Source organism: Camellia sinensis, chromosome 9, assembly GCF_055761805.1.
Source record: "Camellia sinensis isolate YWXY chromosome 9, ASM5576180v1, whole genome shotgun sequence".
In the NCBI taxonomy this organism is placed as follows: Eukaryota; Viridiplantae; Streptophyta; class Magnoliopsida; order Ericales; family Theaceae; genus Camellia; species Camellia sinensis.
The window spans coordinates 51,159,831-51,231,919 of NC_138969.1; the positions used below are offsets into that span (position 1 = coordinate 51,159,831).

The following is a 72,089-nucleotide window of genomic DNA, read 5'->3' on the forward strand; positions in this document are numbered from 1 at the left end:
CCTCTAACCTCTTCAATTCCATGCTTTGTTGGGAACCGCAACAGCTGGTGTAGTGTTGAGGGAACAGCCCTCATTACGTGCAACCATGGCCCTCCCAAGATAACATTGTAAATGGGAGAGGGTGTCAATTACTGTAAACTCTGTGCTTACTTTCCTGGTACCCTCCTGCACCTCCAGATTTATTGCTTCGAGAGGCCATGTTAGCGTTCCATTGAACCCGACCATTGGGTTGTTGGACTACTCCAAATCATCACGGTGAAGGCCAAGCTCCTTGTAACATCTGACATACATGATGTCACAAGAGCTTCCTTGGTCGATTAGAATACGCCTTACCTGGTATTCTCCCACCTTAAGGATCACCACCAGAGCATCGTTATGTAGATATTGCACCATGTATAGGTCTGCCTCAGTAAGGATACCATCGGTCCCTGATACTCGTTTTTCCTAGGCCTCTTTTGCTGGACCTGACACACATGCTGTAAGTGTTTCACCTTCTTGGTCTCTCCTCGTATATCATTCTCATTAACCTTCGAGTGGATCACAGTAATCACTCAAGGTTCTGCTTGTTGTGGTTGTGGCGGAGGTGGTGCTGTCGGTGCTTAAGGCAACCTCGCATGCTTTTCCCTCGTTCTAGCCTCATTTACTAGGTCCCTTAAGTGACCCTGTCTGACTAGATCTTCCAAATGCGTCTTCAGGGCTCTGCACCCCTGAGTTAGGTACCCATCCTCATTATGGTAAGCACAGTGCTTCCCAAGACTTCTTCCCATAAACTCACTGGGAATCTTCTCATGCGCTCTATAATACGGCTGGTTCCTGATCCTTTCTAGAACTTTATAAATCGGGATCCAGAACACAATGGTGACTGGCTGTGCAGCCCTCAACCCTGATTTTTGCCTATTAAATCCAGTATTACCTCAACCTCGCTTTGGCAAGCCGTTTCTCTTCTCCTACTTCGGCGCCTTTTGTTCCCGGCGTATCCTCTTCTGCTCTGGCATATTTCTCGATCCTCGCCATGAGCTCCTCTATACTCTTTGGTAGAGTCTTTGCTAGCAACTTCCAAAGCGTGTAATCATCCTCTAGGCCCTTCTTAAAAGACACGACTGCCAACTCCTGGTTGCATCCCGGTATTCAATTGAACACCTCATAGTACATTTTGGCATAAGCCCTGAGGCTTTCACCTTCGTTAATTTTCAGAGCCATTAGGGAGTCTACCCTTAGTGGCTATAACTTGTTTGTAACAAACCTTGCCACGAACATCTCGATCAGGCCTTCCTAATTCTTCACAGTTCCTTTCTGCAATTTGTGAAACCAATTCGATGCAATCTCCCCACAAGATTAGGGGAACACCTTGCACAGCAACTATTCATTCCCGGTATACAAAGCCATCGAATTCAGATATAAAGCGACATGAAAGTTTGGGTCAGACTTACCGTCATAAATTTGGAACCCCAGCATACGGAACCTTTTTGGAGCCTCAAACTTATCTAACTCAACTGTGAACGGCGTTCTCGACTTGACGGGGGGATGTGACCTTGGCATTCTGTCGTTTCCTTTAGAGGTAGTCCCTCAAATCCTTTTTAGTCCAACCAGGAGCTCGGTTGTCAACGGACTTCAGTCTTTTTGGTGCACTACTTCCAGTGTCGTTATGTGCCCTCTTGGACTTCTCTTTATTCACTGTGTCAAAACACAAGCCCTTCCCTTGGATATTCTGGGGCTCTTTGACATACGTCCCCCTGGTTCGAGGTGTCCTCTATGAGTCACCCATAATCGAATTTCTTCACCCGACATCCCGTTGTAGACACCCCATTTTTGACCGACCTTAAGACTCAGACGTCATCGATTGAGCGCTGGGTGATGGTGCATGTTGTGCTTGTCCTGAGGTTTCAGAGTTCTCGGCTGAGAGCCTTGCCTCCGGGCCTCGAAACTTTTTGTGCTTTGACTCGATTTGCGGACCAGGTCTTGTTTTCTCTTTCCGAAGGGAGGGAGAGGTCTTGTAGACTATCTCTCAGTGGTCGTAGACTACTTTTCGTGGTCATAGGCCACTGTTCCCGTTTGGAGACTAGCTTCCGGTTTTCGGGGCCGTCGGTCGTGCGCCTCGACTCAGGACCGCTTAACATTCTCGGTTTGCCTCGGTTTTTGGAGCACACCTTGTTTCCTCTGTCTAGAGGGACACTGTGGCCCAGGAGACCACTTTTGTGGTTGCACACCACTTTTGGTGCTCAACAGCCAATTTTCGAGGTACCCGGCCGTGCGCTTTGCCTCCCAAACTCTCGTTTTGCATCTGTGTTGGTTCTTTTTTGGCACAACCCTTGTTTTCCATGTTTGGAAGGTGACACAAGGGTGGGAGACCAACATTTCTCTTGGAGACCACTTCTCTTTCTGCCAGCCGGTTTTCTTGTCAAGAAACTGGTCTCCTTGGTCTTTGAGCCACATTTACTGGTCTCTCATACCACCACTAGCTTGCTTTCAGTGTGGAGACCACCAAATGGAGCTGTCGACCACTTTTTACTGTGGGAGACCACTTACCTTGGTCGGTCGACCAGGGGAAGTGGTCGGCCGACCACCTTTTCTGGTCAGCAGGTTCCTACTAATTTCGTCTAATTGAGTGCATGCTAGTTGTGCCAACTGGAAGGCACAGACTGTATCCTCCATACACGTGTGTGGAGGATATGCACCCTTGTTTAGCTTCTCCAAGAAGTTTGAACCCTTTGATTTCTCTATAAGAGAGGGCCTTCCTCTCCTTATACCAGGTTAAGAAATTGATCTAAGGCTCCAATACATATCTCTCTCTATATCTCTATATTTTGGGTTCAAAAGTGCTTTGTTCTTGGCCTATTGCACTACACCTCATAGCCATACACTTCCACCATTGATTTGAGGTTCTTGGAGGTTGTTTTCAGAGGCTAAAGAGCTAGTTTTGGTTGGTCCCAAAGTTTGCTGGTTTTTGCTGAGCTTCAAGGGTAATCACTTTTCCCTCTTTTAAGCATCATTTTGATCCTCCTCTTAGCCTCATTTGCATGCATATTTAGGCTTTGTTGTCAACTGAGAAAAACTTCATTTTTAAGCTTTTTTTCATGTTTGTTTAAGGCCATTTTGTTGTTGGGGGTCATCTACCCCCCTTGCATGCTCTATTTTGCCTTGTTTTGAGCCATGCCTTAGGGCCTTTGTGTTGACCTTTGCTTGGCCCTTTAGCCACTGAAATCCAGCAGATTTTCAGTGGTTGGCATGTGGTTTTGAGGGCCAAAATCATAGAGGGGTGACCCTCTCTCTCCTTGTTTTGTCTACTAGCATTTTTGGCCTTACAAAGGAGCCTTTGTTTTCACACTTCCAAGCCTTGGTTTAGGCCCCTTTTGGTGACTTTTAGGGCCTACCTAGGCTCTATCCAGAGTTGGTTTATTCATTTAGGGTTCACCTCTTGCATGTGTAGAATAACCCCTTTCATAGCTTATCAAAGGAGCATGTCATTCTTGCATGCATTGGTCTTGTTTCAGTGGGTTTTTAGTCATTATTTGGCATGTCATACCTCTGTCTTTTGCTGGTTTAGTTTCCTCTTGAATGCTTCACATGCTTGTAGTGTAAACCATGCTCACTAGCTTACATCGCATGCGGTTTTGGCCCTTGATTCTAGCACATTTTGGCCTTGCTCTAAACTAATTTTGTTCATATTTTGGGCTGCCTTAGCTCTGATTTAAGGCCTCTTGGTCGAATGATGCTTTCCATGCATGCTTGTAGGGTAATATCCTTGCCTAGCTTCGAGTTTTGGAGCCCCTTACATGCTTCACTTGAGGTGTTTTCATGTTTTGGCATCATTGAGCATGTTATTTCAGAGCTTATACTTGTGCCATGTTCCCATGTTTTCCACTCTTTAAATGCGTTTGAGAGTTGTGCTTGTATTCCTCATCTACGGGCCATTGCATGAGCTTCATTTTTGTGCCTTTCAAGCCATCAGTTTAGTCCATTTTGCTACTGTTTTGGGTCTGCATAGGGACTGTTTGAGGTTGGTTTGGTTATTTGAGCATCATTTTGCATACCTCTAGTGTAATGCACTTCACTATTTTCGGTGCTTGAGTCTTTTAAAATGCATTGCATGAGTTGTTTGCGTGATTCGGGACCATGTTGTATGTCATTTCAGAGCTGGAACTTGTGCCATTGTATGCCATATTTCATCCTTCCAATGCTTTCGTGGAGTTGTATCTTATACCTTCGGCTTTGATCCCTTGCATTGTGCATGCTTGTGTGTGTGTCATTGCCTTGATTTCATCATGTTTGGCCACTGATTTGGGTGTGGCTGAGGCCCATCCATTTTGGTTTAAGTCCATTTTGCATCGAGTATGCCATCGTAGTTCATAGCATTGAGTATGCCATGTTGTCGCATGATTGATCATTACATTGTGCATGCCTTGTTCATCTCATTGTGTATGTTAGTTTCCATGTGCATCGCGTATGCTAGTGTCATGAGCATTGTGCATGCCATGTAGTTTTAGCATCGTGTATGCTAGGTGCATGTTTACATGTTCATCCTTTGCATGTTTGCATGTCTAAGTGGCATTGCATTAGGATTGCCCGCTAGAATTGCATTGGTGCATGCCATGTTTGTTGCATTGTGTTTGGAATAGGAGTTAGTCCAAACACGGGAAACGAGGAACATTTTATACTCCAAGTGATGAAACGTGTCTCGATTCCCGGTCGCCGACACTCTTGACCATCCATGATGGAGTTGTTTGTTTTAGTTGCTTATATGTGCATTCATGTCCCATTGAGTTGTACAATTCGACTCCTCGACCATCATGCATTGGGATGTGTGATTGGTGGCCCGAGGATCGTGGACTACACTCCCTAGAGCTTATGCAATGATGGGGAGAATGGTCGGGCACACATATGTTGAAAATACCTTGTCTTCTCTCTCTCTTGCCTTTGTTGTAGAAAAAGTAAAAAACCAGGAGAATGAACTAGTCGGACAACCAGGTTTTCTGGCAGGTCGACCACCTTTTCTGGTCTTCACCACCAAGGGTGGTCAGCAAATGGTCTCCCTTGCCTATAACTGGTTGGCAGCCTTCCCACAGCTTCCCTGGGTGGAGTTTCATCTCTCTGGAGCCTAGTGCAACTTTCTGAAATCAATTGCAAACAAAGGCAAGTCGAGGCATCGCGATGGATTTCCCAACAAGGCAACTCGGGCATGCATGCATCCTTTATCATTCAAGGCAGAGCTGAGGCAATCCATTTCATGCAGCTTACATGCTAGTCTATTTGCTTCCTTAGTTAATTTGTTAATTAGCTAGTGTTGTGTAATAATTAGCTGTAATTCGTTATTCATTTGGGTTGTGTATTATTCATTCGGACCCTCCGTCAAGAGGGCCAACTGTTGTAATAAGTGTGCGTGTGGGTGATGCATGTCTTCCAACCCCACGTCTTTCTCCCTTTTATTTACCAGCTTATAATGGTTAGTTTTAGGGCATGTTTCAATTAGCATACTTATGCTCGCATGTTTGCATCCATTCATCTGTCTTGTGTGCACCGGGCTCGGCGCATCATACTAACTGCATTGTATTTCAATTCCAAGTTGAATACATGTATCGATTGTTGCATTTCACATGCCATTTTAGAATAGCCGAGCCTACTTCTAGTTGCATTTTGTATGTGTTGCAATAGGCATTCTTAACATAGTTAGGATCATGCATTGATTTCTAACATAGCTGTTGTTTTGGCTCAGAGTACTCGGTAAGTGTTTATGCTTTAGCATTCTTGCATGCGTGTGAGTGACTGCCATGATAATATGCCTGCCATGAGGCTATTTGCTTATGTGATATAACTGCCTGAATTCTTGTGGGTGAAGGTTGGATTACTTGAGTTGGAACAATTCATTGATTGCGAGTTTCAAAGCCCACTTGAGAGTGGCAAATCACCATGTTTTCTAAGCCCACTTGAGGGTGGCAAAATCCGCATTTTAGCCTACTTGTGAGTAACAAACCGCTTTCATAGACAAATATGAAATGTTTTGTTCCAATCCAGGCGATCCAGTCTATACTTGTTTGTTGCACGCATCACATAGTATTTCTAGGCTAATACACCGGAATAAGAGCACATATGTTTTCAAAACAAAATATCATGTTTAGTAGTGGCCGATCTTTGATCGGGCGAGGGGGGGTGCTCATAGTTGACCTTCCTTAATCGTACCCAAGTTCCCGAGCCGAAGCAACTTTGGTGATAACGGACACGTGGCCTTAAGCAACGAGTCAGGGTTTTCTAAATTTTCCCAAAAATCAAATATTTTGGTGGCGACTCGGTATCTGGCAAAACAGTCCATGTTTGGCACTTCTTTCTAAAAAAATCAGTTTTTCAAAACGATTTGCCGGATTTGGACTCTTTGGTGATTTATCGGTCTTGCATTGCACTTTGCGAGATTAGATTCAGAACTGTGACATTTGAGTCCGAACTGTAGTAAGCCCAATGAACAAAACGGGATCTTCCCCGGGACGTTCGAGCGCGTCTACACCCATGAAGGCCAATGTAAGGGATCATTTTCCCTACCATGCTGTGGGACTGCTGGGATTATTTTCTGCCCTCCTTTCTGGGTGTCAGTCTTGGCCTCTGGCATCGGCATGTTCTACAACAGAAACGGTGGTTGCAAGACATTGTTCTGCATCATGAAGTTGACAACCGACTGTAGATCCGTCAATTTGTTGGCCATTCTCTTTATCTCGTTGTCCCTCCTTAGGCATCTATCTTTCCATAACTGAAGGTCGCTTTTGTTATAGTACTCATCTCGGCCTAATTTATTCGGGGGGTCTGCCTCCTTGCCGACGTCCTTATCCCGGGATTCTAATCTCGTGCTCCTTCATTATGGTTTTCTTCCTCGGTGTTAGGACCGGCATGTTTACCACTCTCGCATGGGACGTCGTCCCCTATCTTTCCTTTCTGCCTGTCGTTGGCCATCTATTCTCCTTACGTTCCCACAGACGGTACCAAATTGTGGATGTAGATTTTTGACCACACAACCAAACAGGGGTTCATCCACCCAAGGGCACTCCAACGCTCAAGTCAGTAATCAAATATCTCTCAAAGATAGCAAATTGTGCTTAACTCACAAGAAAACACTTACTGTTCACAATATATCACACCAATCTCAGACCTACGGGGGTGCACCGCTTTTATAACTAGCACTGACCTGATCCCTGTAGAAGCCTCACTTCAATGGACTCTCAGCTAGATAAAAATAAACTCCCTGAGAGCTCTATCTTTATTCAGACTGAGATCCTCTCATATTCTAGGACTCTTGTCGCTTATCTGTTTATTCTGGATTCCGGTATCTCCGCAGATAACCTCGGCCTAGCTGAGATCACCTCGGCATCAGGACCATGCCACGTGGCACCTCGGCTGACACTTTGGCGTCACCTTGGCCACGTGTTTCTACTCACAAAATATGTCCCCACAGCAAATTTCAGGTGGATTTTAGGACAACTGATCTAAAAATGGGAGGCATAGCTAACATAGCCCAATTTATCATTCAATTTTCTCATCTTTCAAGGAATTTTAGTGATAGGTTCATGTTTATTTTTTATTTTATTTTTGGAATAAACAGACCATATTATTGAGCAAAATACATGAGTACAATAAAATTGCCAAAAGATAAAGAGAAAGCCTCGCACAGAAGGGAAGAAAACCTCCCGCAGAGAAGGAAAAACAAGCTTCCATGCAGAGAGAAAACATAAAATAAACAAAACTCACAAAAACATCTAACAACACACCATTACAACAAATAAGAGTTTTAAGGACTAAAATTGTCTCTAAAGGAAAAAGTTTATTGCAAAAACATTTAGAAACTAATTCATGCCGTGGTGAGGATAGTCATATAAAAGTTGTCTTGAAAAATAAAATAAAAAAAGGACTTTCAGCAATAAAATTTTGAATATACTGCCAAAAAAATATACTTGTAGGGACAAAATAATATGGTCCAAAAATGTTTATTTTTTGAGTGGCAGAAATTCATCACTAAACGTTTAATTTCGTCACAAAAATAACAATAATGAAACTTTTGGTAGCAAAAATATTTTATTCCGAAAAAATAATTTTATCTCTAAATTTTTGTCTTTAAAATATTAATTCTTTATAGTGAACACCAACTAAAGCCATCATAGCGTTCTACAAAGTCTTCTTGTCTCTACGTTACTTAGATGTCGCAATTTCTCATCACACAAGAAAAAATCTGTCCTAAATCTACGCATAACTTGACATATATGATGACTGTTTGCGACAGATCTTGCCCAAATTTGAAAGTTATGGCAGCAGTGAGTTGAGGAAAAACTGCAAAAAGTGTGACAGCAGTCAATTAAAAAAAATGATAAACATAAATAAGTTTGTTGGACAGTAAGAAAGATCGAGGTGGAAATGGAAGAGAAAATGGTAATGGAGCCAGCGGCCAAATTGAAACTGATCTAGGATGTGCAGAAAAGACGAAAATGACTTTTTTTGAGAGACTCGTGAAAGTCACATCTTAACAAATCAAGTTGAGACGTTTAGAATGACTCTTTAAGCACCGGAAAAGATGATGAAAATCCAAGAATATGCTATTTACTGCATATTTTTCTACTCTCTCCCCTTTGTGGCAATGAATTCATAGAAAACAAAAGACCCACAACCTATGTAACCATTCATTCTTCCAACAACGGGAATTATATTATAAGTACTACTAATAGTCACTCATAATTTGAAGAGATATGAAGAGAACTTATTCAAAAATTTCTGATTTTTTTGTATTTTCTAACATTGGGTATGATAAAAAAAAACAAAAGTTAATGGAACATATTTTATATGGTTTACGAAAAACAAGTTCATTTGGCTGAAAAAAAATTTTAATTTTGAAAAGTGAAAAAACTTTTTATGAATTAAAATCTATGTTACATGGACTCTTCAAAATAAATAAAATATTCATGTCAGATATTCGACACTCAGATAAGGGTGTGGGATATGTGTCGAATAATTTCAATGAATACTTCTTATATAATTATATATAATACTATCATTATATGTACATATTATTATATAATTGTTATAAATGTCTTTTTGACACTGAAAGTTACATATAGTGCTATTTTTTCTCACATACTTGATTAAAAATATAAAAATATGATATTTTTTTGCCAAATCCATGTACGCTTAAATTTTTGGTTTGATGAATCCGACCTCATACATACCCGCACACGATACCTATACTCGAGTCCATGTAACATAGATTAAAATCTTACCAATATCATCACATGTGCTAAAAGTCAAATTTCCTACCCAGACACTACCAATGCCGCTGCTACCTCTTCCACTACCGCCACTGCCATTGCCTCCACTACTGCCACTGGACCACCACTAGTGCATTAGTTTTAAAGTTGCAACGAAATATAGGAAAACGTTTTTTTATGAAAACATTTTTTTGTAAAGAATTTTAGTAAAAAAACGTTTTTCATTGGAAGATTTTCCACAGGAACAAAAGGAATGTAAGTCAGTTTCTCTGGTTTCTTTTAATCACTACTATTGCACAAAATAGCTCGTAAAGCTTATGTTGTGCATGAGTAATATTCTTGATTGTTATTTTGTTGGGTATACCTCCTTAATGGAGTATGAGACTCAAATGATTTATTAAAAGAATTTTAATTTGGTTTGGTTTGGTTTGGTTTGGTTATAATATATTTTATATATTATATCTATCTTTTGGAAGCCCAGTGGGTTTTTTTATAATCAGTTTGGTACAATTAGAGTTTTGATAAAAAAAAGCCCAAAAGTTTACAATATATATTGATATTGTTTTGTTTTTTCGTGAGATGAGGTGCAGCGACAGTTACTAAGTTTTTTGGTGAGATTTGGTTTTGGGTGGAAACATAGAACTTTGTAAAAGTTCAATTGGTCGAATCCATTGTTTCCAAATACATGTGAAAGCTTCATCGGCAGTGGCTGCTATTCACGTTGTTGTGTGCATGTGAATTGATTTAGATTATTATTTTGGATCTTCTACAACTTTGTTTCGAAAATTTTTGTACATTTATTTGGTGAGGTCTTTCCTCTTGATTATTTGTGATTATTTGGAATTCACCTAAGAGTGATTTTATGAGACCATTCGTGTCTCGTTTGTAATCGTTTGGAAACTCTTTGGTTGATAGTGAAATTGGATTTCGATTCCGTGGACGTACCTCACATTGAAGGAACCATGTAAAAAATTTTGTGTCATTGTTGATTTAATTTTTCCTTATTAGTTTTTATTCTCATTGATTGATTTACTTGTGGGAAATCATATATTTTTCCTAACAACAGTTTATTTGGATTTATTTATTTGTGTAAATCAATGGAGGGGAATGTAGGTCATATATCTAATTTCAATGAAAGCAATTGGGTAACTTGAAAAACTAAAATGGATGATCTATTAGTTTGTAAAGATTTGTATGGGCCTATTGAGGGTGATAGTGGCAAACCTGAGGATATGAAAGATGATGAATGGAAGAGGCTTAATCGAAAAGTCGTTGGTGTTATCCATCAATGGATAGACAATAGTGTGTTTCATCATGTTGCTACTGAAACTTCAGCACATGATTTATGGAAAAAAAATTAGAAAGCCTTTATGATAGAAAATCAGCCGCAAATAAAGCTTTTATGTTTCGTAAGTTGGTTAATTTAAAATATAAAGATGGCAGTCGCATTCCGGAACATTTGAATGAAGAAACTAGAAGAAAATCAGTGGGTTCCTCTCATTCGAAGGCATTTGTTAAGAAAGGCCGAAGCAAAACAAGGGAGAGAAGTAAGACTCCTCATGGTCATGATCAAAGTCGTGACAAATCAAGAGATGGTTCTTTTTTCAAAGAAAGACATTGAGTGTTATTATTGCCATGAGAAAGGCCACATGAAGTGGGAATGCAGAAAGCTCAAGAACAAGAAGAAAAGGCGTGACAAAAGTGTGGATAAGAAGCAAAAAGACACAATGGCGGTTATTACCGATGATCTCATGGTCGTTTGTGAAGATGATTGTATCAATTTTGTAGGCCAAAAGAGCAATTGGGTGATTGATTCTGGTGCTTCTTTTCATGTGACTTCTCGAGTTGATTTCTTCAGTACCTACACCAAAAGAGATTATGGTTGTGTTCGAATGGGTAATAAAGGTTTGTCCAAGATTATTGGTATGGGTGATGTTTACTTGGAAACCAATTTGGGCTGCAAGCTGTTGCTTAAAGATGTAAGGCATGTTCCTGACATTCACCTCAATTTGATCTCTACCGGGAAGCTAGATGATAAAGGCTACAATAACAAATTTGGTGATGGAATATAGAAGCTCACAAAGAGTTCTTTGGTGGTGGCTATGTGCAAAAAGACTCATATACTTTATTCGATGCGATGAAAGATTTATAAAGGTGTTGTCAATACACTTGAAGATAATACTTCTATTGAATTGTGGCACAAGCGGCTTGGGCACATAAGTGAAAAAGGGCTACAAGTTTTGTTCAAGAAAGAACTTCTACCCGGTTAAAACTTGTGTTCATTGTTTAGCGGGTAAACAACATAGAGTTTATTTTCATAAAAATGTTGCTTCTAGAAAAGAAAATGTTTTGGAGAAGATTCATTCGAATGTTTGTGGTCCTTTAAAAGTTAAACACATAGTGGTACACTTTATTTTGTTACTTTCATTGAAAATTATTCAAGGAAAGTTTGGGCTTTTATACTAAAAACTGAATATCAAGTTCTAGATGTATTTAAGCATTTTCAGGCCATGGTTGAAAGAGAAACATGGCAGAAATTGAAGTGCATCCGATCAGACAATGGCGGTGAATAAATTGGGCCATTTGATGAGTATTGTCGCAGCCAAGGTGTTCAGCACCAAAAGATAGTTAAGAAGACTCCTCAATAAAATGGCGTTGTTGAAAGGATGAACCGCACCATTGTGGAAATAACAAGGTGTCTACTTTCACAAGCTAAATTGCCAAGATCTTTTTGGGGTGAGGCAATGAGGACAGCGGTTAACGTGATCAATTTATCTCCTTCCTATCCTTTGAATGGTGATGTCCCAGAAAGAGTTTGGACCGGTAAAGATGTGCCTTATAAGCACTTGAGAGTGTTTGGTTGCCGAGCTTTTGTTCACATTTCAAAAGATGAAGGTCCAAGCTTGATAGCAAGTCAAGACAATGTATTTTTGTTGGCTATGGGCATGATGAATTTAGTTATAGATTGTGGGATTCGGTCAATAAGAAAGTCATTCGAAGCTGTGATATTGTGTTTCTTGAAGACCAAACAATTGAAGACTTTGGCAAAGGTGATCAACCGGAAACAAAAATAGTGATCTCATTGACATTGATCCATCTCCTTCGTCTTCGGTGGATACTAAAAATGGGAGAGATGTGCAACCACCTCTTGAAGATGTAGGTGATGATGCTACTCCAAATGAAATTGAGCCTGAAATTGAGAAAGAGCATCTATCTCAAGAATCGCCACCACAACTTGAGTTGAGGAAATCTACAAGGGACTAGCAACCTTCGAGAAAGTATCCTCCCAATGAATTTGTGTTGATTTCCGATCAAGGGGAGCCTGAGAGCTACCAAGAAGCAATTGAACATGCAAAGAAAGATGATTGGAAAAAGGCTATAGAAGAGGAGATGAATTCTTTACTTGAAAATCACATTAATGATTTAGTGAAGTTGCCTAAGGGGAGGAAAGTTTTGAAAAATAAGTGGGTCTTCAAATTGAAGAATGATGGCAAGAATTTGAGGTACAAGGCACGTCTTGTTGTGAAAGGCTTTGGGTAAAAGAAAGGTATTGACTTTGATGAAATTTTCTCGCTGGTTGTGAATATGTCTTCTATTTGGGTTGTACTTGGTATGGTTGCAAGTATGAACCTTGAAGTTGAACAACTTGATGTGAAAACTGCATTTCTTCATAGTGATCTTGAAGAAGAAATTTACATGGAGCAACTAGAGGGTTTTATGGAAAAAGTGAAAGAGAAATTTATTTGGAAATTAAAAAAAAGTTTGTATGACTTCAAGCAAGCCCCAGAGCAATGTTACAAAAAATTTGATTCTTTCATGATAAATAATGGTTTTTCTAAAACCACTTCGGACCATTATGTATTTGTGAAAAAAATTTCGAATGGAAAATCTATTATTCTTTTGCTTTATGTTGATGACATGTTTACTACGAGTCAAGATTACACTATGATTAACAAGTTAAATTTGGAGTTGAGCAAGTCTTGTGTTATGAAATATTTATGGCCGGCAAAGCAAATACTTGGTATGAAAATTGGTCATGATTGTAAAAAGGGATTGATTTAGTTGTCTCAAGAAAGCTACATTGAAAAAGTTTTTAGGAGGTTCAACATGGATAAAGCAAAGTCGGTTGGTTGTCCACTTGCGGATCACTTCAAGCTTAGTTTGAATTAATGTCCTACAAGTGAGAAAGACAAGGAAGAGATGCAGAAAATTCTTTATGCTTCAGCAGTTGGTTCTTTGATGTACGCCATGGTTTGTACAAGGCCAGGTATTGCTTACGCCATTGGTGTGGTGAGTAGGTTTCTCTCTAATCCGGGTAAAGAACATTGGGCAACGGTGAAGTGGATTCTAAGATATCTTTGAGGGACTTCGAAGGTGTGTTTGTGTTTTGGGGATGGTAAGCCGATGCTTGATAGGTTCACAGATTCTGACATGGCCAGTGATGTTGATTCTAGGAAATCTACTTCGGAGCATTTGATGACATTTGAAGGGGGCGCTATGGCATGGCAATCTAAATTACAAAAATGTGTTGCTCTCTCAACTACCGAAGCTGAATTTATTGCCATTACGGAAGTTTGCAAGGAAGAGTTATGGTTGAAGAAATTTTTATAAGAATTGGGTTTGAAGTAAAAAAGGTATGTACTTTATTGTGATAGTCAAAGTATTATTTATTTGAGTAAAAATTTCACTTCTCATTCGAGATCGAAACACATTGATGTAAGATACTATTGAATTCGTGATGTGTTAGATTCGAAATTGTTGTAACTCAAAAAGGTTCACACGGATGATAATGTTTTGGATATGTTGACTAAGACTTTGTCGAGGGACAAACATTTGAATTGTCAAACTTTGACGGGTATGGTTGATGTCTCCACCTAAATCGGTAGGGGAAGAACTGTCAGATATACCTCCTTAGTGGAGTATGAGACCCAATTGGTTTATTAAAAGAATTTTAATTTGGTTTGGTTTGGTTATAATATATTTTGGCCCTGTTTGGTAGGGCTTATTTCCAGCTTATTTCAGCTTTTAACTTAATTTAAGCTATTTTGATGTGTTTGGTTCAGCTTAACAATACAACTTATAGCTTTTTGTAAGTCAAAAATCAACTTATTCTTTGAGTGGAGGAGGAGAAGCTTAATTTATGAGTCAAAAATCAGCTTATGTTCACAACTATAAGCTGTTAGACTATAAGTTATAATCACTTTCCCACAGCTCTACCAAAAGGGACCTTTTTATGTTATATCTATCTTTTGGAAGCCCAGTGGGTTTTTTATAATCAGTTCGGTACAATTAGGGTTTTGATAAAAAGCCCAAAAGTTTAAAATATATATTGATATTGTTTTGTTTTTCCGTGAGATGAGGTGCAGCGATAGTTACTAAGTTTTTTGGTGAGATTTGGTTTTGGGTAGCAGCATAGAACTTTGTAAAAGTTCAATTTGTGGAATCCATTGTTTCCAAACACATGTGAAAGCTTCATCGACAGCAGCTGCTTTTGGATTATTATTTTGGATCTTTTACAACTTTGTTTCGAAGACTTTTATTCATCTATTTAGTGAGGTCTTTCCTCTTAATTATTTGTGATTATTTGAAATTCACTTTGGGTGGTTTTGTGAGACCATCTGTGTCTCGTTTGTAATCGGTTGGAAACTATTTGGTTGATAGTGGAATTGGATTTCGATCCTGTAGACGTACCTCACATTGAGGGAACCACGTAAAAATTCTTGTGTCATTGTTGATTTAATTTTTCCTCATTAGTTTTTATTCCCATTGATTGATTTATTTGTAGAAAATCATATATTTTCCCTAATATATTTTTCACACTGTCCCTATAAACTAACATATCAATACAAGGACGTGAAAACAAGCATCACACTAAATTTTTTTTTTGTTTTAGAACAATTCACAGTCAAGGATGGACTTGTTTAACAATAAAAAGAACACGATCACACTTCAATTTGTCTATGGTGTTTTCATGATCCAACTTCATATCCAAGACTGTCTTTCTTCATCAAGAGATCAAGACACATGTATTTCACAATTTTTATTTTGAGAGGTTGGAATTCGAAGGAATTGCCCTCTAAAACTGCTCATTACTGCCAATAAGCCACAACCAATCGAGAGAAACTCCTGCAACTACGCCGCCTAGAACACATAACACTAGCAAATTACCCAAGGCGTTTTGCTCCGGACCCTAGAAAACCAAGAAAGAACTCAATGATTGATCATTATGAGGAGAAATTTTGAATTCAATATTACACTATTGGCTAATGTCAGTTGACTTACCTTGTAGCCTTTGGGAGCTTCTGTAAGGACACAGACAGTGAGATAACCGTTTGTTAGTCCCAAGAAAGATATGAGCATTATCATCCATCCCAGACCACCATACTTTGCAGTGAAATAGAATGCAGGGATAAACAAAACTCGAGATATAGTTGCAAACAAAAGTCCTTTTCGCGATTTTAGCTTGAGTCTCTCCACAAGGGGAATGTATCTTGATATCGAATCCCATACATTGTACATTGCTACCAGAACAAGTGCATACCTGAAAGAGGGAGAGAACTTGAGCCATTTTGTCATGTTGTAACTATGAATAGTCTAGGAAACTAGTATTGGATGATAAGAATTTGCCAATAAGAAAAGTAAAATTAAATCATGAAATTTATGGGATCTATTTTTCACCACTTACCATGACCCTAACTGGTGATGTGATTTAGTGTTTTCGAATAAGAATCCAGGGAAGATTGACAAAGTCAGGACAAATATAAAAAACAAGACCAATGCAAAGTCTATGTTCTGAAAAAACAGTTGCTTGCTGCTCAACCGCTGCTGTTGTTGTTTATCATCAGCTTCAACCTACATCGACATCAGAAGCTATTTTGAAGTTTTGTATATTGAAGCTTATTTTTTAAGTACTTCTGCTAAAAAGAAAGCTGACATACTTCTTGGCTTGCCGCTTCTGTTTGGATGCCAGCAGCAGCAAGGTCTGATGAAACAGTTTTCGACCCTTCTGAGGCTGCTTTTGCTCGATAGTACTTCACAATTGGTAGTCTAGGGAAGATGAACGCATATAGGAATATGCATAGAAACTCAAAGAATGTTGAGATTGCGAGGAACAACACTGCAAAAAAAGACAACAATAGTAAACATAATTAACAAGAAACTTTCTAAAATTGTTATAGTTTATCAAGGAGAGAGAGTTTACATACTAACTCCCTTGCGCAGACCATTACTAGATTTTTCAAAGACCGCTTTCGTGATTAACCTCAAAGCAGAGGTGAGAGCTCCAGATGCAGCCAAGCCAGCTAGGAAAGTCTGCAAAGTTCATTACAAGAATATTTATGAAGTAAGCAATTTTAATTCAAATAGTTGAAAATGAAAGCAAAAGTAGTCTAACAATTGATGGAAAGCAAAATTAAATGTCAAAATGCTTATTACTTGGATGAACTCAGGGCACATGAAAGACAGGTCTCCCACCAGTCCTCCTTGAACAAGAGCATCTGCAACTCCAAAGGTAGCCACGATGGCACATATACCACTGTAATTTCCAATACCACCCTTCCCGGATGTGACTAAATCCAACTTTTAAAACGTAAAACCAGATTGAATGTGGTGACTTATATATAGTTGAAATAAGAATATGGGACAAAAACAACAGTACCAAATGAAGTGTTAAGACTACTTACAACGAGGAGAGACAAAGTACCTAGGAAGAAAATGATGTATCCGATCAAGATACGCTTCCTTGTATCGATCTTTGACTCATTATATGCAAGTATTGCCATTGTTCCGAGTGCAAATAGTTGATAAACAACGGTAAGTACCCTCGCTGGATGGTATCGCTTCAAATCCAGAGGAACAACTTCATCAAATAAATTTTGTCAACCACAAAAAAAAAAAATAATAATTAAATTGTCAATTTAGGCTTTGAATTAGTGATCACCCCCCCCCCCCCCCCCCCCAAACACACACACACACAAAAAAAGATGGAAAATTGGAAATATAAAATGGGCTGCTTACTCTTGGCGGGAACTCCCAAGAATAGTAATCTTCTATAGTCAACATGCTGTTCCAAGGGACAAAGGAGCCAAATCCAAGAATCCAACATACTAAGATTGCACCATACTTTCCCTGAAATTAATATAAAAAATAAGACCATAAATCAATGTTTTTGTAATAAGATGTAACTAATTAACTCTGTCTAGGAGAAACGAAAGAAATTAACAAATATAAAGTTTTAGCCACAAACCTCAAGCCTAGTTGGAGCTTCAATTGTATCAGCAATAGCCATAGCTTCTTCTCTATATATAACAATAGCAATATTGATTGGAAGACAGAAACATAAACCAGAAAGAAATGAAACTGATATAGCGAGATTTTTTTTTTTTTTTTTTTTGTAAGATTGTTAGTTTGTATAATATTATTACTCAGAATGGAATAGTGGGCAGTGATTACATTAAAAATGAAACTGCTAAATGTAGATGAATTCTATACGGAACTGGCAAGTCCCAAGTCCCAACCCTGGAAAAGACCATGAATGCTAACAAAATTAACAGTTTGTACCTATTAACAGCTTATCAAATTTTGAAAAAATTGCTGAAACAGTGGATTCCCGAGGCTCATACAAGAAATTAGCTTTTTAGAGACAAATTTATTCCGTCCTAAAAGTGTAATATTTGTCGAAAAAAACTTTAGCTAACTAATTTTTTTTGTCCCAAGGTTTGTCCCAAATGGAGCGTCCGGAAAATTCAAAAATTGACTTTTAAAGACAAAATTTTACATTTGTCACTATAAATATACTTTTAGAGACAAAAATATTTGATTGCAATGAGTTTTAGTTTTGAGACAACCAAAATTGTCTTTAAATGTCTATTACAACTCTACGGTAAAAAATTAGTTTTTGAGACAATAAAAGTCGGTCTCTAAAAGTTTTAGGTTGTGTTTGGTAGAGTTTTTAAAATGTGATTTGAGAGTAGGAGTTATATTTTGAGTTTGTGAGTTTTGAAATTATGATTTGAGTGCGGAAAATTTATTTGGTAAAAGAGTTTTGAATTGAGTGGGGAATTTTTGATATAACATATGATATTTGATACAAAAACTTACAACTCATAACCAAACATACAACTCAAAATTATATTCAGCTTGTTTGGTTCCATTTTTTTAAAAACACTTTTCAGAAAACTCTACTTTCATATTTTTTTGTGTTTTTTTGTTTTTACTAAATTTTTTTAATATTTTAAACAATTTTTTTTTACTTTTTAGACATACCTAACATAAATATACTTAAAAAGTAAAAAAATTGTGAAAAAAACCTTTTAAAAATTCATTAAATACCAAAAATACAAAAAAATACAATAATTCAGTACATTTTTTGTATTTTTATATATTTATTAATTTTTTAAAATATTTTTTTACAAATTTTTTATTTTTTAGATATATCTAAGTAAGGTACATCTAAAAAAGTAAAAAAAATGTTTAAAATTTTAAAAATATTCACTAAAAACAAAAAAATACAAAAATCAAAAAACTCAGTTTTCAAAAAATTTAATATTAAAAACTCAAACTAAACACACTGATTAAAACACATAAATTTTTTTTAAAAATTCGGAAAATATTTTAAAAATTAACATATGTCAATTGTAAAAAGAAAAAAAAATTTGCACTGTTCCGGTCAACTGGCCGATCGACCAGTGGGACGACCGGTTAAGCCAAATTTCAAAAAAAAAAAAATTAAAAATCGCGTCTCTATGTGAGTTTTCTGCAGTGTTTTCTAAATATTGTGGGAGTATACTTTGAACATCCTATCCAAACATCATATTAAAATATGAGGATACAATCATAATTTAAAAAACGTTCCAAACACAACCTTAATTTTTAAGACAATCAAAAGTGGTCTCTAAAAGTTTTAGTTCTCTAAAAGTGGTAGTTATAATTTTTTTTGAGATAACTAAAATTAGTCTTTAAAAGTTTGAGAACATATATATATATATATATATATATATTTCCTTTTTGATTTTGTGACATTACTCATATATAACTTTTGCAATAACATTGTTTCTCTTAGAAAAAATTGTAAAAGAAGATTTTTGATCAGCAAAACAAGAAGATATATTGATTGCAACAACATACAACATAAGATTTAAATAATATTTTCTATATTTTTCCTCCTATTTCTCAGAAAGCAAACAAATCTCAAAGAACCAAAATATCAGAACAACTTTCATTTATTATCAGCAATTATTCTAATATATCATCACAAACATCCAAAAGAAAACAATTTGACATTGACATTGACATTGATATTTCCAGCAAAAATCAAATAATCAAAAGCATAACAATTATATACATACATATATATATATGTCTTTTTTCCTTTTTGATTTTGTAACAGTACTCATATATAACTTTTGCAATAACATTTTATTTGCTTGGTTCTTCTTTTTCAAAAACATTTTTCAGAAAATTTTATTTTCTTATTTTTCGTATTTTTTTGTTTTTACTGAATTTTTTTAATATTTTAAGTAATTTTTTTTACTTTTTAGACATACCTAACATAAATATATCTAAAAAGTAAAAAAAAAATGTGAAAAAAACCTTTTAAAAATTCACTAAATATCAAAAATACAAAAAAAAATACGAAAATTTAGTACATTTTTTTATATTTTTATGTATTTATTAATTTTTTAAAATATTTTTTCACAAATCTTTTACCTTTTAGATATATCTAAGTAAGGTGCATCTAAAAAAGTAACAAAAAAAATGTTTAAAATTTTAAAAATATTCACTAAAAATAAAAAAAAAAACATGAATACCAAAAAACTCAATTTTCAAAAAACTTAATCCAAAAAACTCAAACCAAACACATTGATTGTTTCTCTTAGAAAAAAAAATTGTAAAAACATTTTTTTATCAGCAAAAAACGAAACTATATTGATTGCAACAACCTACGACATAAGATTCAAATGATATTTTCTATATTTTTCCTCCTATTTCTCAACAAGCAAACAAATCTCAAAGAACCAAACACCATAACAACTTTCATTCACATCCGCTGATTAATATCAGCAATTATTCTAATATATCATCACAAACATCCAAAAGAAAGCAATTTGACATTGACATTGACATTGATATTTCCAGCAAAAAATCAAATAATCAAAAGCATAACAATAATATTAGAATCAGCAATTTAAAGACAAGTAATTTCTTTCATCCTTCTGTTTTCTGTGTCCGGAATAATGTTACAATATATCAAGCGACGTTCGAAACCAACCTAACCTCGGTCTACCCAACTTGGCCTCCTTGTTTCCACCATCTGATTCATGGTTTTCATTATGGCTCTTGAATCCCAAATCCAAATTTAAATGGCTTGTGTTTGAATGTTGAATCGGTTCTTGTTTGCTGCCTACAACACAAACTAGTTAAGCATATCAAGAACTCGTAATCATGAATAATCCAACATACAGAAATCTTAAATTCAATAGCCAAGTCCTCTCAATTTTTCCTATTTGCTGGATAACACGTGACCAAGTGACAAATGAAAAAGGAACCCAGTCTCAATTTTTCCTATTTGCTGGATAACGAGTGACCGGGGGGGGGGGGGGGGGGGGGGGATCAAACATGGTAATTTAACTAAACATCTTCTAACATAAGGAGTTGAGCAGGAAAACATATAATTATTATAAAGAATAAAAAAAATCAATCATTCACTACAAGAAAATGGGGCTTAAAAGACGGAACTATTTGCGACGGTACACTTGCCGTCGCAAAAAGTGACTTTTTGCGACGGTAAAAAATGCCGTCTCAAAAAACAGAGTATTTGCGACGGTAGAAAAATACCGTCGCAAAAAACAGAGTATTTGCGACGGTAAAAAATGCCGTCTCAAAAAACAGAGTATTTGCGACGGTAGAAAAATACCGTCGCAAAAAAAGAGAGTATTTGCGACGGTATTTTCTGCCGTCGCAAGTACTCTTCTTTTTTGAGACGGTATTTTTCTACCGTCGCAAATACTCTATTTTTTGAGACGGTATTTTTTACCGTCGCAAATACTCTGATTTTTTGAGACGGTATTTTGTACCGTCGCAAAAAGTCACTTTTGTGGTTTTTTTTTTTTAAGTGAATATTTTTAAATTTTTAAATTTTTTTTTAGATGCACTTTACTTAAATGTATCTAAAAAAAAAATTATGAAAAAATATTTTTAAAAATTAATAAATACATACAAATATAAAAAAAAATGTATTGAATTATTGTATTTCTTTTGTATTTTTGGTATTTAGTGAATTTTTAAAAGATTTTTTTACTTTTTAGGTGTATTTATGTTAGGTGTGTCTAAAAATTAAAAAAATTAAATATTAAAAAAATTCAGTAAAAATAATATAACACGGAAAACAAGAAAGTATAATTTTCTCAAAAGAGTTTTTGAAAAACTCTAACCTAACATAGTGATTGTGGTTTTGAGACAGCTTCATATATATACAGTCACAAAATAGTTTGAATAAATTCAATGGTATTTTTCTGTCACAAAAAAAATAAAAAAAACGATGTCGTCTTACTCTTTTAATATAACATCTCTTTTCATTCATTTTTTCATCTTCCTGTCTCTCTGTATTTATCTCTCTCTGTTCTCTTTATCTCTTTCACTCATCACTCTTCTTTCTCTGTCTGTCTGTGTATCTCTCTCATTTTCTCTCTGTGTCTCTCGCATATCTTTCTTCTCTCTATCTCTTATGTCTTCTCTCTTTATCTCTCTCGCTCATCTTTCTTCTCTCTATCTCTCTTATTTATTTTTTTTTTCTCTCTCTCTCTCTTATTTATATCTCTCTCTATCTCTCTCGCCCATCTCTCTTTTTTTGTGTCCCTCTCTCGCTCATCTCTTTTCGCTCTATTTCTCTCTTTTTGTCTATCTTTCGCTCATCTCTTGTTTCTCTCTCTTTTTCTATCTCTCATTTTCTCTCTCTCTCTCTCTGTCTCTTTTTCTGTTTATCTCTCTCACTCTCACTCTCTCTCACTCATCACTCATCTCTCTCTCTGTATGCTTGTCTATTTGTGTATTTCTCCCTCATTATATTCGTCTTGCTCACTCTCTCCGTCTCATATTCTCTATTTATTGAGCTTCTCCTCGATTTATCTATCTTTTCTCTCATCTCTTTTCTGTCTCTGTCTCTTTCGTTCATCTCTCTATCTCTCTATCTCTCTCGTTCATCTCTTTTATCTCTCTGTCTCTTTTTCTGTCTCTCACTCTCTATCTTTTTCTCTCTTTGTCTCTCTCTCTCTCTAACTCATCACTCTTCTCTGTTTGTCTATCTGTCTGTCTCTGTCTCTCTCTTTCTCTCTTTCTCTCGCTCATATCTCTTCTCTCTATCTCTCTCATCTGTCTTCTCTCTCTGCCTCTCTCACTCATCTCTCTTCTCTTTATCTCTCTCGCTTATCTCTCTCTGTCTCTTTCTCATTTATCTCTTTTCGCTCTTTCTCTCTTTGTCTATATCTTTTCATCCATTTTTTTATCTTCATTTCTCTCTTCTCTTTCTCTCTCTCACTCATCACTGTTCTCTCTCTGTCTGTTTGTCTATCTGTCTCTCTTCTCTCTATGTCTCTCTCTTTTTCTGTGTCTCTCTCTCGCTCATCTCTTTTCGCCTTATTTCTCTCTCTTTTTGTCTATCTTTCGCTCATCTCTTGTTTCTCTCTCATTTTCTATCTTTCCTTCTATCTCTCTCTCTCTCTCTCTCTCTCTCTCTCTCTCTCTCTCTCTCTCTCTCTCTTTCTCTCTCTGTCTCTTTTTCTGTCTATCTCTTTCTCTTTGTCTCTCTCTCACTCTCACTCTCTCTCACTCATTATGTTCGCCTTGCTCACTCTCTCCTTCTCATATTCTCTATTTATCTATCTCTTCTCTCATCTCTTTTCTCTCTCTGTCTCTTTCGTTCATCTCTCTTCTCTCTATCTCTCTCGTTCATCTCTCTTCTCTCTCTATCTCTTTTTTTGTCTCTTACTCTCTATCTTTTTCTCTGTTTGCGTTGCTCACTCTCTCACTCCCGTCTTCTCTATTTACTGAGCTCCCTTTCGATTTATCGATCCACTATAAGAAAATGCACTTTTAGCGACCACTTTGTCTCTCTCTCGCTCATCACTTTGTCTCTGTCTGTTTTTTTTTCTCTCTCTCTCTTTTTATCTCTCTTCTCTATCTGTCTCTCACTTATCTCTCTCTCACCACCCATCTTCTCTACCATATTCACCACTACTGCAAATGCCATTCCACTACTACCACTGTTGTCACTCTATCTCTACAACTATCATTACTACGATCATCGCTACCACTCGACTACCACCACTACTACTACCATTACCTCTCATCTACCACCGCTATTCTATCTCCTCTACCACTACCACAACTTCACCACTTATCTCATTCACCATCACTACCACCACCACTATCACCTCTTATCCACCACTTTCACCACTACTGCCATTTCTATCCTCTACCACAAAAAATTAGTTCTTGATTTTTAGTATAAAAAAAAATGAGTCACAAAAAAATCATTGACCACAAAAAATAATTTTTTATTCATTAAAATAAATATGAAACAAATAAATTTTCAACCTTACTAAATGTAAAAAAAAATAAAATTCATCAACTATAAAAAAAATTTATTTTAATAAAAAATAGTTTTTTTAACAATTCTTCCATTGCGAAAAAAAAACATTTTATTATTTAAATATTCATTTGTAATAAAAATAAAAAAAAATTCCAAAAAACACACCCCACTCGGGTTCTCCTACCCCAAACCCAAGGGTTCTCCTACCCCAAACCCAAAATCCCCAATGTCAAAAATCCCTAATCCCTTCCCCCTTTTCCATTCCCGCTGGTTTTTCCCCCCCTCAACCAAAAATCCCCAAAAAAAACCCTAATATGCACACAGCTCTCTCATTCCTCTCATTTCATCTCATCTCATCAGTCTCTTTCTCACTCTCATTTTCATCTGCACAGATCGACTCCACACCGATCAAACTCGCAAGATCGACTCCTCACCGATCGACCTCACTCTCTGATTGCACCGATCGATCTCATAGGTAAGCTTCTCTCTCTCTCTCTCTCATCTCATCTCATCAGTCTCTCTCTCACTTCATCTCATCAGTCTCTCTCTCACTCTCTCATTTTCGTCTGCACAGATCGACCTCGCAAGATCAACTCCTCACCGATCAACCTCGCAAGATCGACTCCTCACCGATCGACTTCATGGATAAGCCTCTCTCTCTCTCTCTCTCTCACATCTCAACATAGTTTGTGTGAGATGAAAAAAAAAGAGTAAAAAATAAAAATAAAATCAAAGAAAATACTCAAATTATTTATGTAGGGGTGAAACTGACAGGCATATGTTTTTGTTTTTGATATTTTTATGTGGTCTAAAATCGGGTAGGTAGGGGTGCTATTTAACTCACCATAAAATCTAGCTTAATGGGTATGTTCTACAATTTCATGCAGGGTTCACTTGGGCCTTGTATAAAAACAATAAATTGACAGTCAATATGAATTGAGCGTGACAATATAATGAGGTGATTAAGAGAGTGTCTTCATGGTGATTACATAAATGGGTATCTCCCTTCAGGTTCAATTTCACCACTACTGCCATGAAATTAATATGCCAACAATAAATTGACAGTCAATATGAATTGAGCGTGACAATATAATGAGGTGATTAAGAGAGTGTCTTCATGGTGATTACATAAATGGGTATCTCTTGCTAGGAAAGTGGTTATGATCATGTAGTATCAATATTCAAATGCTTCTGTTACTTAAGTGAGCTACTTCAAATTGAGGTGGAAACTGTCAAGTGTGAAATATCAAAGTAATATTCCCTATTATTAAATTTCAAAAATAAGGTTATTGCGTCCATTATTGGACCCGATCAAGCTCCAACTTTGTATTACATGGAACATGAGTCTCTGGGGCACTAGTAATAGGAACTAGAATACCACTTGCTGCTTACTCTGAAATCCATACTATTTGAAGCAAATATCCTCTTTGAAATGTTTATATCATAAGTGGATAAATTCTATTAGGGTATTTTTTAAAATTATATTCATGAGACCTAGTCCTAATATTCTCTGGTTGATTTTCAGGGAACAAGTCTCACTTTCTGGTCATGTTTTCTCTGGAAGTGAATTCTGGATTTTTTTCTACCGAACTACCTGCAGAGCTCATCAGTACAACTGAGCTGAAGTTAAAGAACAGTTATCAATGGCAGCCCCTTCAGACATTTGTTACCATCTCGCAACATTTTATGGTTGAAGCAAAAGGCATTAGATTGCGGGGAACAGTTAATGATTGCAACAGTATAATGCAGCAACTGTTGTATAATGTGAGTGAACTGCTACAATATGATCGTGGATCTTAGTTCATTTTTTTTTATTAATCGTGAAGCTCTATTTTTTCTTTTTTTTATCCCCCTTTTACTCTCCTTTTACAGTTCATTGCATCATTAACGGGTAAGTAACGATTTAGTACATCAGTGGTGATAGTAAAAGAATAATGTTCGTTCAATATTGTTGTACTCATCATGTTTTACCGTAGGCCTATGCCAAATCAAATACATACTAGGAAACAAACTGCTCTGTCAAAGGGGGCTGTAATTGGGATGTCAAATACATTTTAGGATTATACTTTCTTGTAAATTAATTGGGTTTCATGAACAGGGTGAAGGATATGGTGCTGTTTTAACGGTGAAAATAAATGATATGGGAAACTATGGGTGCTATCCAGATTGTGCGGAGAAGATGTCGATGCCTCTTTTGGCTGAGGCTAACATAAATCTCATGAGAAAAAGACCAATGAAATCATTGGTAGCTCATTGTAAAAGTGGCATATTAATTTCACGTTTCTAAAAAAACACTAACCTCCCTTCAGGTTCAATTTTGAATTTCACTTTTCCCATCTGTTAGTTGTCTGTTAATAGTACTAACAGATGTTGATCAGATCATCACAAATTTTCATGTCATTCCCAATTTTGCCCTTATTTATGTATGTAGACATAAATAACCTTAACTTTATAGTAAATGACAAAAATACAAAAAATGTGGATGAGAACTGCCTTTAAAGAAAGCAGTGGTCATTATGTGGTTGCTTTTCTTCGGTCCTTAATTTTGTTCTATATTCAACACTTGTTTTAGGACTAAATCCCCTTCGGTCCTAAAACAGGCACACAAGGTAGCGATGTTGTATCGGTAGCTTTTCCTAGAACACATTGAGCTGAACACTTGAATTATTTGACCGACCAAGGTGTCATCTGCCATGTTTGGTCCTTAATCAGCTATTGTGTTTCCTATATTGGCCTTACTTCCTATAGTTGTGAAGTTTTCCTCATCATTGGAAATGCGTAGTTAAGATGGAGTTTTGGTTAACTTGTCATGAAGAAGATATAAATGGAACAGTGCTAAACATTACTCTTGGTTAGCAGCCATGTCAGCAAGAGTTGAATTGTGAAATTTCCAATGTTTGGTTGGGGGCTAATACCCTCTGGTTCTCTGTCTGGCGAAGGTCATGTGTCACCGAATTGTTAAATTGTTTCTTGCAATAGATTGGTGTTTCCCTTGAAGAAAATGGTTACTTCTAATGAAGTTTGGATTTTGAAAGAAATATTATATTGTTTCAGCACATTAGAAGATTATGTCACGTTCACGATAGTAAATATGGTGTATACGATTGTATCATATGTGCCTTGTATGGATTTCTACTCATGAATTTACGGGTTGTGTTGTGTTTCTCGCTTTACAGACTGTACACTGGAATTCATGCTCTTAAGCAAAAACTAAAGTTTAAATCAAGAGCTATTTCAGAGTCGACCACTGCCTTGAATGTCGACCAGTCAAATACCTCAGTTCTCAGCGTTGATGAGAAGAAAGCAAGTTCTGGAGCTGCATTACCATTGCCATCACCATTGGCTTCAACTACAACATTCACCAAAGGGGGAAATGGGCAGGATTAGTCAGCCTCGGCCTTGAATTCAACAACCGAGACCGGAGTTAGCAGTGACTCAGTGGCGGCACCACCACCAAGAGGATCAGCAATATCCTCTACATGTTTATATTTTTCCCTTTTGAAAGATTTATTGTTTGTTTTGAATGCTTGGATTTGGGCTGCCCTATAATCTCCAAAAGCGAAAGTTCTCATTGTAGGCCTTTTTAAATAAATGGAAAATAATGGTGAATTTTAGATTTTATTTTATTATTTTATTTTTTTTTAGGATTTGGGTGAATTTTATAATTTAAATATGCTTTTATGAACATGTACAGTTTAATTATTCTTTGTAAAATATTGAATTTGATGGTTTGATCAATTTTTATTTTTATTTTCTGTTATGATGTTTTTGTGAATGGAATGTAAATAATCAGCTCTTAGAGAGTGAGAGACGGTACTACCGTCGGAAAAAATAGAAAATTTTAATATTTTTATTAATTTTGTTATAGGTTTTACTTTTTGCGACGATATTATACTGTCACAAAAAATAGAAATTTTATTATTTAAAATAAAAATTTTATTATTTTTTAATATTTTTTGCGACGGCATTACACTGTCGCAAAAAATAGAAAATTTCATATTTTTTATACTTTTTGCGACGGCACTACACCGTCGCAAAAAATAGTGTTTTTTTTTTTAAAAAAGACTATTAGCGACGGTATTTTTTGCCGTCTCAAATAACATTTTAGCGACGGTAAAATAGGGTCGTCGCAAAAAAGTCAAGAAATTTCAAATTATTAGCGACTGTACGTTGCCGTCGCAAAAAGGTAAAAAATGCCGTCGCAAAACATTAGCGACGGCACTTACCGTCGCAAAAACTCTTTTGCAACCCCTGCAGTTGCGACCCCCTCTTGCCGTCGCAAAAAATCATTTTGCCGTCGCAAAAAGTATTAGCGACGGCATTAGGACTATTAGCGACGGTATTTTACCGTCGCAAAAAGTCAATTTTTTTGTAGTGATTCCTCTCTATCTAGGCTCAAATTTTAGCAACAATGACAATCAAAGCTGACATCTCTGATTTTAATCAATAATAAGCATACTTGCAACCAACATATACTTTAGGGCTATTCACTTGAAAAAGAAATATGTGCATTAAATCTTCATTGGTTTTATATTCTTCTTATACCAATATGGCATTTTGAAGTTTTCCCAAAACACCTCCCATGTATATTTACAAACTAAATTGCAAAGGAAACTATTGTGTAAAACCCGGGATACATTCTACTTTCTATTGAAAATTGGAATGTAAGAATTCTGATTTCATTTTATTTTTGGCAAGTAGGAATGTAAGAAATCTGATTAAGATGTTGTTGGCACATAAATTTTAAACCAAATTTATGTTTAAATTTCAAATACAGTCAATCACACACATAGAGCCTACGATAAGACTGTTGTAGGCAATCACTTCCCAAAATGATTAACTTGCTCCGTTGAAGTGTATAAATAAAACAACGTCGTATCTTAACGACGTTATTCAAGATGCTCAAATGACACGTGGAGCCTACGAAAGATGACACCTGTAGAGCCTACAACAAGGACACCACACAGGATGAAACCCCAAAGATCAATCTGGTTAATCAAATAGCGCTATTATTCAAAATTTAAATGGCGCTATCATTCAATTTGAAATTAAAATATCATTCAATTTGAAATTCAAATTGAAGATGAAGCATTCCTATCACCTGATGGCCCTCCATAAATATGAGGACCATCACACAAGACGCGAGGATCGGAAAGAAAATCAGAAGGGAAAAGATCAGAGAGAGAGAGAAAGAAATTGAGAGCTAAAGAAGTCGTTACAAAAAAAAAAAAAAAAAAAAAAAAAAAAAAAAAAAAAAAAGAAGAGAAGCCTAGAGAACTGAAGAGCCTACGCTAATGGCGATGAATAGGTAAAGGGTTCCAAACCCAAGAATTGTATTTTTTGTATTCGAGGGTTCAAAACCCATAATAATTTCAATAAAATATTTCTTTTTTTTAATTGTCTTTTGTTGTTTATTTTGTTCTTCATTAATCGGAGGTTTCATTTGTATAAAATGTGTAATTAACGATCTGAAATACAGATCGGAAATAAGAACCTGCTATTCAAATAATCAACACTGTTTAGTCAAAAAACTAAACAGTGGACATTTGTACCATAAAATTTTGAAATGTGTTGAAACACTTCATGTTTTAAAATTTGTGTCTACAAATTCTGGCACGCCCAGTGGGACATTATTTCTCCTCCCATCTTTTGAAGAACAAAATATATATATATATATATATATATATACATAGAGTTGAAACTTACTGACGTATTCTTTTGTTATAGGAATGCTGAAGCAACTGTTAGGAGACAAACCTACACTCCAGTGGTTCTGAAATCACCAAGGTTGGAGATAACACCCATCACCCAAGGGGCTCCGGAGCGAATGCTCTTGGCTGTCCCAAAGGTAGAGCCAACGAAATCCTGGAAAGATGCACTTCTTTCCCCTGCCACCCAAGGGGCTCCGGAGCGAAAGCTCTTGGCTGTCCCGAAGGTAACTGGTGTGACGAAGAAAGTCACACTAATCCAGAAAGCTGAAAGTTTGAGAAAGATTACTGAAGATTATGTGAAAGCGTCAAAGCAATACGCAATTGTGAGGGCTACAACCCAAACGAAGAGCTTTCTAATTCAGGCAAAGGAGGCTAATTAGTTTGCAACTACGACTTTTGTTGCAGCTTCAACGGGGGCAACAAAAAATGTTGTGGCCCAACTACTCAAAAGGGTAGAAGACTCCATTAAAATGGTGGAGTCTGCCCAGAAGAAAGCTTCTGTTGAAAACATGGCCATCATTAGGGCCATTGGGAGGAGGGTAATGACCCAAACTCCTGTTGATGGAAAAAAGGCCCCTGTTGTTGAAAAAACAGTTGATGCCTACGAACCGATAGTTCTGTTCAGAGCACAAAATCGGTCAAACCAAATCTCAGTCAACTCGCAGGAGCCAAAGGAACACTCGTTGGCTCGACAGGGTTCGAACAAGGAACACCCGTTGGCTCGACAGGGTTCAAATAAGGAACACCCGTTGGCTCGACAGAATAAAGAACACCCGTTGGCCCGACAGAATAAGAAACACCCGTTGGCCCAACAGGATTTGAATCAACATCAATTAACTCGCTCTAAAAATGTAGGGACTGTTTTGAAAATTCATGAGGAATTTGCAAAGGCACAAACGGTTCCTTCTATGCCCTTAGGGGCTCGACTTAATATGTCATCCAGTCCAGTTTCGAAAAGACAAAGGCGAAGAAGAAATAAGGCCTTAAAGAAATTGGAACTAAGAACAGTGGCAATAAATGTTATAAGAGCTATTGAAAGGGCTCTCTCGAAAGATGAACCCCAAAAACAAATTGAAAGTCCTGTCTTTGTCGAAAAATCCAAGGTGGAGGAGGGTAAGCAACCCTTGGGAAATATTTCTACTTTGGTTGAACTATCTATGGAGGGAATAAGAAAAGGGCCTGTAACAAGGTCCATAACCCGTCAGGCTCAAAACAAAGCATCAGATGCTTCAAATATGAGTAATGTTGTGGGGGTTGATAATCCTTTAACGAACAAGATGATTCTATCTCGTTTGTTTCAACGAATATTGGAAACAATGAATTGAAAGATATCAACAAAGTCGCGGTTATGATGACTGAGGTTGAGAAAGAAGGTGAAAATTCGCAGGTCCAACAAGACCAAGGTCTCAAGGAAAAAGTGGTGGCCCTACAAGAACAACTCGAAAGAAAAGAACGAGAAATGGCTGCTATGTTGGAGCAAATGCAACAGCTGCAGGCCCAAATGACAGGACCAGGAAGTGCACCCAAACAAATGACACAACCTGTTATGGGGACATCTGTAGGCATACAAAGTACACTAACCCCAGGGGGCAATGGTCCTTGTTACTCTGATCTAACCAGTGGTGGTATGAATCCAATGCTCATGGCCATGATTGATGATATGGTGAGGAGACAAGTAAAGAAAGTCAAAGAAAAAGATGATGAGAATTTTCGAATAATTACAAAACCCTACCCAGCATGGGTAGATGCTGTTCCATTCCCTTCTGGTTTTTCCCAACCAGATTTCAAAATGTTTAATGGAACAGGAGATCCAAGACAACATGTGGCTCATTTTCTTTCAAGGTGCGGGCCAATAGCCCATAATGAGGCCCTGTGTCTGCAACTATTTGTTCAGTCACTTGAAAGTTCTGCATTTACTTGGTATGCTAACCTTCCTAAGGGATCAATCCTAAATTGGGATTCTATAGTGAAGGAGTTCCTTAAACAGTTCTGCAACACACAAAGGCGAGTTGGAGTACCAGAACTGATTGAGACCAAGCAACGTGACAATGAGTTTGTTACAGATTTCATTGCAAGATGGCGAGATTTGACATTTGCTTGTCCTCAAAAGTTTACGCAATTAGAGTTAATTCGGATGTGCCTTAACAACTTTCGACACGAGCTCTCTACGGCTCTTATGGCTCAAACTTTTGAAGGATTCAATGATCTATGCACTAAAGCTCATGATATGGAGCTGCATCTAGCTAAACGAAGGAGGCCTAGGGCCGTTGAAAGGGTTGAGTCCTCGACTGCAGCTACAATCGAAACCAGAAAGAAGGGTCCCGTTGTAGTAGGGGCTAAAAAGCCCAAAGAATTTAAAAAGGTGACTATGAAAGAGAGGTTAGAGAAGAAATATTCTTTCATGGATGATCTGGTCGAAGACCTATTTGAAGATCTGTTGGAGCAAAAGTTGATTGCTCTCCCTGAGGTGAAAAGACCACATGAGGTAGGAAAGACCAACAATCTAAAGTATTGCCTCTACCATCGTTTGATTAGCCATCCGATAAAAGAGTGCTTTGTTCTGAAAGATAAAATTCAGGAACTTTTGGACTCTAAGATTATCAAGCTCCCTCCTCAAGAGAAGGCATCTGCTAACCCAATCACTATCGACAATGATAATGAAGGTAAATGGGTTGTTTATCAGTCAAAAAGCATGAAGAAAAGACAAAATGCCACAGTGAAAGTTAGAAGTGTGGTTGATTCAACAACACAAGTTTCCAAAAAGCAAAAACCAAAAGTTTCTAAGAAACAGAAAAAAGCCAAAATAAGTAAGAGAAAAGGAAAGAAGAATCTAAAGAAAGAAAAAGGGAAAAAATTGGCCCCTGATGAGCAATTAGAGCAAGGTCCTCTTGTCCCAGTCACATTGGAGGAATTTCTACCTTCAAAATTTCAATCTGTGGAGTTGCAGACATACTTTGATAAAAGAAGGGAGGAAAAGTTTACTTTGGCCCCTTGCCTAACCATCATTGTTTTGAGTGATGACGAGGAAGATGAGGGTGAAGTTGGTTCAAAAGTTAGGGAAGGAGATTGCATTACATCTCCTATCTGCATACCTGACTCACCAGAGTATACACCAACTTCTCCAGAATACACACCAGCCTCACCAGAGTATACACCAGCTTCTCCGGAAAACACAACAGAAGCCTTTTCTCCAAAATATTCGCCAGTACCACCAATGTACTATCAAAGCACTCCAGAATATGTAAGGGGGGCAGAACAAGGAGACACCGGGTGTAGGTCCGACTCTGAGCTTGTGAAAAAGGCGAAAAAACGACTACACTTCAAGGATGATAAGGTGAATAGCGAGTGTATGTCGGATGATGAAGTATTGAAGCATTCAAGTAAACAAGCAAAGTCATCTCAAGTTGAGGATCCTAATGAAGATTGGGAACTTGACTTTTCGCCTGATGGTTCACCATACACATCCCCAGCTAGGACATACGATGAAGAAAGTGTATCAAGTGACCACTTTGACTTTCCTTGTAATGTCATCACTGTGGATGTAAATTTTGAAGAGCGAGAAATACATATCATTCGCAATCCAGGTGATGATGAGAAAGCAAAAATTGAAGCTAGAAGGGAAACGGAACATCAGGCAAAAGTAACAGTCTCTTTGAAAGATGAGGGTTTTGAAGCCCATCAAAATTTGAGTATTGAAAGAAATCAAATTTCTGGACACCCTTTCCCTAATTGGGTCAAATGGGTTCAGTTCCCACGAGGATATGCAGTACCTCGTTTTCCTTTATATAATGGGACAGGTTGTCCAAGGCGCCATTTGGTTTGTTTCCTTGCACAATGTGGAAATACAGTAAAAAGCCAGGCGTTACTTCTACGGCAGTTCGTTCTTTCTTTGGAAGGATGGGCAGCGGATTGGTACTTCAGCCTGCCACCTAATTCAATCCCAGATTGGGACACCATGGCTGATCGATTCTATAGGACATTTTATAAACCATGGCCAATAGAAATTGAGATGTCAGAACATTTGGATGACGAAGGTACATCTTCTCAAACATATGATTTCATAGAAGGCACAATTGAGGAGAAGATTGAAACTGCCCTTGACCTTCGAGAGATGGGCACTTATCGCCCAAGGGATTTGTTCCCTTTATGGGTAGAGCAAACACCATTTCCTGAAGGATACGAACTTCCAAATTTTGTCCTATATGAGGGGTATGGAGATCCTCAAAAACATATTAGGCGTTTTTTGAAACAGTGTGGGGAAACAGCTCAAAATGAAGCACTTTGCCTAAAACAATTCCCCCTTTCCATAGAGGGGATCGCCTTTGACTGGTATTACTCCCTCGATGGAGTCGTGGTGCCTAGTTGGGAGGCCATGAAGAATGGTTTTGAAGAATCTCAATGCTTTTATAGGCGTGACTCCCGGTACCTAAGAAATGGGAGAAGAATGCAGCTTCAGGAAGATGGAGAAGTGACTGATGATGATGATCACCCTGCAGCTGGACCAGTTAACATGGTCCAAATAAGTGAGGGAATAAAAGAAGTTGAGGTCAACGAAAAGACGGTTGCTGAAGTATGCCAGACTTACTTGACCTACCGGAGGAAATTACGAAATTCTCAAGACCCTCAAACGTCAGAAATTCCACAGGTTTTGCTAGAGGAAGAGCAAGTGAAATGTGATGTACTAGCTCATCTAAAGAAAATTCCAGCATTGTTGAGCGTATATGATGCACTGAAAATGTCTCCAGAGCTTCGAAAATCTTTAATATATGCCATGTCCAAGCCAGAGGATTTCCACAAAGAAATCGATGGTAGAAGTCAAGAGAAGGCAACTACATGCATGGCTATGGTAACCTTTGGTGACAAAGACATGTGTGCTGAAATGACAGACCATAATCGGCCTTTGTTTATCACTAGGCTTATCCATGATGTGAAAAATTCTCGAATTCTGGTTGATGGAGGATCTGCGGTAAACCTCCTGCCTCGGAGGGCTTTAAACTTGTTAGGGGTTCGAATTTCACAATTACGCCCAAGTCATCTGGTCATTCAAGGATTTAATCAGAATGAACAACGCCCAATGGGAAAGATTGAACTACGAACCAAGTTTGGAGATATTGAAGAAAGCACTGAGTTCTTGGTCATTGATGTAGACACCTCCTACAATGCTTTGCTTGGGAGACCATGGATGCATAATCATCATGCAGTGCCATCAACTTATCACCAATGTATCAAGTACCCATTGCCTTCACCCAAAAAAGAGGGAACAATTGTGGCTGACAATGATCCATTTGGTGAAGTAGAGGCCTATTATGCTGATGCTCGCTTCTATACAAAGACTTCACAAAGAAAGGGAAAAGATGTGAAGAAATCTGAAGATACTCCGAATGTCAAAGACGCTCTAGAGTCTATTCCAGTTTCGACAAAAAGGACTTTTCGATATGTGCCAAAGTCCGAAAGGAAACTGGGGCAAAGGTTCTAGCCCCAATAAATCCAATTTTGGATCTCAAGGGTGAGTTCACGTTGCCATTAAGGAGGACAGAATGCACCTATGTGGAAAAATATAATAAGATTGTGGTCCCTTCTAAAGGAAAAGGGTCGAAACCCATCATATTCCACCTGCTTGGAGATGTTGAATAGAAAGTGAAAGTTGAACAAATGCCAGAAGAAAACATCTCGAGTTTTGAGAATCCTACCTTCAGTGCAGAAATCACACAGATGTTGGTAAAAGTTGGTTTAGATCCTGAAAAAATACCAGGAACAATGACACCCTTTGACTTTGCATTAACACCTTCACAGAGGCAGGCTATCCAGCAAGGCGGTATTATCACCGCCAGGACAGAGGGGTTAGGCTATCAGGGGAATGAGGAAAAATTTCCAGCAAACATGACTATCACTCAAGATGTGTTGGAAGATGTTGACCAAGATGAAGCTCAACCTGCACCAACAGAATTTGAAGCAGGAGGCCAAGCCACCGTGGATGACCTTTGTGAAATAAATCTGGGTGATGAAGGAGAAAACAAACCAACCTTCATTAGTGCAAATTTAAAGGAAGAAGAAGCTCGGTAATATATTTCCTTTTTAAGGGAGTATCATGACATATTTGCATGGAACTATAGTGAGATGCCTGGTCTTAATCCAGAGATTGCAGTCCATAAGCTTGCAATTCACCCTGAGAAACGGCCAGTTAAACAGCCTCAAAGGCGAACTCGACCAGAGCTTACAGCCCAAATTGAAGCTGAAGTCGACAAGCTTATCAATGCAGGATTCATCAGAGAAGTCAAATATCCAACCTGGCTAGCAAACATAGTGCCAGTCAAGAAAAAGAATGGTCAAATCAGGGTTTGCATTGATTTCCGTGATCTCAATGAGGCTTGTCCTAAAGATGACTTTCCTTTGCCCATCACTGAACTTCTTGTAGATGCAACTACTGGGTATGAAACCTTGTCTTTTATGGATGAATACTCAGGATACAATCAAATCCGAATGGCACCTAAAGATGAAGAAATGACTGCATTCAGGACTCCGAGAGGAGTCTTTTGCTATAAGGTAATGCCTTTTGGCCTGAAAAATGCTGGGGCCACGTATCAAAGGGCGATGACTATAATTTTTGGTGATATGCTCCACGACACCATCGAATGCTATGTTGATGATCTTGTCATCAAGACAAAGGAAAAGGAAAACCATGTGGAAGATTTGAGAAAAATCTTTGAACGTTTGAGGAGGTACAAACTGAAGATGAACCCACTAAAATGTGCATTTGGAGTTTCATCAGGAAAATTTCTTGGGTTTGTGGTTCGAAACAAAGGGATTGAAATTGACCCTACCAAGATTAAAGCTATTGCCGAAATGCCTCCTCCACGAAATTTAAGGGAATTGAAGGGGCTACAAGGGAGGTTGGCCTATATCAGAAGATTTATTTCTAACTTAGCTGGTCGATGTTTGCCATTCTCAAGATTGATGAAAAAGGGTGTTCCATTTGAATGGGATCAGCAATGCCAAAATGCTTTTAATAGTATTAAGGAGTATCTTTTGAAGCCTCCAGGACTTATGAGCCCAATAAAAGGAAAACCACTTTTGTTGTACATAACAGCCTTGGATGGTTCGTTAGGGGCATTGTTGGCACAACATAATGAGCATGGGAAAGAAAATGCCTTGTATTACTTGAGTCGTACGTTGATTGGGGCAGAGGTCAATTACTCCCCTATCGAAAAGACATGTCTTGCCTTGGTGTTCGCCTTGCAAAAACTAAAGCACTATGTCTTGGAACACGAAGTCAAGTTGATATCAAGAGCAGATCCCTTGAAATATATACTTTCACGGCCCATACTTTCAGGAAAAATTGCAAAGTGGGCTGTAATTCTCCAACAATTCGCAATTGAATATGTTTCCCAAAGAGCTGTAAAGGGGCAGGCTCTAGCAGATTTTTTGGCAGCACATCCTATACCTGATGACTCACCTCTAGTAACTGATTTACCAGATGAAGAGGTTATGCAAGTAGAAATTCAGAAAGGATGGAAGACGTATTTTGATGGAGCTTCAAGGAGTCCAGATGGCAAAAAGCAAGAAAATCCTAAAAACAATAAAGCTGGAATTGGAATTGTGTTTGTGACATTAGACAATGCTATAATCACCCATTCTTTCGCCTTAAGTAAAGGATGCTCCAATAATGAGGCAGAATATGAAGCTGTAATTGCTAGATTAGAATTGGCATTACAAATTCCTATTGAAGAACTCTCAATTTATGGAGATTCGGAACTGGTGGTAAAGCAACTCCGTAGAGAATACATTGTTAAGAAAACAAGTCTCATCCCGTATCATGAAAGGGCTGATCAATTGCTTTTGCAATTCAGAAAAACACATATTTTCCATGTGAAGAGAAGAACAAATGCTCGAGCTGATTCACTTGCAAGTTTGGCTGCATCACTCACCCTACCAGATAGCAAAACAATTACTATCACGGTAAGTGAAAGAAGGGTGTTACAACCTTTAAAAGAGGTTTCCGACTTGGTTCCAATCTTGGTTGTCACCACGAAAGGAGAAAACGAGGAGGATTGGCGGGAACCATTCATAGCTTACCTCCAACATAGTAGGCTACCTGAAGATAAAGTAAAAAGAATTGAAATGAGACGCAAGGCTACCAAATTCGTCCTGTGGAAAGATGGAACGTTACACAAAAGGTCTTTGGATGGAATGTTCATGCGGTGTATAGCCAAGGCGCGTATTCAAGAGGTAATGGCAGAAATACATGCAGGTGTATGTGGGGCACACCAAAATGGTCCTAAATTACACATGCAGCTAAAACGGTTGGGATACTATTGGCCGACTATGATTGCAGATTGCATAAATTATGCTCGAAGATGCCAAGTCTGCCAATTCCATGGGAACTTTCTCCACCAACCCCCAGAGCCTTTACATTTAACAACTTGTTCTTGGCCATTTGCAGCATGGGGCGTGGACATTATTGGTCCTTTTGTACCTCCATCTTCAGCAGGATATCGATACATCCTAGCTGCAACTGACTATTTTTCAAAATGGGCAGAGGCTGTGGCTTTAAAGGATATAAAAAGCACAGTTGTCTCCGAGTTCATCCGAACCCATATCATTTACAGGTTTGGGATTCCAAAAAGTATCATCATGGATAATGGACAGCCATTCAGGAGTGATGCTTTGAACAAGTTATTTGCCAAAATCAAAAACAACCATTCATCAAGATATCATGCACCTGCCAATGGTTTGGCAGAAGCTTTCAACAAGACATTGTGCAAAATTCTTAAGAAGATGGTGGATAAGAACAAAAAAGCTTGGCATGAAAAGTTACAAGAAGCTTTGTGGGCTTATCGAACTTCGCACAGAACTCCTACTCAAGCAACCCCTTATTCGTTGGTGTTTGGAGGAGAAGCAGTGTTACCACTTGAGGTTCAAATACCATCATTACGAGTGGCAATACAAGAGTCCTTAACAGAAGATGAAAGTGCAAGAGTGAGGTTGGCTGAGCTGGAGACCCTGGATGAAAGAAGGCTGTATGCTCAACAGAACTTGGAAATCTACCAACAAAGGATGGCAAATGCATTCAATAAAAGAGTGAGGCTTCGTTCCTTTAAAAAAGGAGACTTGGTACTAATGGTTAGAACACCCATAGTAGTCTCACGAAGAACCAAAGGAAAGCTTGAGCCCAAATGGGAAGGACCTTATGTGATTGAGAAGGTTTATTCTAATGGGGCCTATTTGTTGATAACGATGGATGGTGACAGAATCATTCCCCCAACCAATGCAAGGTTTTTGAAGAGATATTACCCTTAAGAAAGCCTGCTAGGTTGAAAACCCGAAAGGGCGGCCTATGCAAAAGTTAGGGCAAAGAAAAAAAAAAAAAAAAAAAAAAAAAAAAAAAAAAAAAAAAAAAAACCCACCAACGGTATTATATGTGGTTAAACTGCTAAAATACCTCACCGAAATCTAAGGTGATAAAACATTAGATACTCCTGGCCCGCAAGAGTATAAACTGTGTACGGCCAAACAAAGATCAGAACCACTAACGGTATTGTATATGGTTAAACTGCTAAAATACCTCACCGAAATCTAAGGTGATAAAACATTGGATATTCCTGGCCCGCAAGAGTATAAACTGTGTACGGCCAAACAAAAGTCAAACACCACCAACGGTATTGTATGTGGTTAAACTGCTAAAATACCTCACCGAAATCTAAGGTGATAAAACATTGGATACTCCTGGCCCGCAAGAGTATAAACTGTGTACGGCCAAAATAAGATAAATCAATGTATTGTATTGAGAAATTTCATATAAACAAATAAATCTATTGTGTTCGGCTAAAATAAGACAAATCAATGTATTGTATTGAGAAATTTCATATAACAAATAAATCTATCATTGAGCGAAATTTCATAAATACATTATGTTCGGATGAATAAAAAAATAAAAGTGCATTCATTCATTAAGAGAAGCCTTAGCCCTTTCAAAAGCACGTTCCACAACACTGTGTTGTCCATTCTTCTTCTTGTGTTGGCTCAAAACATTCAGAGCAATTTGCACGTCTTCTTCTGATTTAGAAACACTCTCGGAAGCTTGTGCAAAATCACACATAAAGGATGCATGTTCCGCGTGGGTGGATGACAATTCCTCTTCAAGTTGTTTGAGTAACTCTTTGGTTTGAATAATCCTTTGATTAAGACCCGCAATGTGCTCATCCGACTTGATAATTGAAGCAAACAATTGTTCATGTTCGCCAGAAACTTTGTCGAAATGAAGCTTCTTCTCATAATATTGGGCCTCAAATTCTGCAGTAGACAAGTTTGAAGAATCTGCAAGTTGGGTTTTCAAAGCAAAGCACTCAAGGAATATCTTAACCTTCTCATAAATGGAAATGAAGTCTACACCCAAACTCTTCAAAATCATGAAAACGTTGTTTGCTACAGCAATCATGCCATTAACATCCGTCATTGATTGGAGAGAAATAGTAAGACCTTTCTGAATATGGGTGGCTGTTTCGTTAGAAGAAGTTCCCAAAAGAAGGTTAGATGGAGCGAAGGGTGCTTCAAGTTTGTCAAATAATTTGTTAACCTCATTTGCTTCAAGTAAGTCTGCAAGAATTTGGGCCTCTTCCGAGGTATCAGAAGTAATTTCGTCTGTCTCTTCCAATGTGTCAGAAGTATTTTCTGTGAAAATAGAAGGAGATACTCAATGAAAACGCAGAAGGTAAAAGCAATATATATATGTATATAGATGAATGAAGTATACCTTGGTGTGCGGCTTGAAGAGACTTAGGTGGAGGAGACAAGTTGTGATTCCCACAAGCGGACCATGGATTTTGCAATGTGGCATGATCTAAAGAGAAAAGAGTTCTTTGAGTATCTATACATGATGAAATAAAATGAGGTACAAGAAATGAATAAGAATACCCTTAAAGGTAGCCAATGGCATATGCGAGGCAGCTGGGGAAGTCCGAGGCGCAGTGTCTAAGAAAATGAAAGGTATTAAAAATAATAATAATAATAAATATAAATATAAAATATAAAAATATATAAAATAAATAAATAAATAAATAAATAAATAAATAAAAAGAAAAAAAAAAGAATTATACCTTTCTCTAATAGCTTGGATGACTCGTTCGAAGGAGAAGAAAAAGCTACATTTGCTTAAGGCGATTTACTCATCTTAGTCGGTGTGCCATCTAAAAGAGGGGTGTAGTCATAAAACTCATCTTCACTCTCGCTACTTCCATTGAGAGAACAATCAAAAGATTTGGTAGGAGAAGGAATTTCAATACTCTTAATGCGAATACGACCCAAGGCAGTTAATTCATACCCATCTCCCTCAAAGAGTTCTTGAATCATATTCTCATCTTTATCTTCAAGAAAAGAGTACAAGTATGTGCGAAATTGATCCATTGGGGTTTTGGTCGCTACGGTGGGTTGGGAAGTTCCTGTACAATCACTAATAAACATAGTCTCTGGAAAAAGCTTTGCGATATTAGAAAATTGAGGACCAGAATCTACTTGCTTGAAGCTAAATCTCATCTTAAATTGAGAATTACACATATCCTCGAAAAGATGAAGGAGATCTGAAACCGAGTAACTAGATCGAGAAGGAGCAATAAGTGATCGACTACTATCCATTCTCTGAGGTGATGATGCTTCTAGAGCAATAGGTGAAGATGATGACCTAGCTCTAGAGTAAGGAGGATTCTTCGTCTTTCGATCTTTAATTGACATATCCAGTTTTCTCTTGCGTGAAGATTTCGGCTGGGTATGAGTAACATATTGAAGCACGGTAAAGGAAGTTCCCAACCACCAATTGGCATAAGGCATGGTTACGTGAGAAGTAGATCGGGAGCCTGGTAACTCCAATGAGACTTTTGTACCGCAGCGTAACATATGGCGCCAGTTGTAATAAAATTTAGACCACTCAAAGGGCTGCCGACAAGATACATTAAGCGGTATAGGGCATGCTTGAGCAAACCCAAATTGACGACCGTATCGGTTAGGGGAGTACGGTTCAGAAATGAAATTAAATCCCATTTTAAAAGTTAAAATCCCTTGCCTCAAAGATATAAGATATCCAAGGTGGAAAGGTGATATCCTTTCAGAGTCGACCAGAATGCCTGAAGGTTCACTTTCATGAGTAAGAGCCCTAAACTGACACTCTGTGCAATAAGTTAGGAGAGAGTCCACAAATGGAAATTTATCAGTAAAAAACTGGGCAGCCGATTGGTTTCCAATAAACCCAAGATATGGCATGAAATGAATATCAGGAATCGGACAAATCGACTGAAGATCCCCATGAGAGTAAGTCTTGACAAAATATAGTGAAATTCATCCAAAAAGGTAATGTAAAAGACCCTGAATATTTTCCTTCCTAGGTGAAGATGATGATGCCATTTTGCCAAGACAATGATAGAGGTATGCAAGGACGGGGATGGCCAGGCTAAATAAGGTTCCACCTGCCATTTTGGTGGCTACATGAAAGGTCGTCGGACGAATTTCCCCGGAAGAGTGAGGAAAGACAAATCCGCTAAGCCAGCTCGCCAAAAAACCAGAAAGATACACATCATCAAGGATTCTGTCTTTTCGTTGAAAACCACTAATCGAAGTTGGGGATTCGTCAATGAATTTGAAAGTCCAGTGGTTAAACTTCTTGGATTGAAACGAGCTGGCATAAATGTTGAAAAGCCCACGGCACGCCTTGGATGTCTAGGACGAATATAAAATGTCATTGGAGGGGGTGAACTCTTCATAAAACTCGCCATGGATAGGAAGCCCGCTAATGCGATGAAGGTCCCATAAAGAGATCCCAAGTTCGCCGTAAATTGTGTGGAAAGTGTTGGTGTCGGGTGACCATCGCTCTAAGAATCCTTTGAGGAGGGAGACATTCCTGGCATAAGCAAATTGGGATACATAGATTGCAACATAAATCTCACACTTCTTCAAAATAGAGGCAAATGTGAAAAGAACGTCATTCAACCAAAAAATCCATATAGGGGATTGCAAATTGGTAGAAATGCCACGGACATTAAAGGAATTATCCCACGTTAGTTTTTCATGCTTCATTCTCTTAAGAAGAGTATTAAATTCGGAGCAGTGAAGGTCTTCAGAAAATGGACGAAGGATTGAGACAGGGAATGAACCAATTGATTTGGAGTGCCCTTTCTCGAGAATCTCACAGCAGTTTCGAATTCCTGTATAGATCAAGTCTTCGGAAGCCGTATGTAAAGAGATGTAGGGGTCCAACTCCGCAGGTGACAATAAAGCAGTGATAGGTTTGTGCCGAATTATTTTCGGACCAGATTTATCCAATACATTCCTCTCGTCACGTCGAAGATATTCAAGTGTCTTTTCCATGCTTCTTAAAAAAAAAAAAAAAAAGATTAGTGAAGGCAAAATGTCATAATATAAAGAAATTGACGAAAGCCCCTTGCCAAGGTTTCAAGCCGTTGGGGTGACGGCCACATTCACTGCCAAGGTTTCAAGCCGTTGGGGTGACGGACACAATCACTGCCAATGACTCAAGCCGTTGGGGTGACGAACACATCACTGCCAAGGATTCAAGCCGTTGGGGTGAAGGACATATCACTGCCAAGGATTCAAGCCGTTGAGGTGAAGGACACATCACTGCCAAGGATTCAACCCATTGGGGTGAAGGACACATTCACTGCCAAGGACTCAAGCCGTTGGGGTGACGGACACATTCACTGCCAAGGATTCAAGCCATTGGGGTGATGGACACATCACTGCCAAGGATTCAAGCCGTTGGGGTGATGGACACATCACTGCCAAGGATTCAACCCATTGGGGTGAAGGACACATTCACTGCCAAGGATTCAAGCCGTTGGGGTGACGGACACATTCACTGCCAAGGATTCAACCCATTGGGGTGAAGGACACAATCACTGCCAAGGATTCAAGCCGTTGGGGTGACGGACACATTCACTGCCAAGGATTCAAGCCGTTGGGGTGACGGACACAATCACTGCCAAGGATTCAACCCATTGGGGTGAAGGACACAATCACTGCCAAGGTTTCAAGCCATTGGGGTGAAAGACCCAATCACTGCCAAGGATTCAAGCCGTTGGGGTGACGGACACAATCACTGCCAAGGATTCAAGCAATTGGGGTGAAAGACACAATCACTGCAAAAGTTTCAAGCCATTGGGGTGAAAGACACAATCACTGCCAAGGTTTCAAGCCATTGGGGTGACGGACACATTCACTGCCAAGGATTCAACCCATTGGGGTGAAGGACACAATCACTGCCAAGGATTTAAGCCATTGGGGTAAAAGGACACAATCACTGCCAATGATTCAAACCACTCATTGCCATTAGGCTAGAAGGGGCAATGATACCTTCAAACAAACTCTGACGCCTTGCGTGTCGCCTGCAAAAGAGGGAAAAAGACGTGAACTAATTGCCACAAAAAAAAAAAATCGTAATTCGTACGATTAAAGTTCACTTGCACGAATCACGAGGGGGCAGGCTTTGATTAGATTAGATTAGATTAAAAAAAAGAAAAAAAACAAGTCTGTTTATATTTTTCTGGCTTTGATTAGATTAGATTTAAAAAAAATAAAAATAAAAAAATAAAAAAAATAAAAAAAACCTATTTATATTTTTCTAGCAAAATCTGCTATTACAAAAAGGGTAGCAGGAAAAGCCTTTGGGCTCATGGTTAGCAAAAAAAAAAAAAAAAAAGTCTGTTCGTATTTTTTTTTTCTTTTCTAGCAAAATCTGCTGTTACAAAAAAAGTAGCAGGAAAATAATTGGACAAAAAAAAAGGGTAGCAAAATCTGTTTATTTGGACAATTCCTTTCAACTATTCACAGAGGATATGAGATCTTTGGTTCCTAATTTTCTTCATGAAAAACAAAAAAAAAAAACCTATCAAGTTCATTAAATCAGTTGGCAGAAAGCTTGAGCCTGCAATGGGCACATTAACTTCTATTCTGCTTAAAAAAAAATAAAAATAAATAATAAAAAAAAATGCTTGGTCAGAGGAAGTGGTTGAAAGTGTTTCTATCTCTAAAGAGTCTCCTACAAAAAGTGGAATTAAAGGGAGTTGTTCAAAGGAGATCTCTGGATTTCCTCGAGGGAAAAGACAGAAGCTTGAGCTTCGTTTGAAAATATCAAGTTTTGATCTAGAAGAATTTGCCTTGTGTAGAAAATACCAGATTAAAGTGCATAATGATAAACCATATCATGTCACAGAAAGCTCATACAAGAGATTTTTTTTTTTTTTTTTTTTAGTTAACACTGCCTTAATATTTGTTTCATTAGATGGCAATGATACAGTTCCTTCTTGTGACTTTGGTTCATTCCATTCTATCAACAATATAAAAAGAAAAGGTTACCAAACAGTTTGCTAAAAAAAAAAAAAAAAAGCGAGGGACCAAAGCAAAGAAATAATCTCATCTAAGACCTAAAGATCATCCACATAAAAGTGCCAAATTGTCGTGACTCGCACAATTAAGAAAATTCACTTGTACAAGTCACGAGGGGCATTTGTTGGCACATAAATTTTAAACCAAATTTATGTTTAAATTTCAAATACAGTCAATCACACACATAGAGCCTACGATAAGATTATTGTAGGCAATCACTTCCCAAAATGATTAACTTGCTCCGTTGAAATGTATAAATAAAACAACGTCGTATCTTAACGACGTTATTCAAGATGCTCAAATGACACGTGGAGCTTACGAAAGATGACACCTGTAGAGTCTACAACAAGGACACCACACAAGATGAAACCCCAAAGATCAATCCGGTTAATCAGATAGCACTATTATTCAAAATTTAAATGGCCCTATCATTCAATTTGAAATTAAAATATCATTCAATTTGAAATTCAAATTGAAGATGAAGCATTCCTATCACCTGATGGCCCTCCATAAATATGAGGACTATCACACAAGACGCGGGGATCGGAAAGAAAATCAGAAGGGAAAAGATCAGAGAGAGAGAGAAAGAAATTGAGAGCTAAAGAAGTCGTTACAAAAAAAAAAAAAAAAAAAGAGAAGCCTAGAGAACTAAAGAGCCTACGCTAATGGCGATGAATAGGTAAAGGGTTCCAAATCCAAGAATTGTATTTTTTGTATTCGAGGGTTCAAAACCCATAATAATTTCAATAAAATATTTCTTTTTTTTTAATTGTCTTTTGTTGTTTATTTTGTTCTTCATTAATCAAAGGTTTCATTTGTATAAAATGTGTAATTAAAGATCTGAAATACAGATCGGAAATAAGAACCTGCTATTCAAATAATCAACACTGTTTAGTCAAAAAACTAAACAGTGGACATTTGTAACATAAAATTTTGAAATGTGTTGAAACACTTGTGTGTTTAGTAACGTTTACGTTTTCAGTTTATATTTACCAAAATTTTATAAACTGGTTTTTGTTTATTTTTTGTTTATTTTTAGAAAAACATAAACTACAAACGCGTTTGGTAATTGACAAAATGTTTAAAAAAATTTAAAAATATAAAAAAGAGAGAAATGACAAGTGGTGGCAAGTGGCGGTGGAAGACGGTGGTGAAAAGTGGTGACAGTGGGTGGTGGGTAGCTAGTGGTGGTGGGTGGGTGGTGATGGCGGGTGGGTGGGTGGTAGTGAGTGGGAGGTGGTGGTAGCGGGTGGTGGGTGGTGGTGGCAGGTGGGTGGCGGTGGCAGGTGGTGGGTGGTGAGTGGTGGGTGACGGTGGCGAGTAGTGGGTGGTAGCGAGTGGGTGGTGGTGGCAGGTGGGTGGCGGTGGCAGGTGGTGGGTGGTGAGTGGTGGGTGACGGTGGCGAGTAGTGGGTGGTAGCGAGTGGGTGGTAGTGGTGGCGGGTGGTAGTGGGTGGGTGGTGATGGTGGGTGGGTTGGTGACGGTGGCGGGTGATGGGTGGTAGCGAGTGGGTGGTGGTGGTGGTGGTGGTGGTGGTGGTGGCGGCGGCGGGTGGTGGTAGCAAGTGGGTGGCGGATGGTAGGTGGTGGCAGGTGGTGGTGGTGGTGGGTGGGTAGGTGACGGTGGCGGGTGGTAGGTGGTAGCGAGTGGGTGGTGGTGGTGGTGGTGGTGGTGGGTGGTGGTGGCAGGTGGGTGGCGGGTGGTGGTGGTGGTAGGTGGGTGAGTGACGGTGGCAGGTGGTAAGTGGTAGCGAGTGGGTGGTGGTGGTGGTGGATGGTAGTGGCAGGTGGGTGGCGGATGGGTGGTGGGTGATGGTGGTGGTGGTGGTGGTGGTGGGTGGTGGTAGCGGGTGGGTGGCAGGTGGCTGGTGGTGAATGGTGGCAGGTGGCTGGTGGTGGCAAGTAAGTGGCGGGTGGTGGTGGCGGACGGTGAATGGTAGTGGCAGGTGGTGGGTAGTAAGTGGCGGGTGGTGGTGGTGAACGATGAATGGTAGTGGCACGTAGTGGGTGGATAACAAGTAGGTGGTGGTGGTGGCGGCGGGGGGTGGGTGGTGGCGGCGAGTGGGTGGTTGTAGCAGGTGGGTGGCGAGTGGTGGTGGCAGGTGGTGGTGGAGGGTGGGTGGTGGATAGTGGTGGCGGAAGACGGTGGTGGAAAATGATGGCGGGTGGTGGCTAATGTTGGGTGATAAAAAAAAGAAATGAAAACTCAAAATGGAAACACATTTTTCGTGTTTTCATTTTTTGGCCAAAATTATAAACTGAGACCACTGATTTATAAATCAAAAATTTTACCAAACAAGTTTTTATTTGAGTTTTTTAAATTTTTGTAAATATAAACAGAAAACTGAAAACGTAAGTGTTACCAAACGCACCTTCATGTTTTAAAATTTGTGTCTATAATACTTCAGATGTACATACAAAACTCTACTCGGCTGATTTTTGATAAATAAGTGTCTAAAGAAAAGCACGAATTACGAATATTTGTATCCAAACTGTGTCATAACCAAAAAATTAAGGCTACATAAGTATATCCTGACCTAGGGTGCCAACCAGTAAGGACTTCCCTTAAATGATAATGGACATGACTACCCAACGATCTTCAAATTTAAAGGATGCCATTATATTTTCTAGGAGGATGGATTTCAATGGGCGATCTCATGGTTTAGTGCCAAGCATTGGTTGACACTTGTTATGAAATATCTAGTGGCCAGAGATAATTTAATTCGAGGTACATGACAGGCTATAACAGTAAATGGCAAAGCATACTATGTCCATCTTTAAAAAAAATTATCTCTGCCTGTGTAAACTCAATGAATGATAATATTCACACACACAAACATACAATTTAGTACTTAACTCAAACATGACTAATACTCAATTGGTTTGATTACATTTCACGAGTATATACATATTGCTGCCTAGACTTACAAGCTTTGCCATTCATCAAACATGGTAATTTAACTAAACATCTTCCAACATAAGGAGTCGAGCAGGAAAACATATAATTATTATAAAGAATAAAAAAAATCAATCATTCCTCTCTATCTAGGCTCAAATTTTAGCAACAATGACAATCAAAGCTAACATCTCTGATTTTAATCAATAATAAGCATACTTGCAACCAGCATATACTTTAGGGCTATTCACTTGAAACAGAAATATGTGCATTAAATCTTCATTGGTTTTATATTCTTCTTATACCAATATGGCATTTTGAAGTTTTCCCAAAACACCTCACATGTATATTTACAAACTAAATTGCAAAGGAAACTATTGTGTAAAACCCAGGATACATTCTACTATCTATTGAAATTGGAATGTAAGAATTCTGATTTCATTTTATTTTTGGTAAGTAGGAATGTAAGAATTCTGATTAAGATGTATACTTCAGATGTACATACAAAACTCTACTTGGCTGATTTTTGATAAATAAGTGTCTAAAGAAAAGCACGAATTACGAATATTTGTAACCAAACTGTGTCATGACCAAAAAATTAAGGCTACATAAGTATATCCTGACCTAGGGTGCCAACCGATAAGGACTTCCCTTAAATGATAATGGATATGACTACCCAACGATCTTCAAATTTGAAGGATGCCATTATATTTTCTAGGAGGATGGATTTCAACAGGCGATCTCATGGTTTAGTGCCAAGTATTGGTTGACACTTGTTATGAAATATCTAGCAGCCAGAGATAATTTAATTCGAGGTACATGACAGGCTATAATAGTAAATGGCAAAGCATACTATGTCCATCTTTAAAAAAAAATATCCCTGCTTGTGTAAACTCAATGAATGATAATATTCACACACACAAACATACAATTTAGTACTTAACTCAAACATGACTAATACTCAATTGGTTTGATTACATTTCACGAGTATATACATATTGCTGCCTAGACTTACATGCTTTGCCATTCCAAAATCAGCCAATTTGATACAGCCATTTAGGTCCACAAGGATATTTGCTCCTTCAATATCCCTGCACACAAGATATAGCACAAATTATAAGTTCAGAGATAGTGTTAGATCAAAAGACTTCTGGAAGTGACAAATAAAAATATACTTCTCTCTAAGATGCAATATCAAATGTGTAGTAGTACAGCCAATCAACTGAACAATTTCCATAAATGCCCAAAATTACGGTCCACGGGAAACTATATCAGAAAATTTTTTAGTAGTTAGCATCACTTAATGAGTCTTCCGTTTCAGAACATCAAAATAACTTCTAGAAATAATGACAACATCAAAATATGTGTTACAACAAAAAACAAAAGCATTACCCATTTTTAAAATCAACAAAAGTAAATGGAAGGCATAAAACTTACTCATTCAGACCCATAATACTGCACAATATTAGGATGCTTTAACCGACTCAATAAAGCAATTTCCTGTCAGAAACACTCAACATAAGAACTTTTATCCAACAGTTAATAGAAATTAGACCAAAACAAGCAAAAAGAGAACTAATTTCTAATGAAAAACAAGAAGCCTTATCCTGCAGAGAACCTCAATTAAATTTATGACTACCAAACTTACTTGTCCCAACTGGTTTGCACTTTCCTTTGACTTTGCGTCATTCGAGAATAATGTAACCTCCTTCATTGCACACATTTCACCACTTTCCCTATAATGGTGAGGATAAGGCAAGTTATAAAAAACTCAATCAGTGAACAAAATTTGAGAGAATGCATTAGAAAAACTATACATGCAACTGTAATCAAACACATTGGATGGCAGGAAGCACACCACATTATGGCAAGGTAATACAATCTCTTCCATCATCAATCTCAAACTGATCTACATCATCGCCAATTTTGCCGTCTCTTCCTTGAGGCATGGTCACTTTGGCTCATTACACAATTCACATTAATCAAGTTGATTGAGATGTGACCAAAAACAATATTGAAGATGCATCATCAGTGCTTAGCAACTTCATCCCAACTTGTCACAAGGAGTAGTAGTCATATTATACATGTATAAATTTAATTTATTTATTATTTATTTTGTGTCAAATAGCCATCCAGCTCAGAAATTACAAAAATTGTAGAGAGATAGAAAGAGTTGAAATTTTTAGGATCTATTTGAATGGATGTGGATTTAAAATGTGTGGATTTAACATTATGTACCACAGACCTGGATCATAGTGGATCTAACTGCACAAAAATTGAAAGGATCCTAGTAGACTATTTAACTGAATAAAATTTAAAGGTTCTAATATTGTTAACCCAGCATTTTGGTCAGGCCTCAAAGTTGCGGTGCAAAAACCAGCATATTGGGACCTGCTACAAATATTGTTAACCCAATCTGCAATAAGAAGCCAAGTAAGAGTGAGACCAACAAAAAAAAAAACTTGGCCAAGAGGAAGAGTAGGCCATTCCTTTTTTCTCCCTTTCTCAATGCTTCAGCTACTAATGAAGGCACTTTGATCTTATACAGGTGCATGCTTGAATACAAAAGCAAATGGGGATATGATAGGATAGAAATCTAATTATTTATGGCTTAAGAGTTAAAAATTAGCTGATTTGTCTTTTGACTCATTGAGGTAGTAGGTAGGTAGTTGATTCAATACAACTCAGGCATTGGATTCACTTGTTGGTTGATTTGGTGGCTGCTTATTATGCTCTATGTTGCTCTCTTTTCAGTCGCTCTGTTTGGACTTGCTGCATACCAAGTGTTCCAAATTTTTTTTTTTTTTTTTTTTTTTGGTTAAATTACTAATACACTCCCTAAGAGAGGTCAATATAAAATCTTATATCATTGTAATAGACAGCAATCTCATAATTTCAATGACAATTATGGTCATCTCATAAAATTTAATCTAAACTAGTCATAGTAAATCAAATCCGGACTATCAAATCATTACATATAACGAACCTAACATTTCAACCTCTCATTCTGCAAATTTTTTTTTTTTTCTTTTCTGGAAGTGAACTCGAGATTACAAATAATAATAATAACAATGCAGAGGAGCACACACTTGTGCGTGCTCACACAGAAACAGAGATAGAACAATCAAAACTCAACCTGTAGTTCTATGGTGAAATTTCTGTCAAGCAATTAGAGCACATCACAACAAAATTTCAGAGAGAGAGAGAGAGAGAGAGAGGGACCTTTAATCGTTTATGGAGACGAGAGAGAGAGAGACCTCGAGGTCCTTGAGGATCTCCTAATGCAAGCGATCGAGATGGCGCTTAGCGGAGTCCAAGAGCGAAGAGGCCAATTCCTTCAGTTCCAAGATCAGACTTAGGGTTTTCTGACGAAGAGATGTAGATGATGCTACAGCGTTCTTGCTCTTGTTGCCATTGGTGTTGTTCCTCAAAGATAGACTCAGGGTTGAAAAGGCCGTTGTTGATACTACACAATCAATACAAACATTACACTAATAAACAATCATTTTCGAAGAACAAATGCAAACAATAGATCGAAAACCAAATCAATGAGACTAAAATCGATTAATCGATCAAACCTGGATACTGAAATCGCTGTCAAGAGAGACACTATGAGACTCCTCAGGGATGAAATCAACAAACCACCGATTAGAAGTGCAGAACAGGAGTCTCTAAGATCAGATTAGGGATCGAAATCAACAAACCACAGATTCTATGGAGAAGGAAATTAGGGATTCGATCGATCGAGATAGAGAGAGAGCCATTCTTCAAAGAATGAATCCCGACTATTGAGGTTCAAAGAATTAAAATAACAACAATGATTTAGACCACTAAAAAAATGCATCACTAATAGCACTAATACATTGGAAATGACAAAAAAAATAATAAAAAAATAAAAACAAGACATAGAAAGTGGGCAGGGCCCACTGCCACATCATTAGTGATCCCTTTTTAGTGCTCCCAAGCATTTTTCTTAAAATAATGTATGAGTCGAGTCGAGTTTATTGGGGACCAACCAAAATTGGAGGTAAAAACTCATTAATCCTTCTGCAATAGACTTATTTCAAAAATATAATAACACTGGGTGGCACACGATGTGTGTAATTTAAATAAGTAGGAATAAAAAAAATAATAATAAAATTAATATTATAATGTGTACTTATCTTAAGTGGTATGAGTCTTCGTACTTAAACTCATGGTCAGGGTTTAAGCCCATCTCTTTGTTTAACTTTTTTTTAAAAAAATAAAAAATACTGTCACATGACATGAGGAGAGTAAAGTTTCAGGACACCATAAGAGGTGTTCACTTTATAATAATACTAGTGGGTGGCACCCACGATGTGTGTGCAATTTAAATAAGTAGGAATAAAAAAAATAATAATAAAATTAATATTATAATGTGTACTTAGCTTAAATGGTATGAGTCCTTGTCCATCTCTTTGTTTAACTCTTTTTTAAAAAATAAAAAATACTGTCACATGGCATGAGGAGAGTAAAGCTTCGGGACACCATAAGAGGTGTTCACTTTATAATAGTATAGATAGATAGATAGATAGAAGATAATTAAATATATATATATAAATATATTTTAAATATTTTCATTTTGCCTTTAAAAGTATAATTTTTGCTGACAAATTATTTTTGTTCTTAAAAATTTATTTCTAATATCTTATTTTCTTATAGTGACATTTCATACATTTCTGAACAATTTTACATGTTTTTGAACATTTTTTTATAATATATTTTAAGCACTTTTCCTTCCTCTCATCAAGACATTATTTGGGTTTGAAAAATCTAGAAATCCCCTAGATGTTGATTTGTGATTATGTATCAATTTTAAGCAGAATATAACAATCTCAATCAAACAATCAAACAAACAAGACAAAGAGACACAACGATTTAACGTGGAAAAAATCACAATTGGACACCTCCAACTGTGATCAAAAAACCACGGGCAACAGCCACAAGACAATCCACTAAGAAGAATTAAAGGAATTACACAGGTATACTCTCAATTACCTAGCGAATCCACAACGCCTAATTGAACCAACCTTTAAGTGCCTCTTCCAACCCCATCTTCACCACAGAATTGTCTTTCTGATGAGCCACTCCGGATTCCACCAAAGCTTCAGGCTCGAATTCTTCAGAATCCACAACTGAAGAACAACTCTCTCTTTTGTAGAACAAAACACAACCTTTGATGTACTCTTTTTAAACCATGAGTTGAAGAACTCTTCTCAAAAACATCAAAGAAAAAACTCCCAAAGTATCCCAAGATATAAACCCTAGAAACCAAAAAGAAGATCTGGAGCAGTCATCCTAAAATCTGACCCAACACGCGAATTTATAGAATCTGTCCCGCGATCTCCGCTCGAGCTCAACACAGCCCGCTCGAGCGGACTGACCAAAAACTGCGTGCGAACAAACTGAGATGCGCTCGAGCGTAGGAGAATCCGCTCGAGCGTAAAATCACACCTTCCAGTATTTTTACAGGCGACTGCAGAGATGCTGAGAGCTTCCAATCCCCGCTCGAGCGTCACTTTCCCCGCTCGAGCGGGAAGGCCAAAAATGGAAAAACTGGAAAAATATAACATGATCGGACAGGCAACTTTGAATGCATTTTTGCATTTTGCTTCGGGGGCGCTGCCCCTCGATCCCGTCGTGGCGCTGCCCCGGACCCGCCAAGGGGTGCTGCCCCCTGGACCCCCGCGAGCTGACCGGGCAGCTCGATCCCCGTCATAATCAGCGAAGTGGCAATCTTGAAAGCTTTATCAACACAAACTTCTCTGAAAAGCACAATTCGGGTTGGATTCGCATCTAAACACTCATAGCCTCACTGAAATAAAAAGTGCGAAAATAAATACAACTGAAAGGAGTTTTGTCAAACGGGATTGCCAAGAATAAAACCTAACAATCTCCCCCTTTGGCAATGCCGTGACAAAACACACCTAACAAATAAAATCCTAAACACGCCAACCTATTACAGCCAACAAAAGCCAACTTCTTTCTTAAGGTCATGATCTGCAAAACAGTTATTAGTGCCACAATCTCCAAAACAACTATTAGTTCCACAAGAGTATATGAAAGAGCAAGAGACATATGACACGATTATCTTGAAACATGAGATGGAAAACATGAATAGATGAAAACTAAGACTCATGAAAAACAACTCTCAAACAACACAAGCAAGATCATAAACCACACAAGCAATGATATGACAATGTAAATATCAGGAGCATACAAGAAGGGCAAATAGTGCATAGCAACATGAAAAACAATATAGCCAATCTCCCTTATCAAACATATCAAAGTGTTCATGCTAAACAACTCTTGCAAAGAAAAACCAAACTCCCTTACCAACCCAAATCAAGATGAACCAAACTCCCCCTCACTAAAATCACCCACAAATACTGAAAACAGTGAACAAGAAGAAAACGACAAAAAAAATATGATGGAGCAAGCAAGGAATTTCAGATTTGTACTTTAAAACACACAAGATTATCCAAGAAGCACAATTACTAGTAAACACAATGTGCACAGTCTGTAGAAGATTCCTCATGAAAGCAAGTGATGCATTATGTGAAAAGCATAGATCCCATGATAAAAGTGTGTGTGTGAAACTTGGAGTTCAACAAATACTAGATTCAATCCTAGTAGTGATATGAAAGCCGGACCTCTGACAAGAGAATCTTAAGTACGACAAAGGAAAGTCAAACCACTAGGAATCAAGGGGTATTTGGTGAGTAAAGGCGGAGGCTCCCCCTCAATCAATGAATTTTTTTTTTTTTCTTTCTTTCTTTTGCACATTTTTTCTTTCTTTTACATATTTTCCTTTTTCTTTTTTTTTCTTTTTCTTTTTCTTTTGCACAATCATTGGCGGCTGACACGCTTAAGACTATGGAAACCGAACCAGAAAAGCATGGATATAATAAGGATGACCTGGTTGGTGACTCTGAGGTAGCCTTTTCCTCATGGCTAGACTGCAAAGAATTAAGGGGAAAGCCATGGAGGTGCAAGAAGATGGTAGGTGGTTAAGAGACTCAACATCACCCAAGATATGCTAGTATAGGTCAATTCCTTTAGAGATGCAAAAGATCAATGCCAGAAGTCCATAAAAAAAATAATCACTAAGGCGGAAGACTCCAAAATTTGCTAATCCAAGAGTGTGTACAGAATGAGACATACTAATCAAAAAACACACACTCCAACATGAGTAAAGACCACAGAAAGCACACATATATTAATATGTAATGGATATTCTCATCAAATCTAATATGCACCAAGGACCACTCAAAAATTTCAAGCTTGCAAAACCATACTAAGAAAATCTTTTTGGGATTTTTTTTTTTTTTTAAATAAAGCAAGACAAAAAAAAATGAACAAGCACACATTTTTTTTTTTTAATTAAAAACAACACACAAAAACCCAAAAGCTAAAACAAATAAACAAATTAACACAAGTCAAGTTTTCTCACCCAAACTGCTTTAGTACGAACAAAGTTGTGAGAATTGCGGTTCTTGGGTGGTGTCTTGACGTTGTGGTTCCTTTCCCCTGCAATAGGAACCCGTCTCGACATGGTTTCCAACTTCCTATTCCTAGGTCTAGGCAAAAACACTGTCCCATGCAACTTATAACAAAAGGGGCGAATATGACCATGCATACCACAATGATGACAAATAAAAACAGGGTGTACCTTCTTTTCTTTTACCTTACCAACTCTAGGGAGTTTGAGAAGTCTTTCCTCTTGTTGAATCTTTTGTCCTCCCTTTCCTTGAGTTCTTGTATCATAAGATGTGGAAGCACTCTGTTTTTGCTTTTTCTTACCACCAAAGCCAATGCCACTCTTGTCACAACTCTTTTGTTGAGATCCAATGATATCCTCCAAAGTCTTTGATCCTTTATTCCAAAGACCAATGGTAGCCATAGCACACTTGAGCTCTTTCTCTTTCTTGATCATTAGTTCTTTCAAAGCAACTTGTGACATCTCGAGAGATTCAATCTTTTCTTCATACATGGCATGGTTTTGCAGTAGTTCATTCCTCTTGTCTCACAAGTCAACAGTTTTGCACAAAGAACTTGTCGATCATCAGCTACCTTGATGGCATTAATCTTGGCCTCGGAAATCTCCTCCTTAAGTTTGACATTCTCACTTTCACATGCTTTGAGTTTCTTTGTGAGTTTGTCATTCAATTTGAATAAGTTAAGGGATTCCTTATACAACTTTTCATATGCTTGCTCAAGCTCTTCATGATCACTCTCTGAGGATTCATCATCAGTGATATTCTCAACTGACATCTTCGGAGAATCTGTTTGTCCTTCAACTTCGGAAGCCGCTATGAAAGCAAGAAATTGTTTATGACTCTCTTCACCTTGATCTTCATTGTCACTTTCATCTTTATCAGATTCTGATTCATCATCCCAAGTGATGGTAAGGGCTTTCTTCTTCCTCAACCGAGTGGGGCATTCTTGAGCAAAGTGGCCAAATCCTTGGCATTCATAGCATTGGAGTCTTTCAGAGTTTCCTTGTATCTTTCCTTTCTCCTTCTTGGCTATAGGATTAATTTTGAGTTTATCTTTGCCTTTAGATTTATGAGAATGAGTAGATTCCAAAAGATCAGGATTCTTTTTCAAAAAAGATTTTTTAAATTGTTTAACAAAAGCAGCCATAATCTTGGAATCTATATCACAATCCTCATCAGAATCCTCTCTAACTTTATGAGCACTACTAAAAGCAATATCTTTTTGTTTCTGTTTGAAATTCCTGTGTGCCTCATAAGTTTGGAGATTTCCAACCAACTGATCCAGCTTGAGGTTGTCAACATCTTGAGCCTCCTCAATAGCCGTAACTTTTGGTTGGAACCGATCGGGCAAGGATCTCAAAATTTTTCCCACAACTTTGGATTCTAGAATTTTTTCACCTAAATTGAAGCTGGAATTTACAATGTCACTCAACTTCGCATAAAATTCATCAAAGGTCTCACTATCTTTCATTGAAAGGTTTTCGAAACTAGATGTGAGCCTTTGAAGTTTTGAGCGTTTAAGAGAAGGAGTGCCCTCATGAATAGTTTGTAAGATATCCCAAGCCTCTTTTGCGACTTCACAATTACAAATACGACTAAATTCTTCAGGTGTGACAGCGCAAAAGAGAGAATTGATAGCTTTACTATTCCAGCTACTATTTTGGTAATCAGTTGTGTCCCACTTATCAATTGGTTTGGGGATTGTAACTCCATCAACGATAATTGTTGGTTCAATCCACCCATTCATGACGGATTGCCAAACTTTTTCATCAATAGATTTTAAAAAAGATCTCATCCGAGCTTTCCAAAAAGAATAATTGGATCCGTCAAGTAGGGGTGGTCGAACCATAGAATTTCCTTCACGAATTGTATCCATTATCACAAATCAAACAAGATCTCGTTCTTAAAAGAATTTTTTTTTTAAAAAAAAAATAGAACGACCTGCTCTGATACCAATTGAAAAATCTAGAAATCCTCTAGATGTTGATTTGTGATTATGTATCAATTTTAAGCAGAATATAACAATCCCAATCAAACAATCAAACAAACAAGACAAAGAGACACAACGATTTAACGTGGAAAAAACCACAATTGGACACCTCTAACTGTGATCAAAAAACCACGGGCAACAGCCACAAGACAATCCACTAAGAAGAATTAAAGGAATTACACAAGTATGCTCTCAATTACCTAGCGAATCCACAACGCCTAATTGAACCAACCTTTAAGTGCCTCTTCCAACCCCATCTTCACCACGGAATTGTCTTTCTGATGAGCCACTCCGGATTCCACCAAAGCTTCATGCTCGAATTCTTCAGAATCCACAACTGAAGAACAACTCTCTCTTTTGTAGAACAAAACACAACCTTTGATGTACTCTTTTTAAACCATGAGTTGAAGAACTCTTCTCAAAAACATCAAAGAAAAAACTCCCAAAGTATCCCAAGATATAAACCCTAGAAACCAAAAAGAAGATCTGGAGCAGTCATCCTAAAATCTGACCCAACACGCGAATTTATAGAATCTGTCCCGCGATCTCCGCTCGAGCTTAACACAGCCCGCTCGAGCGGACTGACCAAAAACTGCGTGCGAACAAACTGAGATGCGCTCGAGCGTAGGAGAATCCGCTCGAGCGTAAAATCACACCTTCCAGTATTTTTACAGGCGACTGCAGAGATGCTGAGAGCTTCCAATCCCCGCTCGAGCGTCACTTTCCCCGCTCGAGCGGGAAGGCCAAAAATGGAAAAACTAGAAAAATATAACATGATCGGACAGGCAACTTTGAATGCATTTTTGCATTTTGCTTCGGGGGCGCTGCCCCTCGATCCCGTCGTGGCGCTGCCCCGGACCCGCCAAGGGGTGCTGCCCCCTGGACCCCCACGAGCTGACCGGGCAGCTCGATCCCCGTCATAATCAGCGAAGTGGCAATCTTGAAAGCTTTATCAACACAAACTTCTCTGAAAAGCACAATTCGGGTTGGATTCGCATCTAAACACTCATAGCCTCACTGAAATAAAAAGTGCGAAAATAAATACAACTGAAAGGAGTTTTGTCAAACGGGATTGCCAAGAATAAAACCTAACAGGGTTGTCATTAGCATTTTCCACAGAGTTTGGAAACATATACCTGAATTGGATGAAAATATCAGATCAATGAAGCAGCTAGGAAGAGTGTAATATGATATATATGATGTTTTAGTCATGAATTGATCTATATAAAGACCAGAGAGCTTATGAAGAGGACTAGAAGAAGAGTCAGTAAAGATGAACTTACTTTTGCAAGGATTGGTGGTGTTAAAGTCTAAAAAAAAGTGAATTAAAGATGCTTTTCTAGTTGATGATATATATGGAAACTTCATCTATGAAAGATTGATTGGTGGACTTAAAGCTGAGAAAATGTTGGAGGAAAAAAAAAATCTTGAAAAGCGTTCCACAAGGAATCTACATCTTGCTAATCCAGTAAACTCAAAAACACGAGTCCACCAACAGGACCAAAATGAAGAAAGTGAGTATATCAAATATGATTAACTTGAAGAAAGTGAGTTTAACAATGCTAAACTAGTGTTGTTGCCTTGCTTATATGCCACTGATTCTTTTGTGTTTCCAAAAATAATCTGTTCTCAAACCGTTTTGCTTAGAGATGCTCAGCAGATATACGGATCCGTCCAAACCGATCCGATCCATAGCATTTTAGACGAATGCATGATGACAAACGGGTGGATAAAAATTGATTTTCTCCAATCTGTTTAGTTTTGGATTGATGACATATTGGAGGTTCACAGGCCTCAATCGAACTACAAGCACCCCTAGTTTACAGTCATTGTTAACATAGAGGTTTGTTGGATTATTATCTTGTTTGTAGTCATTATTAATAAGACATATTGGAATGATATCCCAAAAGAAAAAAAAGAAAAAAAAATTATGTCAACAAGTTTTATTTTGTTGAAAATTTGTAAAATATAAACTGTCAAACCGATTCATATTCATTCACCAATCCGTCAATCTGTCGGATGGTTGTTGATTGATTTTCTCCCATCTATCTAATTTTAGACAGATGTCGGATTGGAAGTTTCTACTCTACAACCGAATCGCGAACACCCCTAATTTTGCCCTCCAGTCTTCCTATGTTCAATCATTCCAAATCATTAAATTATGTGGAATCTTGAAGCATGATTCAATAAAAGTACATTGGAACAACATGACAGAAGAATTTGGGAATAAAAAAATCCCGTGCTGCAACAAGTATAGAGGTTAATTTGTCCAAGGATTTCCTTGGCTGCATTATGTTTGGTACACAATCATACGCATATATAAGAGCTAAATTGATTAATTAAGCGGATTTTTTTAATTATAATTGAAACAATAGTTTGAGAGAGTGAGAGAGAGAGAGAGCAACTGTATATGAAACAATAGTTTGAGAGAGTGAGAGAGAGAGAGTGAGAAAGCAATTGAATAGCTCTATATTAATCTATAATGTTATATATTTTACAAAGAGAATGCACTCTCTTTATAGAGAGAATATGATGCATTGGATGCCCACCGAAAGCATAAAGAATTTACAAGATAAAGTGCTAAAGCTATAATGCTAAGCTATGATGCTATAACAGCTATTAACAATTATACACTAACAATAATTAAGGAGTGATTTTGCACACTTTCAATTTTTTTAAATATGAACACTTATCATATAAGGTCATTAATTTGCTAAAGAAAGAAGAGAAAATATCTCCTTTTTTCTAAAGCAATAAAAATGTTGAAGTGTCGACCATGGAGGGAAATCCAAATATAAGAAACAAGGATTTCGGTCCTCATAATAACGATTCTAATAAACCGGTGGAATATCAGCAACAAGCTCACCACACAAATGGCAATGCAAATCCAGCTCACATATCAGTCTTCAAATCCATATCATATCCACTTTTAGTGTATTTGCTTGGACAGACTGGATAAGAAGGGATTGAAATCTATCGGACTGTTAGTGTTGGGATATTATCTTTGAACGATTTGGTTGGACTGGATTTGTATTTCATGTTTGTTTAGTCATGAGATTAAATATCAAGAAATAACTATTTTGCTGGATAGGATATGTATCATATGTTTGTTCAGGATATTATGGAGAAAGATAAATATTCAAATGACTATTTTACCCTTTTCAATTATTTACTAAGTAATAGCAATATTAAACATATTTTTAATATTTTAATTATTTTTAACTAGATTAAATAAAATTTATTTTATTTTATTTTTTACACAATTAAATAAATTTATTTTTTAAAAATTAAATAAATAAAATATCAATAAAAAATACATGTTATTTTTTTAATTAAAATTTTAAATAAATTATTTTTAAAAATAATTAAATAATTAAATTAAATAAAGCGTCTATTAAAATTTAAATAATGAAATTAAATAAAATATAAACAAAATTTTAAAATAAAACATCAATAAAATATTTATAAAAAATTATTTTAAAAAATTAAATAAATAAAACATCAATAAAAATTAAATAAAATTATTTTATTCTTAAATTGGGACATTTAAATTTTATTGAATTTTACTAAATATAATACATAATTAAAGAGTAGATGGTCAAAATGGTCATTTTACCATCTAATCTCATATCCTCCTTTATCTCTTCATTTGTGTCCCATACCCTCCCTCCCTACCTCCCTCCCCATGAGACACAATAGTCCAATAGATTTGGAACTAACAGTCCGGAGGGACTAAAAGTCCCGTACAAAATTTTTTAATCAAACAACAGACTATTACTCTTGATGGATGAATGGTCCAATCTCACCCCTCAATCCCTCAAAACAAACACCGCCTTTTGAGATGAGTATCCAACTCGAATGTGAGTACAGATGGGATTGAACTAAACAAACATCTACATCATAACATGTTTTGTGACCCTTTAAGCATTATTAATTAAGAAACTATTTAACTCCTTTAATACATTGAAATACTAGAATGCAATATGCACAAAATAGAAATGTGATGTAGCAAAAACATATAAATAGTAGAATGTATAATGCCAAAAGTTCACATTAGGTGGAACACGAATATTACTATTTTGCTATTCCATGGTCAAATTGCTCCAATTATTGGGCCGCTACTAGGTATGCATGAGGATGACATGCAAATAATCACGGGCAGCGCCACATACATGGGGTATCAATTGACCCTACTTAGATATTGAAACATCATTAAAAAGAATTATTTATATTTTCAAAGTAAAACCGATTCAATAACTATAGTTATATGTGTGTCATCCATAATAAATAAATAAAAAATTATCCAATAATTATATATATGTGATTTTATCATTTTTGATTTCAGGAAAATGAATAGCATATATAATTTTAAAAATAACTTGTCATTTTTTTTAAGATTAAGATGATGAATTATTTAATTGCATAATTCTTCAATTAATCTTTATTTATATATATATTGGAGTGACACCCACAATGAATTCCGTGGCCCAGACTGGACTATGTTTAATAATTTGTTGGTAAAGCTCATCCGCTCACTAGAAAAGGCTATGATGGTAGTTGGCAATAGGGGTGATTGCACGTCGGGTTGGATCGGGTTAGGTGCGATTTCATCCGTTATCCGTCTAAAATTAGGTAATTTAAAAAAAATTAATCTGCATCTATTCACCGGTTTGACGGATACGGATTGTGCGGGTTGACGGATGGATATTATCGGTTTGGCAATTTAGACTTTATAAATTTTGGACATTTTTTTTAATTATAATTCATAATTTTTACAATCTCTAATAATTAGTAATCTAATATATATATATATATATATATGTATTATTTGTCTATAATAGGCCATGACACCACACATATATATTTTTTAGATATTGTTTTTCTTTTTCACAAAAATATATATTATATTATTTCTATTCTATGTTGTTACTTGTTAGCAATTTCTTTTTCTTTTCTTTTCTTTTTTGAACTTTGTATACAAACTAATCGAGTTCATGCAAGTGTGAAATGATTAATCTGCTATCAAAACTGTATCCGCAGATTTTAAGATACTTTATCCGCATTCGTCCGTCAAAAAATATGCATTCACTCAAAATCAATCAAATTTAGTTGGGTTGAATCGATTAGATGGATCCATAATCACCCCTAATTGGCAACTAATCGATTGGTTCTTTTGATCTACATTTTACTTCAACATTTAAGTTGGGTTTGGATTTAAATTGTAAAAAAAGATTTGTGAAAAAAAAAATGTAACTCAAATAAGGTAATGTGAGAGACTTTTAAAACATATGTAGCATGGGTTATGTTTTGACTGATTGATTCTTAAGTAAATCAACAACTATTGTTATGACCCGCTCTCCGTATTTAAGAGTTAAGTATCGTGATAACCAGTAATTAAAGTTACCTCTGACCAATTCTTAAACATATCACTAAACGAGAGCGGAAAAATATTTAAGTGAGCATACCAAAATAATCATTGGAGCTTCTATTTTTATAACAAAATTTATAGACCAAAAAAGTCAATATTTATATATGAAAATTAGAGTTATAAATAATATAAAAATGCTATGTGTGTCTAATCCGCAACCCTGCATCTAAGACTCTCAAAAAACTATTTTTGAATTGCATTGTTTCCTGGAAATTGGTAAACAGTCATAAGCACATGACATAGTGAGAAATATTATACTAAGAACATAATAGCATAAAATTCACCATGGATAATTATTGGCTAAATAAAGCTTGATATTAATATACATAATATATAATACGAAAATCATTTGATAGAAATCATATAAACAAAATAATCCGACCGCAGTAAAGAACGGAACAAAAAAGATATATGATCTCAAGAGATGGCTCGTACGAACTCTAGAGGTGACTTCCACCATTGTATAACACTTAACTCCGTACAACACTTTGTTCCATACCAGAAATCATAACCATGGTACAAAACAAAATAGATATGTGGACTCAAGAGGTGGCTCGTACGAACTCTAGAGGTGGTTCCCACAATAATGTAGTACTTAGTTTCGTATAACACTTTGCTCCATACCAAAAATCAGAGTGTCAGTGGATCCATGACAGACAGAGGGTCACAAAGTGACTAATCAGAGAGCCAATGATTATTTAAATCCCTCAAGACATGAAACCTCTGTGGTGCTACTTATAAAATAATTACTCAAAATAAATTTTAATAAGCAATTATATCTATGGATTTTTCTTATTATATAAAACAAGGTTCATAAATTAAAAATACTAATATAATTTATAAAATACAATTTATATAAAATAAACAATGGTAACTCAAAACACACGTAAAACATATAATGGTAACTCAAAATATAGTATAATTCAACTTAATGTTAATTTTAACTTTTACCTTTCGTTCACCGTGACCCACTAGATACTTTAAACTAAACTCAAAATTTTATATATAAAAAACACGCTAAAGAGCAGAGAGAGAATAAGAGAGTTTGGAAACTTGGTGATGATGCATACGGTGAACATTCCTACATAGAGGAGAGAAGGCGTGGACAACAAGTGAATTGGGGGCACGCTTCCTGGTTGTACAGAAAATATTATGATTTAGTATATTTTGGTTTAGAAAAAATATAATAAAAATATCATAATACTCAAAAAATAATATTAAATAACAATATAAAGTTAAAATTATTTTTTGTAATCATTTATAATTTATTAATATTAACATAAAATTTAAGGGACAACTTAAATTTTCAAATTATTACAATTGTTATATAATAATTCACAAAAAAAATTACTTTTTAAGTATTATATATATATATGTATATATTATTTACTTTCTTATTTTTAAATTTAAAATAAAACATAACTTTAAATGGGCAGTAATGGGTGGATGAGAACAACTCTCAGAAATGCCGTTGGTGGAGTGTTTGCTGATGTTGTATTAACACAGCTCTCCGTGTTCTTCACACGAGTCCAAAGCAAGGGTCCTTCTTCTGATACTGGAACCAAGTTGGATGGACTATCTGATCCGCACTCATGATTTTTCTATAGGGATTTTCATCCACATTTTATTACACTAAACAAGTGGGGGAAAAAAAATTAATGATTCGAGTTTAAAATTGAAGTAATATAACATCTCATTACAATAAATATATATATATATATACATATTTAAAAAACATGGATGGTAAATTTATTTTTATAGGAAAATAGTGAGATGATGCGCCCAATCCTTTAATTTGTAAGAAAATTCAAAGTCAGAAATCACTCCTGACTTGGGTAGGTCAGAAGGACCCTCCGACGATTAAGTCAATATACAAATCAGTCATTGATCCTGTTTGGTAGAGTTTATTTCTAACTTATTTCAGTTTTTAGCTTAATTTAAGCTATTTTGATGTATTTGGTTCAACTTAACAATACAGCTTATAGCTTTTTGTAAGTCAAAAATCAACTTATTCTTTGAGTGGGGGAGAAAAAGTTTAATTTATAAGTCAAAAATTAGCTTATGTTCATAATTATAAGCTATAACTATAATCACTTTCCCACAGCTCTATCAAACAGGACATTATATGAAATAGGAAATGACTTGTAATAAAATATTTTTGGATTATTTTGGTCTGTCCTTCCCAGTTTACCTGATTCTCCTTTTATAACTGATAGTTCTTTCGTCATCATACATTCCCTTTTTAATCAGACGATCTTTCTATTGTAAAGGGGTCACTTGTGCTAGTGGCCAAATTATTTTTATTGCAGATCATTGGATCTTTGCTCGTCGGACGACTATGGTGATATCAGACCATAGTGGCCAAGTTGTATGACAATACTGATCGTCGGATGGAGGTTGATCGGACGGTTCTCCCCCTTTGTTAGTACAGTGCAGGCCATAGCCCACCTGCTGTGTTTCTTGTCCGTTTAATCAATGTAGATCCATTCCTAAAAATATTCTTCTAAAAAGATATCTTTGCTTCTGAAACATCATGGGCCTGACCCATAATTCTTCTTGGGCCTAATTAGTTTTGGGTTTATATCTGATTTTGTTTTGGATTGTCGATACGGCCTAGCGCTATATTTTTACACTCCCAAAAAAAAAATCATATAACTCAAAATGATATCATTTTAATTCAATTTTAAATTTAGATTGTTGAATTATTAGTAAAACATTGCAAACCAGTGTGCAGATGCTTTGGCTAATTTAGGAGTAAATCAACAAGAGCACCTCATTTTGAAGGAGGACCCTCCTGTACCCATCCTATCTTTGTTAACTGCTGACTTGCTTAAAGTTGGCTCTGGAAGGGATTAACCTCCCTAGTCCCTCTGTTGTTTTTCTGTTTGTTTTAACTCTTCTCATGAATCAAAAAAAAAAAAAAAAACAGCAAAGAATGCATCCATTGTATAAGCTCATGTAATATTAAAAGCATCTCTAACAATCCTTCCTAATTTTTTCTCAAATTTTAATTAAAAAGTGTACTTCCTATTTAAGGGAATTACTTTTTTAATTATCATCTCCAACAATACTTCTTATTTTTTCTTTATATATTTTAAATTTTTTAAAATATATTTTCTTTTTCTTTTTTTATTAAAAATATTTTTCCAAACCCTCTTCTCGCTCCTCCGCCATTTAAGAAAAAAAATTAGGAATGAGAGAGAAAAATTAATTTTTAGTTTCCCTTCTTGTTTCTTGTTTTAGGATCTTCACTATTTATTTATTTGTTTATTTTTGTTAATTACAACAAAACATCGAAGTTTGGTTGTTCTAACCTTTGTAAAATTTTACATTACATTGTTTTTTGAAGTTTTACATTGCTTTGTAAATGAATAAAATATAATGACATCACGAGAGTTAACTAAGGTGTGATTGATTGGATTAAATTCTTTGGTGTATAATTTTTTATAATTTAAAAATTAATAATTAAAAAAACAAAAATTAGAAGTTTTTCTATCGCAATTTTTTAATAATCAAATTTATTTCAAATATTTTTATAGTTGCACCAAATGGAGCCATTGTTGAATTTGCACTCTCTGGGCTCGTTTGTTTTATGAGAAGGAGGTGTGGGATTAGACTTTGTGTTGAATAAATTTATTAATCCATCTTCTGATTAGTGTATTGAAAGTCAAATTAAAAGTCAAATATACATCGAATCTAAATAAATAGTTCATGAGCTATTTATTTAAGAAGTTGTTTAGAATGTCTTAAAGAAGTGTATTTTTTAATTTTTTAGACTAAAAAGTTAAGAAAAAAATATAGTTGTTTGGGTTAATTTTTTTACTTTTTACAAAAAAATATGTATTAAAAAATTGTATAAATTGGTGTATAGGAGAAGTTTGTACATTGTAGGCTATACGGTAGGCAGCAAGGTTTGTAGAGAGTAGCATAGGAGATGCTTGCCTACTTTTTGGGTATTGAATTGGATGGTGTTCTTCAGCCCGTGAGGGCTCACCACGGGTCCCGTTTTGCTAATCGGAACCATTTAATGTGTAGAACTCGTCGAATACTATATGTTTGTAAAAAATCACGTTGATCACATATCAATAGCTATCTGATTGGATTAATATTTTGTTAACCGTTAACTATAATACCATTTTTTTTTTATATAAAACTGATTTGATCATATAGTTAGAAATATCCGATCAACATAATTTTTTACAGATATATAGTACTCGACGAGTTATATACATTGAACAGTTCAGATTATCAAAACAAAACTCGTAATAGGCCCCCGTGGGCCGGATAACACCATTCTAGGTTAATTTTTTTGTACACCCCGCATTGTAAATTTATACCATTGACCATCACTTCAATATGTATGACTTGTACTTGACCATCACTGACATCACTTCACTACTGTATATACTTGTACATTGCATTGTGTAATTTATTTTTTTTATATATATATTTTTTTATAAATAATAATAACTTTTTAATTTTTTTAATAATTTTTTATCTTTTTAAATATATGTCAAACCAAGCCTAAAACTAATAATTTATTACATTATAATTCTTTCTTATCCAATCCATTCAAATAAATATCCTAAAAGGATATACTTAGGCCAAGTTTGGGAAGACTAAAAAAGTGCATTTTTTGTCTTTTTAGACTAAAAAATTGAGTTTGAAAATATAGATGTTTGGGTTAACTTTTTGACTTTTTATTGAAAAATGTGTAATAAAAAATTGTAAAAATTGATTTGTAGGGAAAAATTTGAATTGGGAGTTGTGCAGCCGTAATTGTTGACTTTTGGTGAATAGTGTTAACTTTTTAACTTTTTGAGTAACTTTTTGACTTTTTGACTTTTTTAGATCTTCTCAAACTTGGCCTTAGTCGTGACGCTCAATCATCTAAAAGTCAAAACTAGATTAATAAGAGTCTAATCAAAAGTGGACTTTGAAAACATGCTATGATTTCCTTAATTTATTTACTGTTTGTGTCTGTATCAAATGTGTGGTGTTTTGCTATTTGGATTGTCATTGCCACAAAAGCTTTTTCGGTCACCGACCAACACAAACATGACGGAGATTGGCCCTTTAAAGATTCCCAGCTTGCTTTATTATAATATTAATAATACGTATCATTCTAAATTTTCAACCAATACTAATTCCATTAAACAATTCAGGGTGGCTATAAAAATAAAAACAAATAAACAAACAATTCTAGATAAAAGAATTAGAAGGGTTATATGATTGAAAAATATATAGGGGTAAGTATGGTCTAGATTAGAACAAAATTAGGATAAATTCGTTATTTATGATTTCTGAAAAATTAGAATCAATCTAATCCGTTTAAATGATAGAACCAATTCGAACTAATCTATTTAAACACGGATTGGATCGATTTATGACCACGGATTCACATAATTAAATAACAAAAGAAAAATATAGAATATTTTAATTTCATAAAAACATAAACATAGTATCATATTAGTTCCACAATAGCAACATATCTTTTTATAATAGCGACATACTGTTGTAGAATTTAAACAACTATAAGAAAACTGATTTCACCATAAGTATTTAGACCATTACAAATTAAAATTAAAAATCAACAAACAAAAGCAATAAAAGAATGTACTATGCGGGCTTAGATTTTATATGAAATAAGATAAGATACTATGCGGGAGGGTATCTTATATAAATATAAGCTATTTATATACGGTCCGGATCGGTTCCAATCCGAAACCGTGAGGTTCAATTTGGAACTGATCCGTGGACTACAGATTTTTAATTTTTTAATCCGAAACCGAACTACGGATTCAAAAAATCAATTCAAATCTACCAAATTGGATTAGACTGGATCGGATTATAGATTCACGGATTCCTTGTTTAGCCCTAGAAATATGTGACAGAAATATTCATTGAAGATTATTTAGAAGACAAAATTTTGAGAAAAATTTGAATATTAAAATTTGAATATAAAATTTTTAAATTATTCAAATACATGAATGAGCTTATATTATAAATTAAATTATTGGACATTAATTTTTAATGATGAAGACTATGGGCTTTTTCTTATTATGAGGTGCTATTTCGAGTGTTAAGTTTGTTTAGTTTGAATTTTCAGTATTTACTTTTTTAAAAATTAATTTTTTTTTATTTTTTGTATTTTTTTTGCTAAATTTCTTTAATATTTTAAATAATATTTTAATTTTTAGATACATTTAACATAAATACACTTAAAAAATATAATATTTGTGAATTTTTTTTAGAATATTCACTAAATACCAAAAATTAAAAAATAATAATAATTCAATACATTTTTCATATTCTTGTGTATTTATTAATCTTTTAAAATATTTTTTTCATAAATATTTTACTTTTTAGATACATCTAAGTAAAGTGCATCTAAAAATTAAAAAAATTGTTTAAAATTTTTAAAATATTTACTTAAAAAAATTATAAAAATAAAAGACTCAATTTTCAAAAAATTGAATCCAGAAATTTAAAATCAAACGCACTGATTAGTTTCTCATTCCTTTCTTACCCATTTGTAGATTTATAAATTCAAAAAACAAAAAAAAAAAAAAAAAAAAGGAGAAGAAGAAGAAGAAGAAGTGGAAATATTTTTTTTTTCCCATTTTCCCTTCTAGATTAAACATGACCCTGTGATTTAGATAAGGTAAGCATGGGTATCCATTATTTTGACATGCGTTTGTTTTTTTGTTTTTGATTTTTTTTTTTTTTTTTGGAGGGGGAGGGGGTTTCATTAATTAAAATGATGCAATAAAATTATTGGTTTTGTTAAATTGATATATTATCTAATATGTCATCATTTTATTAACTTAACAAGTTTAGGATATTATTAATATGCGAGAGGGTAATTTGTGCATAAATTGGGCCGAGCTAAGTAAGTCCGTTGGAATGGACCGAGATAGATATAGTCTTGGGTCGAGCCACGGACTGAGGTAATTATCTCGGTAGCCTTGGTTCTTTGTCGAATTGGTTCGGTCAAAAGTGGGCTACCAGTGGCCTGGTCTAGCAGTCGTAGATCGAGGTATCTGTGGGAATCGGACCGAGCTAAAAGATAGCTCGGCATGAGGTCATTCCAAAGACTAGGTTGACCAAATTGACTTAATTAGTACCAACCTGTGTAAGCACGGTTATGTCTTGTGCTAGCCAAAGTAAGAGTTGCAACTATCTCACTTAGATAAGCAGTGAGTAAGGAGTTATCAGAGTATGCATTATCCTTGGAAATGTAATTCTTAGGAGGACTCTGCTAAGGAAAGTAGAGTCCTACTAGGATTGTGCAAACCATCTCACTTGATTGGTAGTGAATAGGATGTGTGATTCTAGGGAGGACTCTTATAAAGAGAGCTGGAATCCTACTAGGATTGGACCAAGCAGAATCTATAAAAGTTCATAGCAAGACCTATGTACAGGTATCACAATTCTTTCTCTAGAATACACAGAGCTTATTGTCTATTGTCTAGTTACGGACTTAGACATCGGAGGGGTTTCCGGCACACACCTGTCGGTTAGCTCACGTTTGTGTTTTCAGGTGGCAAAGCGACGATGTTTGGAGGAATGCAAACTTGATCAACAGGATTATACGAGAAGATTATTTCGTACTCGTACAATTGGCGCCTTCTGTGGGAATTGCAATCACAAAGAACGAACCTCTTGATTAAGTTCTCTTTCAACTGATTTCAATGACCCACAATGAAGACTTACCACATTCTGTCATTGATGGGAAAACCCTAGAGGAGGGCAGAAGGCTTACATTTTATCCCGTCCATGGTAGAGTTAGATTCCCAGCAACGAAACCCGCGGAAGGATACCAGTGAAAGACGGGGCTCTAGTCCTCGTAGCTCCCAAAGCCATGAAAGGCAGAGGCGAAGGTTGGATCCTCAAGTTCTAGAAGATCGGGTAAGGGAGCAAGACGAATTGATAAGGAGGATGTCGGTAGACATGGAGACTGTGAAGCACCAGATAAAGGGCAAAGGGGCGGTGGAAGAAGAGGTGGGCAAGAGCAGGGCACACATTCGCCACTCAGAAGATCGTGACAGACAAGTCACATCATCACAAACTAAAAGTAGAAACCTCAAGTCAGGCGATAGACAATTGAGGACTTCCAGGACTTGTTACTCCAGGTCTAAGAGAAGGAGGACTGAAAGATCTTACACAAAAGGAAGCAGTTATCGGCCCACACATTCACACCAAATGACATCTAGGCACACGAAGTTGCCTAGGTCGACGGACCTGCGAACAGTGCTTGGAGAAAGGGCTCGAAGGAGAGAAGACACTCAGGCTCGCAACCCCCGCAGAGTCTCCGCATTACAACGGTTGGCTCCTAGAACACATGGGAGTGTCGAGGTTGGAATGCCAGAGCCGCGTCTTGCCTATGAACCGACAGATAAAGCGTTAGCAAGGTTGTAGAGCTGGCCATTCATTCCGGCGATAGAGAACGCATCATTACCCTCCGGCTTCCACCACCGTAAATTCACTATTTATGAGGGAAAGTAGGACCCCTGCATGCAGTTGAGCCACTTCCGCCAGGTTATGGCGGTGTATCGGCAAAACGAGGCTCTAATGTGTATTATATTTCCTTCCAGCCTTGGTAACCTGGGTTTAACATGGTTTGAAAGGTTGCCAGAAGGTAGCATAGCTTCATGGGCGCAACTAGCAGAGGCATTCGTGACTAGATTCAGAACGAATACCAAGACACCAGTGGAGATTGACCAGCTGCTCTCCATTGACATGAGCGAAAAGGAGACATTGAGGTCTTATAATAACCAGTATTGGGAGACTTTTAATTAGATTGGAGATTGCCTCACAAACCTAGCTATTGCACAGTACAAACGAGGTTTGCCGGTGACAATAAATTAAGGTATTCAATGACAATGACGCCGCCTCTTTCTATGGAAGCCTTGATGGAGAGAGTGCACCAACACATCTTCGTCGAGGAAGATGGGATGCGTATTAAGACAGAGTCTAATACAAGCAGCAATGTCGGACAAAACACCTTCGGCAAAAGTTAACACGGTCGACAAGAATGACCGACCACGCAAAAATCTTTGCCCAACGGGGGGCAAAGTGTGTTGGCAGGTTTGACCAACTCTTTCTAGATTCCTTGGACAACTGGGGGGCAAAGGTGATTGGCAGGTTTGACCAAAAAAACTTTCTAGATTCCTTGCACAACTGGGGGCAAAGGCAGTTGGTAGGTTTGACCAACAAAACTTTCTAGATTCCTTGCACAACTGGGGGGCAAAGACGGTTGGCAAGTTTGACCAACAATTTTTTTTTTAGACTCCTTGCACAATTGGGGGGCAAAGCGGTTAGCAGGTTTGACCAACAAAATT

At 36.7% G+C, this 72,089-nt stretch overlaps 2 protein-coding genes and 1 long non-coding RNA gene across 10 annotated transcripts; all 3 read right to left on the reverse strand.

Moving 5' to 3' along the window:
• Positions 1-15,084: 15,084 nt before the first annotated feature.
• Positions 15,085-17,884, reverse strand: LOC114308132 (equilibrative nucleotide transporter 3). Of its 6 annotated transcripts, none has more exons than XM_028253622.2 (10): positions 17,790-17,884; positions 17,476-17,527; positions 17,247-17,357; positions 16,913-17,068; positions 16,665-16,808; positions 16,436-16,541; positions 16,169-16,347; positions 15,916-16,082; positions 15,513-15,771; positions 15,085-15,420 (listed from the first exon to the last, which is right to left on the reverse strand). In XM_028253622.2, the coding sequence occupies exons 2-10, from the start codon at positions 17,515-17,517 to the stop codon at positions 15,307-15,309; spliced, it is 1,278 nt and encodes a 425-aa protein (XP_028109423.2). In that variant the 5' UTR covers positions 17,518-17,527; positions 17,790-17,884; the 3' UTR covers positions 15,085-15,306. The 6 variants fall into 6 exon arrangements, with proteins under 6 accessions (XP_028109423.2, XP_028109426.2, XP_028109424.2 ...); XM_028253625.2 differs by having other exon boundaries at positions 16,913-17,088; positions 17,790-17,877; XM_028253623.2 differs by lacking the exon at positions 17,790-17,884 and adding an exon at positions 17,682-17,776 and having other exon boundaries at positions 16,665-16,726; positions 16,933-17,068.
• A 2,361-nt stretch (positions 17,885-20,245) lies between these two features.
• Positions 20,246-51,626, reverse strand: LOC114286548 (uncharacterized). Of its 3 annotated transcripts, XR_014339671.1 has the most exons (7): positions 51,386-51,624; positions 51,030-51,273; positions 49,666-50,223; positions 49,456-49,543; positions 49,245-49,307; positions 48,823-48,898; positions 20,246-20,631 (listed from the first exon to the last, which is right to left on the reverse strand). It is a non-coding gene; the product is annotated as an uncharacterized LOC114286548 (long non-coding RNA). The 3 variants fall into 3 exon arrangements; XR_014339670.1 differs by lacking the exon at positions 49,666-50,223 and having other exon boundaries at positions 51,386-51,626; XR_014339672.1 differs by lacking the exon at positions 49,666-50,223 and having other exon boundaries at positions 20,246-20,643; positions 51,386-51,625.
• LOC114321621 (uncharacterized) lies at positions 40,074-42,458 on the reverse strand. The gene is made up of 4 exons (XM_082886804.1): positions 40,622-42,458; positions 40,440-40,496; positions 40,279-40,365; positions 40,074-40,196 (listed from the first exon to the last, which is right to left on the reverse strand). Exon 1 carries the CDS (start codon positions 41,775-41,777, stop codon positions 40,677-40,679), a length of 1,101 nt encoding a protein of 366 aa, XP_082742930.1. The 5' UTR covers positions 41,778-42,458; the 3' UTR covers positions 40,074-40,196; positions 40,279-40,365; positions 40,440-40,496; positions 40,622-40,676.
• Positions 51,627-72,089: the final 20,463 nt, after the last annotated feature.

Excerpts from the sequence above, each read along its gene's own strand:
- LOC114308132 (XM_028253621.2), bottom strand. The coding sequence starts at position 17,761 with ATGGTCTTTTCCAGGGTTGGGACTTGGGACTTGCCAGTTCCGTATAGA. Across the intron at positions 17,528-17,681 it reads TTAGCAGTTTCATTTTTAAT|AGAAGAAGCTATGGCTATTG; the intron begins GTAATCACTGCC and ends TGTTATATATAG. Across the intron at positions 17,069-17,246 it reads CTTGGGAGTTCCCGCCAAGA|CGATACCATCCAGCGAGGGT; the intron begins GTAAGCAGCCCA and ends CTGGATTTGAAG.
- LOC114321621 (XM_082886804.1), bottom strand. The coding sequence starts at position 41,777 with ATGCCATATCTTGGGTTTATTGGAAACCAATCGGCTGCCCAGTTTTTT.